This window comes from Thalassophryne amazonica, chromosome 1, assembly GCF_902500255.1.
Source record: "Thalassophryne amazonica chromosome 1, fThaAma1.1, whole genome shotgun sequence".
Taxonomy (NCBI): domain Eukaryota; kingdom Metazoa; phylum Chordata; class Actinopteri; order Batrachoidiformes; family Batrachoididae; genus Thalassophryne; species Thalassophryne amazonica.
The window spans coordinates 97206636-97278724 of NC_047103.1; the positions used below are offsets into that span (position 1 = coordinate 97206636).

Here is a 72089-nt window from a genome sequence, read left to right on the forward strand (position 1 = left end):
ATTTGGCCCTTGTGAAATTAACTTTGCAAATAATTTTTTTTTATTATTTGATTGTGAGAGCAAACTGAAGAACCTGGAGGAAAACCACACACACAGTGGGAGCATAAAAAATCCACACAGACTGGAGAAGGTGGGAAGCAATCCCACAACCATCTTGCTTTGAGGCAACAGTGCTAACCACTAAACCACTGTGCTGCTATGGCTACACATGTAAGAGTATTTTAGACTTTTTATATTTATGTTCTCCCATTGTTATTATTTTGGATGAGCAGACAGCAGTTAGAATGCTAGATTAGAAATATTATGAACTGTAACGGGGATTTTATGCTCCACACAAAGATCTGTCCTGTAGAGTAGAATAGAAAAGCTTCATAACTGCAAAACAATGGGCAAAGCATAGTGATTAAAATCACACTCTACTTCAACTCTGATGACAAAGACAGTTATGCAAAGCAAACCATTTATCACTAACAATTTGAAAGACTCCAAATAAAATTGTCTGTCATGAGACTGTGTTTTCATTGTCATGCTGAAATTAATATCTGTCTCTCCCCCTCTCTGCGCCAGCCCCCCCACGCACTTGGAACAGCAACTAAAGGACAAAAATAAATAAATAAAGCCACTTAACTCCAGCAATTTTAAATAAAAAAAACTGGGCTGTTTTTACACTCCTTTTTGTAATGACATTCAAATAAATCACCCTGTATACCAAGCTAAATTAAGTGCAATAACTTTTCAGTGGTGGATTTTATCAGCTGTGCATATCCAATGAGCCAGGCCACTGTCAAGGACCATTCTCGCAACATGATGTAGCTATGAAAAATTTTCACTGCAATGTTACATTTTTAGATAATGATGTTTAGTCATAATTCAAGTAACCAGATAAAGCGCACATTTGTTGGGGTGATGAAAGTGATTAGTAAAGAAGAGTCTCTTTTATTGATGGTGCAAGATTCATTTTTTTTTCTCTCCCTTTGATTAAAAATGGTCCCTCCACCTTTTATTTGCGACAGTGGGAGCAGATGCATTGACATTGTCATGCCTACTTTCCAACATTATGTTATCCAACCCACAGTATTTTTTTTCTCCTAACTGGCAAGTGTAAATGTTACATTTTGGCTAGTTTACATCCAGAAGGCGATACCAGAAGGTATCTACGTATGGTCAAGAAATTCAGGAGGTCCCTACAAGATGTAAGGGTGAGAAGAGGAGCAGACATTGCATCTGATCACCACCTGTTGGTGGTAGGACTGCTTTTTTGCATTTGCGCAATATCTTAAAAATTAGAAAGGTCTTGTCTCAGAGTGATGCTGAAAAACTAATTCATGCATTTATTTCCTCTAGGCTGGACTATTGTAATTCATTATTATCAGGTTGTCCTAAAAGTTCCCTGAAAAGCCTTCAGTTAATTCAAAATGCTGCAGCTAGAGTACTGATGGGGACTAGAAGGAGAGAGCATATTTCACCCATATTGGCCTCTCTCCATTGGCTTCCTGTTAATTCTAGAATAGAATTTAAAATTCTTCTTCTTACTTATAAGGTTTTGAATAATCAGGTCCCATCTTATCTTAGGGACCTCATAGTACCATATCACCCCAATAGAGCACTTCGCTCTCAGACTGCAGGCTTACTTGTAGTTCCAAGGGTTTGTAAGAGTAGAATGGGAGGCATAGCCTTCAGCTTTCAGGCTCCTCTCCTGTGGAACCAGCTCCCAATTCAGATCAGGGAGACAGACACCCTCTCTACTTTATGATCAGGCTTAAAACTTTCCTTTTTGCTAAAGCTTATAGTTAGGGCTGATCTCTGCTCTCTTCCACAGCATGTCTTTTTCCTGGTTCTCTCCCTCAGCCCCAACCAGTCCCAGCAGAAGACTGCCCTCCCTGAACGTGGTTCTGCTGGAGGTTTCTTCCTGTTAAAAGGGAGTTTTTCCTTCCCACTGTCGCCAAGTGCTTGCTCACAGGGGGTCGTTTTGACCGTTGGGGTTTTTCCGTAATTATTGTATGGCTTTGCCTTACAATATAAAGTGCCTTGGGGCAACTGTTTGTTGTGATTTGGCACTATATAAATAAAATTGATTTGATTTGATTTGATATTGGTCGACAGGCTGAAGATGAAGTTGAAAAAGAACTGGATGAAACTGGTGGTAAAAAGGCAGAAGTACAACCTCAGCCTACTGAAAGAGCCAATGATTAGAGAAGATTTCAAGCTGTCCCTCATCAACAGATACCAAGTGCTACAAGAACTACTGGAGGAAGAGGCTGGTCTGGAGACCCACTGGCAAAAAGTGAAGGAGACACTCACATCAACCTGCCAGGAAGCAGTGGGTCACAAGAGACACCAACAGAAGGAATGGATATCAGCAGACACACTGTGCAAAATAAAGGAGAGAAAGCAGAAGAAGGTAGTAGTAAACAACAGCCGAACAAGAGCAGCAAAGGCTAAAGCACAAAAGTCAAGACTTCACAAAAGTCAACAGAGAAGTGAAGATTAGTGTAAGAGCAGAATTATGTTGATAGCCTGGCAGAAGAAGCAGAGGAAGCAGCAGTCAGTAATAACATGAAGCAGCTATACAATATCACAAAGAAACTGTCAGGGAAGTACAGTAGACCCGAGAGACCAATCAAAGACAAGGAAGGGAACACTGTCCAGGGAACACAGCAACAATTGAACAGATGGGCAGAGCACTTTGAAGAGCGTTTGAACAGACCCGTCTCTCCAAATCCCCCTGAAATTGAGCCAGCCGTCAGAGATTTAGATATCAACTGTGAGCAGGCAACAAAAGAGGGGATCAGGAAAGCCATCAAACTACTGAAGAACAGCAAGGCGGCAGGACCAGATAATATCCCTGCAGAAGCACTCAAGGCAGACCTGGAAACAACCATAGAGATGCTTTCTTCACAATCTTAAATAGGGTTAATTAAGGGTTATTTATAAAAAATAGGGTTATTTTTGTGAAGATCTGGGAAGAAGAAAAAGTACCAACAGACTGGAAAGAGGGCTACCTTATTAAACTACCCAAGAAAGGAGACCTTAGTAACTGTGCAAACTAAAAAGGAATAATGCTTCTGTCAGTGCCAGGAAAGGTCTTCAATAGGATCTGCTGGAGAGAATGAAAGGAGCAGTTGACCCCCCTCTCAGAGACCAGCAGGCCGGCTTCCACCAGAACAGATCATGTATTGACCAGATTGCCATCGTGCGCATCATTGTTGAGCAGTCTTTAGAGTGGAATTCATCGCTGTATATTAACTTTGTCAACTATGAGAAGGCGTTTGACAGCATTGACCAGGAAACCCTCTGGAAGCTACTACGCCATTATGGAGTGCCAACTAAACTGGTCAGTCTGATCAAGAACTCCTATGAAGGAATAACATGCCTGGTGGACCATGGTGAACAGCTCACGGACAGCTTTAGGGTGAAGACTGGAGTCAGACAAGGCTGCCTCCTGTACACAAACAGACAAACAAACACAGTCACACCCACACGCACACCTATTGTCAATTTAAATCTTCCAATCCACCTAACCCGCATGTCTTTGGATGTGGGAGGAAACTGGAGCACCCGGAGGAAACCCACGCAAACACAGGGAGAATATGCAAATTCCACACAGAAAGGCCCCCGGAGGTAGTGTTGGGCACAGTTCCGCTAATTCGCTAACTGCTAATTAGCGAAAGGTGTTATGGGAACATTCCCAACAAAACTGGCATGTTTTTTTTTTGTTGTTGTTGTTGTTTATTTCAGTTTCATGACAGTATATCATTTTGCAGCTGCTCTGCTCTGTGTACGCTTGATCCCATCAGATCTCAGAAGCTAAGCAGAGTAGGATCTGGTTAGTACTTGGATGGGAGACCTCTTTGGAACACCAGCGGCTGTGTGTGTTTCTCCAGGTAAAACTGGAGTTGCGTCAGGAAAGGCATCTGGCGTAAAAGTTGTGCCAATTACCAATGCAGATCTGGTTGTATCTGCTGTGGCGACCCCGAACAAAAACTGGGAGCAGCTGAAGGAACAACAACATGGCAGTATATCATTTTAAAGTGCCTCAACTTGCCCCATTGAGATATCTCATAATCCCTTGCGCACCAGAGAGTTGCTGCAGTCAAAATAACACTGAGAAACTACATGACGACAATTGCAAATGAACATTATATGACCAAAATGTAACTTGTATGCCTTTCATAGCATTTTTAAGAGACTGCTGCATGAAACCCTGAAAACTTGCTAAAACAAATATCCCAAATATTCTGTGTCTGCTGCAGTACATTTAACCTGTGTGGAACTTCATAAACATAAACCAAATTTCAAACATTTCATACATTTTGTTCTGGAACAAACAGTGTTGTAAAGGGTAATAAGCAGGATGTTAAAGAGCAAACTTCAGTTTCCTCCAGATAGAATGACATGAAGTGATCATGGCTCCCAGCGATTCCCCACCCACTATAAATAACGATGAAACAACCTGGGGAGTATTCCAGAAAGGAGGGTCAGGAAACTTACTCTGAGATGGCTAACTCTTAGTATCCAGTTCCAGAACAGCTGATCTGTGTTATTTCAATCAACTCTATGTTCACCTGGAGTTAAGCACATGCATGACGATATTAAAAAGCCATCATCAATGGAGCCCCGATATCACGAGTCACCATGGCAGCCGAGAAAAAAGCCAATTATTTTATGGCAATTGAGTTGGAGATTGCTGCAGCAGCGAAGGACAGAGAAACGGCATGAGAAAAAATTGCTGCCCGAGCCAATGCGTAAGTTTGATTATATTGTAGCATTTGCCGGGCCAGTCACTAAATCTGTGAAATGCGATGCCACAGTGCATCATGGGAGTACAGGGTTTGGGAGTTGTAAGTGCTGTTATTGTGTTTCATGTTAGTTTAATAGTGTGGTTGGAGTTATTGATTTAGTGTATTTAATAGTCCAGTTGGGTTAGTCAAGTTTAGTTAAGTGTTCTGTTGTCACCATAAGTGAAAAGTGCATTACATTTGATGCTTTTCACCATTTCCCATGTTGTTGGGGTTGAAAAATAATACAATACCTACTTGTGGCAGAGTGCAAAAAAGCTCTGAACAGCTCCTTTTTCCACACCACTTGCCACAATATTGTATTGACTTAACATTTAACTGTGAGATACAAATGAGAATAAAATTTGATTTTCATTTAAATGCAATGCAACAGAGGAAAAAAAAGACTGGGAGGCAGCTAAAAATGAAATATAAAAACATCACTCAGAAAGGTAAGGAATATTGCTACCTCAGATAGTAATTTAAACCCCTAACATGTTGTTTTAACACCTCCTCTCGCTTACCCCTCTTAGTAGATTAACACTTTATTTTATACGTATTGAAGTCATTTAAAATGTGACGATGTGTACACGAACATTCAATAAAATACTACAAAAAAAAACAAAAAAACATATGTGCTCTGCTAAGCCAACAGAAAGAAGACAGAGGCCCGAAAAACAGGTGGTGGGCCACCTCCACCACCTCTGACAGAGGCAGAGGAGCTAACCCTCACCCAAAACTATGGTGGACCGGTGGCTGAAGGCATCCTGGGAGAAGCTCTTCAAAGTCTGTCACCCCCCACAACACAAGTGCCTACATCAGATGCACGTATACACTTGTGTCTTTTTTAAAACATTCAAAATATGTTTGAAAAAAGAGTAAGTAGTTATAAATTGAAAGGAATAGAAGTCTTTAAAAAACCAAGATTTAGAACCAAAGTAAAGGAAAGGAGTATTGCAGTAAATGGTGTCAAATTATGGAACAATCTTAATAAAGAAATTAAAGAATTAAGGTCGCTTAAATTATTTAAAAAAACATATTAAATTAGATGTATTAAGTAAGTATGAAACTATGAAGTAAGTCAGTGGGCTGCAAGAAAGTCAAAAAAAAAAAGTAAACTTAATGTTTGGAGTGTCTTAAGTTTAAATGTAACCTATCAGTGATGTAATCTATTAATTAATGGTCATAATTATGAAATGGGTCAGTGGTATGTGACAAGTTAAAGAAATGCAATCTGTTAAATAATGTTGACTATGATGCTGTATATTGAAAGATTGCATTGTTAAAAGGGGCAGAAATCATAAGACTTGTTCTTCTTTCTGCTCCTTTTCATTCTGGTATTGTGGTGCTTTTGTTTTTTGCTTTTCTGTTTTTCTTTTAAATGAATGAAATAAATATATATATAAAAAAATGAAACTAATATATATATATATATATATATATATATATATATATATATATATATATATATATATATACCATCTTTTTAATAAATAAATAAATAAATATATCCACCCACCCAGCAGTTGTGGATGGTGTCATCTGCCAAGTTCAGGTGACTGACACAATTGAACACCATGCAGTAAGTAGGCCTAATGTATAATCAGAGCTTGCCTTTCCAAAATGCTCTACATCCCCAATGTTGTGTAGAAAACTGCCATTTGCAAAAACAAACAAAAAAAACAAAAACAAACAAAAAAAAAAAAGTAGCGCTATGCGTAAAATTTGCCGTGATGTGAGCACATGTCCGCGGTGTGTGAGGTTGTTGATGTATGGCCGGAGAATGTTATCAAGAAAAATTATGCTGTTTGATAAAAATGGTAGCATTCAAACAGATATTCCTCTGGAAATGACAGGACATCTAACCGGGGTCAGAAGATTCTCTCACGGTGTAAAGTATTTTAAATAAGTTGCCCCTCACTATCAACTGGATTTCAAAAGAATTGGCAGTCCATGTCTAACAGCTTTCTTCATGTGGGAGGAGACAGCTAGAAACTCGAGGTTTCTTGTCGTAAACCTCCCAGCAAGCAGGTTATGTTCACAGAGTCTATTACCATGGTGACTGACTCAGAGTTTCAGTTACCTCTCTTTCTGTAACGGATAACTCAGAATTTCCCTCATGTCAGGGTTAACTTACTCTGAGTTTTCACTTAACCTGCTTTCTGGAATACCCCTCTGATCTTCTCACGTTTACATAAAACAAAACAATAACAACGTCAATAAACCCGCATCATATATTCACAAGAGTTTTAGGCACAATATACAAAGGGTTTTATGTTAATGCTGTTGTTCGTGTGCAGGGCAGCAGTTAAATTGCAGCCTGATCAGACAGTCTCAATGCGAACTCTGAAATTTTGTGACATTTTGCAGGATTTGACACCTCTCACACACAAATTACAGTTGGTCTATTTACACTCCCATTAAGTAGATGGCAGTGTTCTCTGTATTTTGATTGGGGGGGGGGGGGGGGGGGGTAATGAGAGCAGTTCATTTCAATGTTCCCATAATGCCATCAAACCATACATCAAACCTTCAGAATTCATGCATTACTTTAAAACTAAAACACATAGCTGATATTTTCACTTTGTAAAAATGACAGAGGTGATGGTAATTTCAATAACTTGACCAGAAGTAGTTTCTTTAAAATTTTAACCATAAGTCAAAACTGCTTTGCTGTGCATGACACCTGTGACATGTCTGCACGGCAATTTTTTTATTTATTTATTTATTTATTTGTTTTAGCTGCCTTTTTTTAATAGCCAGTTTACAAAGTTATGATTCTTACCCCCAGATTTTTGCTATTCTTCTTCTGCTGCCTTTGAACATGCGCTTGCTCTCTGCTTCTTTTTCTATTTGTAATGATTAAGATACCACTTCAATTCTGCTTTTGCTGGATCTTGATGCAGCTTTTGATACTGTGGATTACTGCATATTGTTATAAACTTGTAAACTGTTTTGGCATTCCTGGTCACATTCTTTCATGGTTGGCATCATATTTAGTCAACAGAACACAATGCAGAGTGCATCCAGAATGTATTCACAGCACTTAACTTTTTTCACATTTTATGTTACAACCATATTCCAAAATGGAGAAAATGAATTTTCCCCTTACAATTTTACTGACAACACTGTATAATGATAACATGAAAGGTTTTTTGAAATCTTTGCAAATCAATTAAAAATCAAGAATGAAGAAAACACATGTACATAAATATTCACACCCTTTGCTCAATACTTGATGCACCTTTGGCTGAAATTACAGCCTCAAGACATCTTTAATATGGTTCCACAACCTTTGCGCACCTATGTTTGGCCAGTTGTGCCCATTCCTCTTTGCAGGACCTCTCAAGCTCCATCAGGTTGGATGGGGAGCAGAGGTGCACAGCCATTTTCAGATTTCTCCAAAGATGCCCAATCGGATTCAGGTTTGGGCTCTGGCTTGGGCACTCAAGGACATTCACAGAGTTGTTCTGAAGCCACTCCTTTGATATCTTGGCTGTGTGTTTAGGGTCACTGTCCTGCTGAAAGATGAACTGTTGCCCCAGTCTGAGGTCAAGAGCGCTCATGAGATAGTTTTCAACCAGGATGCCTCTGTACATTGCTGCATTCATCTTTCCCTCAGTCCTGACTAGCCTTCCAGTTCCTGCTGCTGAAAACCATCCCCACAGCATGATGCTGCCACCGCCATGCTTCACTGTAGGGATGGTGCCTGGTTTTCTCCAAATACGACATCTAACATTCACACCATATAGTTCAATTTTTGTCTTAACAGACCATAGAATTTCATTTCTCCTCATGTGAGAGTCTTTCAGGTGCCTGTTGAGAAACTCAAGGCAGGCTGCCATGTGCCTTTTACTAAGGAGTGGCTTCTGTCTGGCCACTCTATACAGTCCTGATTGGTGGATTTCTGCAGAGATGGTTGTCCTTCTGGAAAGTTCTCCTCTCTCCTGGAACTCTGACAGAGTGACCAATGGGTGCTTGGTTATATCCCTGACAAAGGCCCTAATCCCCAGACACCTAAGTTTAGTTGGGCGGCCAGCTCCAACAGGAGTCCTGGTGGATCTCAACTTATTCCATTCACGGATGATGGAGGTCACTGTGCTCATTGGGAACTTCAAGGCAGCAGATATCTTTCTGTATCCTTCCTCAGATTTGTGCCTCAAGACAATCCTGTCTCAGAGGGCTACAGACTTCATGCTTGGTTTGAGCTCTGACATGCACTGTCAACTGTGGGACCTTATATGTAAACAGATGTGTGCCTTTCCTAAGGGCCCCTTCACACATAACACAAAAGACGAAGAAACTGGAAGAAAATCCATGAACCAAAAACGAAATGGGGAACGACGAAACATTCCACCTGCTGTCAGGAACAATGCACGGTCAAACTGGCGTGCATGAAACTGGCACCGCGGTTTCATGCATGCTAGTGCTCGCGCACATGAATGCAGTGGAAGCACATGGAAAGTTGCGCACAGAGCAGTGGAGGAAAAAAAACACCACAACTCACAACTCCTGTTATAAAGAGTGGACTTAGCCTCCGCCTAGATGTACACCAGAAAGTAATGAAATGGCGTGGATTACTGTTCTCTCTTTCATGTTTTACATTAATTACCTGATGCGCTTGAGCCAGCTGGCTCCCGTCTCATGAAGAGTCGGCTCCCGTGTCATGAACACATCAGCAGTGATCCGCTGCAAATGTGATATGTGTTTAAATTATTACAATGTGGTGAAATCCCACAGTGACACAGGCCTCGCGGGTGCATCCCATGGAGTGATTTCTTGCATGGTACAATATTCACCAGCTTCACAGTGCACTGACATAATGGTCAGCTGAAGCAATATGTTTTAATTTATTCCCACGCGAGGACAGCATGCCGACATCCACTTTCTGTTGCTTTATTCTGTGATTTTAATTTTATGTATGTATTGTTATGTGTTTGTCCTGCATCTGTCTGTCTGTGTTGTAATGAAACACCTTGTGTGTCAGTCAGTCGGCAGTCAGCTGACAATGTGTGTCCACAGTAAAGCCTTTGAGCAAAGCGATCAGACATGAATGAGTTCATGCCTTCACCCTGATGTCTTTCATTTAATTTCCACTCTTTTTGTCTGTCATGTCAACTACTGTTTACATAGTGGAAGCGACATTATCCAGCCAGGCGGCTTCACACAGTGCCGCGTGCACAGGAGTCCTCATGAGGGCAAGCGCCCGCACATGTGCACTGCATGTTCTCCGGCTGAGATGCAGGACACAGTGATCAGCTGGTCCAGCACCAGACTCCGGGACCTTCAGCCACAGCTAACAAGGTTGGATTCAGGGTGTGTGTGTGTGTGCACATGTGTGTGTTGGTGGTGGGGGGGACAACACACTCCACAATTACACAAAAACGGATGATTATGTTCCTCCCAGTGGAAACTGACAGCTGAAATCTCTGAGATAGCTTTTTGTATCCTTCCCCTAAACCAGGGGTGGCCAAGTTCGGTCCTCGAGAGCCACCTTCCTGACACTCTTAGTTGTCTCCCTGCTCCAACACACCTGAATCCAATGAAAGGCTCATTAAAAGTCTGCTAATGAGTCTTTCATTTGGAACTCCATAATTAACTTTAGTCTGTGAAGAAGATTCCCCATTTACATGAACAAATTGTAATCTATTAGACAAATATGATTCAAACCACCGCAGCGCAGTGCCTTTAATACCTATGGCATGCTCTAATCGCTGTAATAAAATTTTATGGTCAACAGTATCAAAAGCAGCACTGAGGTCTAACAGAACAAGCACAGAGATGAGTCCACTGTCCGAGGCCATAAGAAGATCATTTGTAACCTTCACTAATGCTGTTTCTGTACTATGATGAATTCTAAAACCTGACTGAAACTCTTCAAATAGACCATTCCTCTGCAGATGATCAGTTAGCTGTTTTACAACTACCCTTTCAAGAATTTTTGAGAGAAAAGGAAGGTTGGAGATTGGCCTATAATTAGCTAAGATAGCTGGGTCAAGTGATGGCTTTTTAAGTAATGGTTTAATTACTGCCACCTTAAAAGTCTGTGGTACATAGCCAACTAACAAAGATAGATTGATCATATTTAAGATCGAAGCATTAAATAATGGTAAGGCTTCCTTGAGCAGCCTGGTAGGAATGGGGTCTAATAAACATGTTGATGGTTTGGATGAAGTAACTAATGAAAATAACTCAGACAGAACAATCGGAGAGAAAGAGTCTAACCAAATACCGGCATCACTGAAAGCAGCCAAAGATAATGATACGTCTTTGGGATGGTTATGAGTATTTTTTTATCTAATAGTTAAAATTTTGTTAGCAAAGAAAGTCATGAAGTCATTACTAGTTAAAGTTAATGGAATACTCAGCTCAATAGAGCTCTGACTCTTTGTCAGCCTGGCTACAGTGCTGAAAAGAAACCTAGGGTTGTTCTTATTTTCTTCAATTAGTGATGAGTAGAAAGATGTCCTAGCTTTACGGAGGGCTTTTTTATAGAGCAACAGACTCTTTTTCCAGGCTAAGTGAAGATCTTCTAAATTAGTGAGACGCCATTTCCTCTCCAACTTACGGGTTATCTGCTTTAAGCTACAAGTTTGTGAGTTATACCACGGAGTCAGGCACTTCTGATTTAAAGCTCTCTTTTTAGAGGAGCTACAGCATCCAAAGTTGTCTTCAATGAGGATGTAAAACTATTGACGAGATACTCTATCTCACTTACAGAGTTTAGGTAGCTACTCTGCACTGTGTTGGTATATGGCATTAGAGAACATAAAGAAGGAATCATATCCTTAAACCTAGTTACAGCGCTTTCTGAAAGACTTCTAGTGTAATGAAACTTATTCCCCACTGCTGGGTAGTCCATCAGAGTAAATGTAAATGTTATTAAGAAATGATCAGACAGAAGGGAGTTTTCAGGGAATACTGTTAAGTCTTCTATTTCCATACCATAAGTCAGAACAAGATCTAAGATATGATTAAAGTGGTGGGTGGACTCATTTACTTTTTGAGCAAAGCCAATAGAGTCTAATAATAGATTAAATGCAGTGTTGAGGCTGTCATTCTCAGCATCTGTGTGGATGTTAAAATCGCCCACTATAATTATCTTATCTGAGCTAAGCACTAAGTCAGACAAAAGGTCTGAAAATTCACAGAGAAACTCACAGTAACGACCAGGTGGACGATAGATAATAACAAATAAAACTGGTTTTTGGGACTTCCAATTTGGATGGACAAGACTAAGAGTCAAGCTTTCAAATGAATTAAAGCTCTGTCTGGGTTTTTGATTAATTAATAAGCTGGAATGGAAGATTGCTGCTAATCCTCCGCCCCGGCCCATGCTACGAGCATTCTGACAGTTAGTGTGACTCGGGGGTGTTGACTCATTTAAACTAACATATTCATCCTGCTGTAACCAGGTTTCTGTAAGGCAGAATAAATCAATATGTTGATCAATTATTATATCATTTACCAACAGGGACTTAGAAGAGAGAGACCTAATGTTTAATAGACCACATTTAACTGTTTTAGTCTGTGGTGCAGTTGAAGGTGCTATATTATTTTTTCTTTTTGAATTTTTATGCTTAAATAGATTTTTGCTGGTTATTGGTAGTCTGGGAGCAGGCACCGTCTCTACGGGGATGGGGTAATGAGGGGATGGCAGGGGGAGAGATGCTGCAGAGAGGTGTGTAAGACTACAACTCTGCTTCCTGGTCCCAACCCTGGATAGTCACGGTTTGGAGGATTTAAGAAAATTGGCCAGATTTCTAGAAATGAGAGCTGCTCCATCCAAAGTGGGATGGATGCCGTCTCTCCTAACAAGACCAGGTTTTCCCCAGAAGCTTTGCCAATTATCTATGAAGCCCACCTCATTTTTTGGACACCACTCAGACAGCCAGCAATTCAAGGAGAACATGCAGCTAATCATGTCACTCCCGGTCTGATTGGGGAGGGGCCCAGAGAAAACTACAGAGTCCGACATTGTTTTTGCAAAGTTACACACCGATTTAATGTTAATTTTAGTGACCTCCGATTGGCGTAACCGGGTGTCATTACTGCCGACGTGAATTACAATCTTACCAAATTTACGCTTAGCCTTAGCCAGCAGTTTCAAATTTCCTTCAATGTCGCCTGCTCTGGCCCCCGGAAGACAATTGACTATGGTTGCTGGTGTCGCTAACTTCACATTTCGCAAAACAGAGTTGCCAATAACCAGAGTTTGATCCTCGGCGGGTGTGTCGTCGAGTGGGGAAAAACGGTTAGCGATGTGAACGGGTTGGCGGTGTACACGGGGCTTCTGTTTAGGGCTACGCTTCCTCCTCACAGTCACCCAGTCAGCCTGCTTTCCCGGCTGCTCGGGATCTGCCAGGGGGTAACTAACGGCGACTAAGCTACCTTGGTCCGCACCGACTACAGGGGCCTGGCTAGCTGTAGAATTTTCCACGGTGCGGAGCCGAGTCTCCAATTCGCCCAGCCTGGCCTCCAAAGCTACGAATAAGCTACACTTATTACAAGTACCGTTACTGCTAAAGGAGGCCGAGGAATAACTAAACATTTCACACCCAGAGCAGAAAAGTGCGGGAGAGACAGGAGAAGCCGCCATGCTAAATCGGCTAAGAGCTAGTAGCTACGTTAAGCTAGTGGATTCCTAAAAACACGCAAAGTGAATAATGTGTAAATAATTTAGAGGTGATTCAGCAGAAGGAGTGCTTTAGTTAAGGCATGTAAAGATTACACTGGGAAACAAATCGTAATCTAGATAACTAGATCAATCTAACTGCGCAGATTAAACAGCTAACAGATACAGAAAAACACCGCTGTGCTCCGGAACAGGAAGTGATACAATACCGCAGTGAGAGCCAACCACCAGTAGAGGCAAGCACAAAGAATGGATAACATTTATTTATGTTTATGGGTTTATTGGTTAGCTGTGCCCACCAGTGGGCACAGCTAACCAAAAAGTTAGCTTCAGTAACAGCTAATCAGCTAACTGAACAGTTATTTTCATAAAGCTAAACTGATAAACCACCCAGCTAACCAATAACTTTCAGAATTGAGTTTTAACACCACAATCACAAACCCAAACAATAAATCACCACTTCTGTCTTTGTGCACTGAGCCCCCTGCTGGAAACTCCTGTTTACTACATATTTAGCAAAAGGAGCCTGACCACCAGGTTGTCACCAAAAAAAAAAAAAAAAAATTCTTCCTTAAGCACATACATCAGTTCAACCGTGAGGCAGAGGTCTTGGAAAATCAATCAGTTTTGACTTATGGTTTTGATTTACAAATCAAATTATTCTGGATAGAATACTGACATTAATGACAATTCTGTCATTTGTACAAAGTTAAAATATAACACATATCTTTCAGGTTTAAATAATGCTCTAATTCTGAAGTTTTGTAACAAACACACACAGATTCCAAAGGGATTATAGGTAAAATGAGCCTCCGCTAAAACTGATTGGTTCACTCATTCATTCTGTGTAAAAAGAAACACGTTAATGTGATGTGCGTGTTGGTGTTTACATATAAATTTGGTTTTGTAAAATATGCCATTATTTCATATGTTAAAAAAGCCATTTGCAAAAGCCAAAAGTCAAGTTGTGATTGGACAACTGTTTGATGTAAACGTGGTCAAAATGCATGGAACACTGCCATCTACTGGCACCCAGATGCTCAGACCTTAACTCATAATCCTTTGCGATTATGAGTTATTGTTTTCACTGCTGCCATGAACACGACTGGCCAGTAGATGGCAGTAGAGACCGTGAAAACTTGCCAAAAGAAATATTCTAAATAATCAGTGTCTGCTATGTTTAATCTGCATGGAATTTAATAAACACAAACCAAATTTCAGACATCTTATATATATATATATATATATATATATATATATATATATATATATATATATATATATATATATATATATATAAAACTCTGGAACAAAGATGACAAACAGTGTTGTAAAGGACAATAACCAGGACATTGTAGAGCAAACAGGAAGTGATTGCAGCTCACAGTGCTTCCAATTGAAAATAATGGAGAAGCAGCCTGAGCTTCTTCTGGCATTTTTACATAAAATAAACAATAACATCTATAAGCCCAGAGAATATATTCACGAGAGTTTTAGGCACAATATACAAATTGTTTAATGCTGTTGTCCGTGTGGAGCCTGATCAGAGTATCTCAAATGCATTTCTCCTGTCGTGAATTTTTATCCATAATGCACTGCCGAGCCACGTCCACACTAAAACCTTCACAATTAGTGCAATACTTTAAAATTAAGACATATAGCTGATATTTTCACTTTATAAAACTTCAGAAATTACATTAATTTAAATAACTTGTTCGAAATTAGTTTGGTTAAAATTTTAACCATAAGTTAAAACTGTGTGCCTCTGGATGACTTGGGTGATATTGCCGGCTAGTTAGCAAGGTATCAAGAGATATATATATATATATATATTTTTTTTTTTTAACTCTCATTTTTGGCTCTTTCCCGTCACCAGCTCTCCTGTCTGTAGAGGATAAAGCGGTTTCTCCTGAAACCATCTCTTCTCTGTCTGTAGAGGATAGAACTGTACGTCTACTACAAAACATTTAACAGGTAGGCTCTATAATCTTTGATATCAGACTTGAAAAATGTTTATTAACTGTTAAAACTTTATTCACTAAGCTTATAATAATATGTTAGTGGTCTAAAAATTATTGGACCAAAACTTATCGGAAGATAATTGATCCGATGATGGCTTTCAAAGGTATCTGAAAAGCTAATCTGATAATGAAAACATTAGCTTTGTTAATTAGCGGAACTGTGCCCACCACTGCAGTTTACTGACCGCTATGATTTTAAAGGGCCTGCCTGATTTATTTAAACCATTCTCTGTTTATGTAAGAGCAATGAAAAGTTGACTTTTGCTGATTTTAAAACTAAACTGAGGAGCTATGAAATCACAGAGAAGTTTTCTTCGAGCTCAGGAGAGGACAGTGTTATGAAAGTCAGAGGTGTGCAAAACTCACCTGTTTCACCTGTGGGAAGAATCAGAATCAGAAGAATCAGAAGAAGTTTATTGCCATTGCCAATGAACAGGATTCACAGACTAGGAATTTGCTTCAATATAATGGTGCAACATTAAACAGAGAGCAATATAAAATGCTAAGATAAAATATACAATATGTGCCAAAATAAGACAAAATATAACATAAAAATGACATATGAAATATGAAAGGCTGTGTGCAACAGAAAAACAGAAAGAAAGAGGAACAGAAAAAAACAGTGCAGTGGGAGGAGTGCAATTAAAACCAAAGTACATTGTCTAAAGTGACCCGTGATAAAATGATAAAGTGACAGAGTTAAGGTTAAGGTGACTGAGTTATGAGGAGTTCATGAGTCTAACGGCAGAGGGGAAGAAACTGTTCTTATGGCGGGAGGTTCTGGTCCGGATGGACCGTAGCCTCCTGCCCGAGGGGAGTGGTTTGAATAGACTATGTGCAGGGTGAGAAGGGTCGGCTGTGATCCGACCTGCTCGGCCCAGAGTCCTGGAGACGTGCAGGTCGTGGAGAGATGGAAGGCTACAGCCAATCACCTTCTCAGCAGAGGCCACAATGCGCTGCAGTCTGTGTCTGTCCCTGGCTGTGGCCCCGGCGTACCACACCATTATGGAGGAGCAGAGGATGGACTCGATGATGGCCGTGTAGAACTGCACCATCAGCTGGACAGGCAGCTTGGCCTTCTTCAGCTGCCACAGGAAGTACATCCTCTGCTGGGCCTTCTTGATGAGGGAGCTGATGGTTAACTCCCACTTGAGGTCCTGGGTGATGGTGGTGCCAAGGAAGTGGTGACAGTCCACAGTGGTGATGGGGCTGTTGGTGAGGGCGAGGGAGGGCGGGGGGGCTGTGGCTTTCCTGAAGTCCACGATCATCTCCACTGTTTTCTGGGCGTTGAGCTCCAAGTTGTTGCTGCTACACCAGGTCACCAGCTGGTCCACCTCCCTCCTGTAGGCAGACTCATCCCCATCCGAAATGAGTCCGATGAGGGTGGTGTCGTCCACAAACTTGATGAGCTTTACGGAGTCGTGGCTGGAGGTGCAGCAGTTAGTGTACAGGAAGAAGAGCAAAGGGGAAAGGACACAGCCCTGTGGAGATCCTGTGCTGAGAGCCCGAGTGTTCGAGACATTCTTTCCCAGCCTCACATGCTGACTCCGGTCCGTCAGGAAGTCTGTGATCCACCTGCAGGTGGAGTCGGGCACGTGGAGCAGAGAAAGCTTGTCCTGGAGCAAAGCTGGAAGGATGGTGTTGAATGCAGAGCTGAAGTCCACAAACAGGATCCTAGCGTAGGTTCCTGGGGAGTCCAGGTGCTGCAGGATAGCGTGCAGGGCCAGGTTTATGGCCTCGTCTACAGACCTGTTGGCTCTGTAGGCAAACTGCAGGGGGTCCAGGAGGGGGTCGGTGATGGACTTCAGGTGGGATAAAACCAGGCATTTGAAGGTCTTCATGACTACAGATGTGAGAGCCACAGGCCTGTAGTCATTAAGTCCAGTGATGCGTGGTTTCTTGGGGACTGGAACTATAATGGAGGACTTGAAGCAGACTGGAACATGGCGTGACTCCAGGGAGGTGTTGAAGATCCCCATGAAGACTGGGGCCAGCTCATCAGCACAGTGTCTCACTGTGGCAGGAGAGACACAGTCTGGGCCTAGGGCCTTACGTGGATTCAGCCTTTTGAAGTGTCTTCTCACGTCCTCCTCTTGGACGGAGAGAGCAATGGGGGGAGGGGGGAGGGCAGCGGTGAGAGGGGGGAGGTCCAGGGTGTTTGAATATCCAGTTGTGTGGGGGGTGGGGAGGTGTGAGTCCTTGTCTTCAAAGCGTGAATAGAAGACGTTCAGGTCGTTGGCCAGCTTCAGGTCGTCAATAGAACGAGGTGCTTTGGGCTTGTAGTTGGTGATCTCTTTCAACCCCCTCCACACAGAGGCCGAGTCGTTGGCAGAGAACCTTTGCTGCAGACGTGAACTGTACATGGATTTAGCCTTTGCCACCTCCTTGCTAAATCTGTACTTTGCACCTCCTATAGCTGTCTCTGTCTCCTTCTCTGAAAGCCACCTCTTTCTGCTGACGGAGCTGCCGGAGTTTAGGTGTGAACCAGGGCTTGTCATTGTTATATCTCACCCTGGTGCGCTGTGGGATGATGCTGTCTTCACACAAATGAATATATGATGTCACAGTGTCCGTGTAGTCATCTAGACTGTCTGTTGAAGCCTCAATCATATCCCAATCTGTAGTGCCCAAGCACGCACGTAGCTCCTCTACAGCTTCATTGCTACACACTTTAGATGTCCTCACAACAGGTTTAGAGAGTTTTAGTCTCTAAAGAAGCCACAAAGCTGCAGAGTGCGCGCCAGCTGGAGAGTGCATGGAGAGCGCGCCAGTTGGAGAGAGCAGGGAGCAGAGACGGTGTACTTTCTGTAAAAGCGGCATGTACAGCGACTCAAACTGTTGGAGGAGAAAGCGGGACAAGGTGTAACAAGTGGTGGATGAAGAGGACCACACATTCACGTTCAAGGTGCATGTGGATACCATCGTGCTCGGAGCAGTGAAGTGTCTCATGGTTGACTTGAGAGCAACGAAGCACATCATTACCGACATCGGGAGATTCGCTGAGTTTGACCCAAGCTTCATCCACAGAACCATGTTCTGCAATTGGCTGATGGAGAATGTGCCAGCGGGATTGCACTGAAGAAAGGCACAGTTGAAGTGCCCATGAGAGACAGTAAAGGCCATGATGTGGATGTGATGCTGAAGGAGGCGCTCTACGTCCAATCATATTCCCAAGACATATTTTTGGTGAAAGCAGCTACAGCACAAGGTGTGACTGTCGTCTTTAAAGAAGGACAGAATTGACTCATCCACAAAATTAGTGTGACTTTTGATATTAACACACAAGACAGACTATTTTATTTAAGTATTTTTCATACTGAGACTGATGAATGTAATGTGTGTTATGAAGTTCAGACGTGGCATGAAATTTTGTCATTGTAATTATGATGATATGTTAAAATTGGAAAGCGTCACAATAGGTATGAAAATTAAAGGAAAAGGAAAAGTCCAACTGAACTGAAGTATATACATACATACATACACACATATACATACACACCCACATACATGCTTATATATGCATATACACATATACATACACATACATATACACAATACACGCATACACATATGCACACACATACCTATACACATACACATATACATATGCATATATATAAACATGACTAGGATTGAAAAGGAGATAGGAGCATCTTCTTTACAATATGTGAAGTCGAGTTTAGGTGTGGTAAGGTGACATTAGTGCAGGGATTTGTAAACGAGTTGTTATTGCACATGATTTGTGGACATATTAATATTGCACATGATTTGTGGACATATTGCATGTGGTTATTTCACAGTTATTGTACAGCCTGACAGCAGTAGCGAGGAACGACCTGCGGTATCGTTCATTCTTGCACTGAGGGTGCCTCAGCCTGTCACTGAACGAGCTGGTCAGCTCCACTACAGTCCAGTGCAGAGGGTGAGAGGAGTTGTTCATGATGGATTTGAACTTGGTTAACACCCTCCTCTCAGCCACCTCCTCCAGAGAGTCCAGAGGACGGCCCAGGACAAAGTTGGACTTCCTGACCAGCTTGTTCAGTCTCTTTCTCTCGCGCATTGTGCTGCCCGGGGCCCAACACACGACAGCATAGAGGAGAGCAGAGGCTACAACAGAGTCACAGAAGGTCTTAAGCAGAGGCCTGCTCACTCCAAAGGATCTCAGTCTCCTCAGTAGGTGGAGGCGACTCTGGCCTTTCTTGTACAGGGCGTCGGTGTTGTGAGTCCAGTCCAGTTTGCTGTTTGAGGTGAACACCCAGGTATTTGAGACTGTCCACAGTCTTTATGTCCTCCCCCTGGATGTTCACCGGTGAGTGAGGTGGTGGTTTCCTCCTGAAGTCGATCACCATCTCCTTCATCTTACTGGTGTTGAGACACAAGTGGTTGCACTCACAACAGTCCATGAAGTCTGTGATGACCGACCGGTACTCCAGCTCATTCCCCTCAGACACGCGACCCACAATGGTGGAGTCATCAGAGAACTTCTGGAGGCGAGAGGACGGTGCCCTGGGGGGCCCTGGTACTGCACCTTACCACCTCAGACTGACAGCTGCGCAGCCACACGTACTGCGGCCCGCTAAACCAATAAACATCTAAAAAAAATTAGCGGAAGTTACAGCTAAAAGCTAAACTGCTAACTTCAGTAATGACACATTGTACTCTCAGCAAAAGAGACCTAGTGACCAGAGAGAAAGGGAAGAGGAGAGGAGAGGACAGGACAGGAGAGGAGAAAAAAAATCATTTATTTTTCACACCATGTAAATAACTACACCCCCTCACCACCCCTAATTCTATTGTCACTGCTGATTGGCAATGCACATCCAACAGACATAAAAACCAATCAAGAAACAAATAATAAAAAATTAAAAAGGCAAAATAAAGACAGTAATTTAAACTGGTCTGTGTTGCAATGGAATGCAAACCATTATCCAAACCATTTAGGTAGAACATGTTTTATCATTTAATCCACATTTTAAAAAGGATAGACACTGATACAAACAAGAATTTGCAGTATGAGAGTGTTGCACTACCTATGCTCCAGTCACGTTGTCTCTAAGTGGAGATCTAATCATCCTGCATTAAGTTCTATATCCATTAGGTCCCATCTTTTCTGTACCTAGGGAAGCATCTTTTCTTCTTCTACTACTTAAGATAATGAAAGACTGAAAGCAAAATTTGACTTACTCAAGGGACTGAAGTGTAAAGGGCTGTGGTCATCAGCACTCTATGCATTTGAGGTCAGTGTCATGTACCACAACCACATTAAGACCCTGGAACAGTTTCATCAGTGCTGTCTGTGGAGTGCATCTTGAAGATCTCTTTGTAAGGGAAAAAAGATGAACACACCAGTCCTTGGAGTTGGCCAATATGGACTCCATCAAGACCCACATCTTCCACCAGCTATAGGTGTGTTTGCAAGTCTGAATGTGTTTACCTGTCTATATGTAGCCCTGTGACAGACTGGCGTCCTTCCTAGGGTGTACCCCGCATCACGCCCTATGACTGCTGGGATTGGCTGCAGTCCTCCCATGACCCTTAATTGGAGTGAATGGGCATAGAAAATGAATGAATGAATGCCAGACATGATTTTCCCTTCAGCAGTGACAGTCTTTGGCCAAGGGTGGGTAGAATGTAGCGTGAAGGCTGGCTCAATTGGGATATTCAGCCAGGAATTGATGTGGTCTAACATTTCGTACAGCCCCTTAGCTGCAGTCTGAATGGTCTGACTTGGTACCGACTTACAGTATGAAAGTTGCGACTTCAGCAGAATGTCGGTAAGACTGCATCTCAACCACTGTTCTGTTGGGTTTCCAACATGAGCACGACACAACTGTGGTGTGCATGTGCTGTGGCCAAATGGATATGCTGACTGCTGTGTGACTGCTGTATGAGGCGTTTGAGTGCAGTTTGAATTTCCACAACTGTCGTCCAAATCCTCCTTTGTGTACCATTCTGCCTCATTCGTGCTATGTGTGAAAGGACCTTTAAATTTAGTGCTTTGATATATCGTGTCAACCATTTGAAAAGGATAAAATCTACACTGCAGACCTCACATACAGAATTGCATACAATGTATGTTGGTGGTAAAAGTCAACATTCTGAATGTCATCCTCTGACAGTTGGTGGAAGCAATACTAGTGTTAGCTGTTATTACACTATTGGAGGCATGTGCTCTTTGAGCGCCCTTTAGAATGCAAAACAGTTGCATATCTTATATAATATCCAATTTAAATATATGTTTCAACAAACAACAGAGCCCATAAAGGTCACACAGTATGAATTATTCAAAATAAATAATAATAAATAATACACTTCTCAACCATCCAGATGCCCAAGACTCTGTCAAGAATGTATCTAAAAATTCCACCACTTACTACATTTATTAAAGCTTACCTGCTTCATTTTCCAGTGAAAGACATCAGATGCATACCCTGCATGTTCTACACACCATGATATAAATGTGTAAGCATACACGCTGTTTCGAGTATTTAAGACTGCATTGTATGACTTCTGTTTGACTTTGTTGTGAAGTCATTCATATGATCATTAACAATAGTGATGAATGCTGTTTGTGGGGGCCCCTGTGAATTTTTGCCAAGAGCCCCAACAGACTCATATATTACTACATAGTAACTAATTAGTTACTATACATTCATTTCCGGCACTTAGGCCTGCAACACGTTTCACAAATGCTGGGACACTGAAGCATTTACCATACTTAGAAGACATTCTGGAATTGAATATAGAAGGGATGCAGCATTTCATGTGGGCACCTCAATAGGGAAGGTGTTCCAGGCATGTCAATCTGGGAGGAGACCCCGGGAAAGATCGAGGACTTGGTGGAGAGATTATATCTCTACAATGACCTGGGAATGCCTCAATATCCCCCAATCAGAGGTGGTTAATGTGGCCTGGGAAAGGGAAATTTGGGGTCCCTTGCTGGAGCTGTTGCCCCCCCGACCAGATCCCAGATAAGCGGGTGAAGATGAGATGATTTTGTTCCATTCGTCCTGCAAACGTCATAAAGTGTGCGACAGCACTGGGTCATCGTTGTTGCATTCTCTGTAGCGCACAGGTCACAGAGGACTGCAGAAACACTAAACCAGTACAGATCCCTCTGATTCCAGAGCCATGCCTTTTTGTAATGTGTGCACAATATACTTTGTCTTGTTGAAAATGTGTAGGCATCCATGAAATATATGTCCTCTTGAAGCTAGTCTAAGTTAATTAAAAGTTTTAATGTACTTTGCTGCATTCATGCTGCAATCACAGAACTTTAAATTACCTTTGCCAAAGTCACTGACACAACCCCATACCATGATGGACCATGGGTTTTGGACATGTTGCTGATGACAGTCTGGATGGTCCTGTTTGTATTTAGTTAAATATGTAGGTGTTGGAATGTGACCACAATACACATTTCCAGTATCTGATGGTCCACCCCAAATACTCAAATGTAGCTTGAGCAAAATTAATACCACTCTGGCAAGGTCAAAATAAGGGTTCTTTTTTCACAGTAAAAAATTTCAGTCCCATTTATGAATGTAAGCCCATATTGTAAGGCTTGACCAATCTTTCCAAAGTAATCCAGTGCCAATGTAATAATATCAGCCATTGATGGATGATGGCCCCCCGATGCATTGATGTCTAAGGGATCAGAACAATGGGTGTTTAGCTTAGACTTGCATCCTTGCTTTTTCCATACTGAAATTTCTCCAGATTCCTTGAATTGTTTAATGATATTATGCACTGTGGAAGGAGAAATGTGAAAATCCCTTACAGTCATTCTTTGCAGAACATTGTTTTTAAACACTTCCGTAATTTTCTTTCAGTCTGGCGATTCTCTGAACCATCTTTGCTCCTCAGCCTTGTTGTTGGGAGTCTACATGCCTCAAACAAGGTGTCTAGGTTGTACGGCTCAGGGAACAAGGCAAACACCCAGTGATTTTCTTTGATGAAATCCCACACCTGATTCAGATACCCATGTCATCTACCAGGGGTATAGTTACTGTGAAAGCAGTTGATAAACAAGATCAATCTTGAATAAAATGGGTTTGAGAGCCCAGAGATCTGTATTACTGCCTGAGGGGATCATGGTTGGCCAGTTCCTTCTGTCCTTATGTTTTTAGCAATGTCAAATCAAACCCAATGATGCAAGCAGAGAATGAGCAGATGGTAGGTGCAAAACAAGGTGATCTATTATAATCCCAAAATCCCTATTAGGGGAGGTGATGGGCTAGTGGTTAAGCGTTGGAATCGAGACCAGAGGGTCATCGGTTCTGACTGGAAAATCACTAAGGGCCCTTGGGCAAGGTTCTTAATCCCCTAGTTGCTACTGATGTGTTGTGAGTGCCTTGCATGGCAGCAGCCTGACATTGGGGTGAATGTGAGGCATTATTGTAAAGTGCCTTGAGCGTGTGATGCAGATGGAAAAGCCCTATATAAATGCAGTCCATTCATCATTTATCCTGTAGTTCCAAAACAGGAAAAAATGTGAACAACACATGAACAGCAAAAATTCAGAGAACCATCAGTAAGGAAAACTAACAGAAAGGGCCACAGCAAATATGATCAAACACAAAAACCAAATGAAGAAACAACAGGTAAAGACAGAGGAATATAATTACAAGATTACTCACAGGGAACTACATGAAGGAACTGGCAGCAAGCAGGAAAAAGGTGAGGGCTTAAAATGACTTATCATGACAGGTGCGTGAAATGAGAACAGGAAACAAAAACACACATGCAAATAAACAGAACACATGGTGACAAAAAACTAATCAGACAATTGCCATTGAAAATAACACAATGAACATCAAAGGGTAAATGGAAAATATAAAATCACAATAACCAAACATCACCGCAGAAGGAGAGAAAGCATAATCCATAAATGTCCGCAAGACACGGATGTGGGACAAGATGCAACAGGGAAAGAAACCAATACGAAAACTGAGAACAAAACTGGAGGTGATCAGAACACAATTTCTGGGAGGTGACAGTCTAGTGGTTAAATATTGGGCTTCAGACCAGAGGATCCTCAGTTCAAATCCCAGCCAAACCGGAAAATCATGAAGGGCCCTTGTGCAAGGTCCTTAGTCCCCTAGTTGCTCCCGGTGTGTAGTGAGTGTCTTGCATGGCAATACCCTGATATTGGTGTGTGTGTGTGTGTGTGTGTTTGTCTTTATTACATTGAGGGGACCAGAGTCTGACAGCACAGTCATGGTGTGGGGACCAAAAACCTAGTCCCCATAATTATTATTGCAGAAACAGTGAAACGAGGCTCTAAATAATGCCCTGTCACTGACTGTTTACATACCATTTTTGTCCACACTGTAACTTATTTTGGATCTTTAAGCCATTGTGTTGCTTTAAAAACAGCATCTTTTTAGCAGCATAAATGGCGTCAGCAACTTGTTTAATGCAAACTCGAAATGGCTTATTAGGACAAGATCCCACCTAATTCTATAGAGACTTTTGCCTTAAGATTAATTTCATTATGTTTTGAAGTTAAAAAAAACATTTCTTGCATTAGAAAACATGTAATTAAAATAGTTTCAAGTAAAAAAAGAAAAGAGTCTTTAGAAATCTTTGTTCTTCTGTAAATAAATACTAACTAAATAGTATGTGTACATTTTTAAGCCTGGTAGATTCATTCATTCATATCTGAATTTCGACCAGGAAGAAAGACACAGTAATAATAATATAATAATAATAAATAATACATTTTATTTAAAAGCGCCTTTCAAAACACCCAAGGACACTGTACAGGACAAATTAAAAACAAAGAAAAAAGAAACAGAGAAGCATATATAAAACTGAAGCTGTAGAGTTGCAGTATGTGAGATCATGTGGTGTGTGTAGTCATGTGATGTGTGTGGTCATGTGGTGTACGTGGTCGTGTGGAGTGTGTGGTCATGTGGTGTATGTGGTCGTGTGGCATGAGCAATCATGAGGAGTGTGTGGTCATGAGGTATGTATGGTCATGCTGTATAGGATTGTCTGAACAGATGAGTTTTGAGTCTGGATTTGAAGAGGGGAAGGGAGTCAGTGTTGCAAAGGTCAGGTGGGAGTGAATTCCAGAGCTGGGGAGAAGAGCGGCTGAAGGCTCAGCCCCCCATGATAACGAGACGGGAGGCGGGAGAGTGAGCTGGAGAGAGAAGGAGGAGTGTAGAAAGCAAGAGTGAGTAACTATGTGAAGGAGATCGGAGATATATTGTGGAGCAAGGTTATGGATAGCTTTGTAAGTGGTGATGAGAATTTTGAAATTAATCCATTGTTTTATTGGGAGCCAGTGGAGTTGTTGGAGAATGGGAGTGATATGGTGAGTGGTGGGTGTCCTGGTGATGATCTGTGCTGCAGAGTTTTGAAGGAGCTACAGTTTCTGGAGGGATTTGTTGGGGAGGCCAAAGAGAAGAGAGTTGCAGTAGTCGATCCAGGAAGTGACGAGACTGTGGACGAGGATGGCAGTGGTGTAAGGAGTGACGGAAGGATGGAGATGAGCGATATTGCGGAGGTGGAAGTAGGCAGAGCTGGTGATGTTATTGATGTGGGAGTGAAAGGAAAGGGTGCTGTCGAGGATGAGGCCCAGACTCTTGACCTGAGGGAAGGGAGGACAATGGAGTCATTGATAGGGATAGGAAACCTGCTGGATTTGGAATACGTGGAGGACATGCCTACAAGGAGGACTTCAGTTTTGGAGCTGTTGAGTTTGAGAAAGTTGGAGGAGAACCAGGTGTTGAGTTCCTGTAAACAAAGGGTGAGTGAGGGAGGAGGAAGTGATGAAGAAGGTGTAGTAGAGAGGTAGAGCTGGATGTCATCCGTGTAACAGTGGAAGTGAATATTGTATTTACAGAAGATGGAACCAAGAAGGAGAATGTGCAGTAGTGTTCAGAATAATAGTAGTGCTATGTGACTAAAAAGATTAATCCAGGTTTTGAGTATATTTCTTATTGTTACATGGGAAACAATGGTACCAGTAGATTCAGTAGATTCTCACAAATCCAACAAGACCAAGCATTCATGATATGCACACTCTTAAGGCTATGAAATTGAGCTATTAGTAAAAAAAAGTAGAAAAGGGGGTGTTCACAATAATAGTAGTGTGGCATACAGTCAGTGAGTTCGTCAGTTTTGTGGAACAAACAGGTGTGAATCAGGTGTCCCCTATTTAAGGATGAAGCCAGCACCTGTTGAACATGCTTTTCTCTTGAAAGCCTGAGGAAAATGGGACGTTCACGACATTGTTCAGAAGAACAGAGTAGTTTGATTAAAAAGTTGATTGGAGAGGGGAAAACTTAAATGCAGGTGCAAAAAATTATAGGCTGTCCATCTACAATGATCTCCAATGCTTTAAAATGGAAAGAAAAAAAAAAAAAAAAAACAGAGGCGTGGAAGAAAATGGAACACAACCATCAAAATGGATAGAATAACCAGAATGGCAAAGGCTCACCCATTGATCAGCTCCAGGATGATCAAAGACAGTCTGGAGTTACCTGTAAGTGCTGTGACAGTTAGAAGCCGCCTGTGTGAAGCTAATTTATTTGCAAGAATCCCCCGCAAAGTTCCTCTGTTAAATAAAAGACGTGCAGAAGAGGTTACAATTTACCAAAGAACACATTAAATGGCCTAAAGTGAAATGGAGGAATATTTTGTGGACTGATGAGAGTAAAATTGTTCTTTTTGGGTCAAAGGGCCGCAGACAGTTTGTGAGACGACCCCCCAAACTCTGAATTCAAGCCACAGTTCACAGTGAAGACAGTGAAGCATGGTGGTGCAAGCATCATGATATGGGCATGTTTCTCCAATTATGGTGTTGGGCCTATATATCGCATACCAGATATCATGGATCAGTTTGGATATGTCACAATACTGAAGAGGTCATGTTGCCTTATGCTGAAGAAGACATGCCCTTGAAATGGGTGTTTCAACAAGAAAATGACCCCAAGCACACTAGTAAATGAGCAAAATCTTGGTTCTAAACCAACAAAAGTAATGTCTCGCAGATGTGAAGAAATCATGAAAACTGTGGGTTATACAACTAAATACTAGTTTAGTGATTCACAGGATTGATAAAAAGCAGTTTGAACATAATAGTTTTGAGTTTGTAGCGTCAACAGCAGATGCTACTGTTATTGTGAACACCCCCTTTTCTACTTATTTTTACTAATAGCCCAATTTCATAGCCTTAAGAGTGTGCATATCATGAATGCTTGGTCTTGTTGGATTGTGAGAATCTACTGAATCTACTGGTACCTTGTTTCCCATGTAACAATAAGAAATATACTCAAAACAAAAATCTTTTTAGTCACATAGCACTACTATTATTCTGAACACTACTGTAGATAATAAAGAGAAGGGGCCCCAGGACAGAGCCCTGAGGCACACCGGCAGAAACAGGGAAAGGGATAGATTTGTGAGATTTGAGCTGAACAAACTGAGTACAGTTGGAAAGATAGGAAGTCCAAAATGTGTCCTTTGCAGTGGGTGGGGAAGTTGATAAATTGTTGTAAGCCAAAGTCTTTGCAGTGTTAATTATTCAAATTGTCCAGATGAATATTTATGTCGCCAATGATAATGATATTACTTGATAATGTAGAGAGGTGCGTGAGGAGGTGAGAGAAGTCATTAAGAAAGTTTTTAAGAAAGTCATTAAGAAAGTCCTTATTATATTTGGGTGGGCGGTAGACAGCAGCAATAACTGTGGAATGGGTCCTGACAGAAGAGAAGCGGAGAGCTCGAAGGAGGAGCAAGCAGATTTTTTTTAGTCCAATTTTGCATGCTTTTTTTTTTTTTTTTACAGCACATTGTGTTCTTGTCCTCATCAAGCAGGCCGGTCGCGGCACCGTGAAAGGAGAGCATGCGCATTGTGTTCTGTGTGTCTGTTTATAAGAATCTTCTCGCCCAGAAGAAAAAAGAGCGCCAATAACTACCCATAACTGTGTTCTTCACTCGAAAAAAGACACCTGCACCAAGGCGTCACTCAGTGAAAAAAGTCACGACAGCGGAGCGGCGCCAGGACGAAGAGGTGCAATCAGAGGAACTGTGAAATACTGGTCAGTCACTATTAATAATTTCTTATGTGTCCAACTTCATAGGTTGATCATTAAAATTAAATTTGTTAGTTCTAAAAGCCATCATAATTATTTATAGGAAAACATTCTATTTTTATTTCTCAAACAATGTTTGGGCCTGAAAACAGGTTAGTCATATTTTCTACAAAGGTTTGAACTTTGAGAGTGTTTACACATGAGAGAAAAGTGAGAAAATGTTAATGCCTTTAAACCCTTTCTTTGTTCTTCTGTTGGAAGTAGGTCAACCATCCCTAATGTATGTGTTGTCCAGGTTTGTAGTTTAAGTTGATTGCTTTCAAATGTCATTGTAGCTCACATGAATGTTAACTCTTTTCTTAGGTTGATGATTAACCTGTGGTCCCTACTGAGTCTTCAGATGAAGAGGTTTGTGCTTGATGGTCCATTTAAAGCCCTGGATGTCAGATCTCACTCTTGTCATTGCTGTAGTCAGACTTTCTGCATTTGAGATATGTTGAGTCCCCACATTAACATTAGATGTGAAAGATGAAAGAAAAGTCGCTTTTCTCATGAAAATGTTTTTGGGAAACAAACACATCTATCAGGTCTGGTGTTGTTGTGGGGACCCCGCTAGTCTGGTGGCACTTGGGCCTTTCTTTTATTTATACCTGTAGTGTTTCTATATTTCTGAACATTTAAAAGTACTTATCTCAATTTATTTCTTCAACATTTTCTTACTACAGTCACTACAGCAAAAATGAACTAAAACTGAGCTGTGGTGATTGAAAAGGAACCTACTGCTAGCACCTGTTTGATCAGGTAGGTGGTAACTGAGGCCAGGCTGAATGACTCATATCAACTATGGTTTTCTTATGAGTTTATGGAGATTGAAGTAAATTGGAATATGAATACAAGTGTTGGCATTAGCTTTAGTGATGGAAGTCCCCACAATAACTTAATAACAGAAGAGTCACTTTTCTCCTGAGGATTCCTGTGGGAAACAAACACACCTGTCAGGTCTGGTGTTGTTGTGGGAACCCCGGTTGTCTGATGGCACATGACTTTTAGTTCATCATTATACCATGTTTCCTGTGGTTGACTTTCGAAATTCAATACATATGGCATGAGCCTTTCCAGTGGGCATTAATTAGCTCTTACCTTAATTGTTTCCAGCTGAAATTAAATTTAATGCAAGTTTCTTTTGTGAGATTCACGGCTTGTTTCCTGTTGGGTGTCGGCCAACCATCCTTCATGTATTTAATACTAGCTGGGGGTACTTGACGCTGCCTGGGTTAACCTGTTTTAGACATAGGCCAAATGCCAATCATTTTAATCAAAACAATTGCCCAACATTTGTTTTTGCAATGCTGATGTCTTACAAATATAATATTTAATGTGCTAAAGTTTGTCCAGCAGAACTATAAGAGGTGGAATCCCCAAACTAAGTGGAAATACCTGGTTAAAAGACAAACACATTTGAAGTCCTTCATGCATACTTTGTTTTGCAATCAAATTTATAACAAAATTACACACAAAGATAGGTAACAGTAAATGTAAATATCAATGAATCAAAATTGAGGTAGTGGTGTATTTCACTGTTTTTACATTACAATTTACAAAACTAAAATGGCTTTAAACAGCAAATGGAAATATTAGAATGGAGAAATACTTCTTCATGAAATTCACTTAGTGTTTTCTGACCATTAGTTTTGAAGAGCCTCTTGATAGACAATGTTCCTTGTCATGCCACCTGGCGAGTGGATGTACAGCTGTTCTGGGTTACCAACCCTGGAGCAGCTGACATACAACTAGCCGTGGGAGAACACAGGCTCTGCCAGATTCAGTCCAACCACCTTAAGGGACTGTCCCTGAGCCTTGTTGATGGACATTGCAAAGCTGGATTGACTGGGAACTGCAGATGCCTGAACTCAAATGGCATGTCTGATAGGATAAGTGGAATCCTTGGTATAAAGACATCTTCTCCCTTGGCCTTGCTGTCATTACTGTGGCCTCCAGGACTCTTGACTCATGAAGATTAACTCCTTTCTCAGGTTGATGATCGAACTGTGCTCCAGACTGAGTCTTCAGACAAAGACGTTTCCAGAGCAAATGAGCAGGGTCCTGAGGAATTGCCATTCATCTACAACCAGGTACTAAGTTTTGTCTTCCTTTCTTTAGATGTCAGGGCTCTTTTGCAGGATTCTTGATTTGTTTGTACTTGAAGGTTTACTTAAGGTTTTGAATGATAAATGTTACTCTTGTCAATGCTGTATTCAGATTCTTTCTGTATTTGAGATATGCTCAGGGTTAGTAAGGGGCAGTAAGCCATGTCGACCATGGTAGTCTTTTGAGTTAATTAATTTTATTAGTAAATGGAGCATGACGCGGCCTCAACTTTACCTAAATTCTGGGTCTTTTAGTGAAGCTTAGCGCTAGTGGCTGGCGATCACCTAGTATTTCTTCTGTTTTTCTTGTTGATTAATGCTGGCAAATTATACAGTATTTTTTGTCTTTCTGATCCCTGATTCTGTTTTTTTCTCTCTGTTTAAGGTGCAGCTCCATCCCAGAGTTGGGAGTGTATTTGTGTTGGCGACCTCCTGTCCTGTGCACCAACATATATACATTAAAATATACATTTAATGTATATATTACAAATATACATTTCTTGTATATTCGTCCGGAATTGTTCTTTGAATTGTTCTGTATTCATGTTTGTAGCATGGCCCAGGCAAAGGGTCACCCCTTTGAGTCTGGTCTGCTTGAGGTTTCTTCCTCAGAGGGTGTTTTTCCTTACCACTGTTGCTCTGGGGGTTGGTAAGGTAGACCTTACCTGTGTGAAGCACCTTGAGGCAACTCTGTTGTGATTTGGCACTATATAAATGAAAATAAATTGAACTGAATTGAAACGCAGTAAACTGAATCCAGGCTGAATGACTCAACGATGGTCATCTTATGAGTTTATGGATATTGAAGTACATTGGAATATGAATGTGTAACATTGATTTTAGTGATGGTAGTCCCCACAATAACATCAGACCTGAAAGGTGTGTTAGTGGTAAAGAGTTACTTTTCTCCTGAAGATGCCTGTGGGAAAACAAACACACCTATCACATCTGGTGTTGTTGTGGGGACCCAGTAGGTGGTGTAAGGTTTTTACTTTCAAAAGCAAGTCCATCTCAAAATGATGTCTTCAGCATTTTCCTACTGCTGTCACAACAGCAAACAAAAGGACTACACTGAGCTGTGGTTGAAATAAACCTACTACCAGGAGCTGGTTGGTCAGGTAGGCAGTGAACTGAGCCCAGGTTGAATGACTCATGTCAAACATGATCTTGAGTAATGGAGATTGAGTAACATAGGAATATGAATACAAGTGTTGAATCACATTCTTACAGTGGGGGAAAATAAGTATTTGATCCACTGTCAATTTTGCAAGTTTCCCCACCTACAAGAAGGCGGAGGTCTGTCAATTTTATCATAGGTACTGTTGGGAAAGTGTAGTGACACGGACCCACAACAGGGGGCGTAAATGAACGGACAATAGATGAGCCAAAAATACAACACTTTACTGCTGTGAAATGTGCACAACGAAATATAGACAAATACAGAATTTGGATAGAGTCAATGTACAAAGGTGCGCGTGGGCAGGCTCGAGGATAGAAGACGTCTGTCCAGAGAAGAACCGGATCCCACATGATTTCCACTGCCACCGAACCCGGAGGATACTGGAGCCACCAACTCCCGAGTCCCCAGGTGGCCACCGTCTCCGGCTGTCGGATCTGGTACTGCTGGCAGGAAGCAGAAACAGTTAGGTGTGGGTGTGTGCACACCCAGTAACACAGTCAGCAACAGTTCCTTATGGGGGCAAAACACCTCCACCTCCGAAAGAGGAACACAGAAAACAGCAGCGCCTGAATCACTACTTATCACAGTTCAGCGTGAGGAGTGAAGATCATCACTCTGTCACCAGCTCGAACCCAGCCTTCAGCTGTAAGTGGAGAAATAGATACGCCTTCAAACAATACAGAATTATGGCGGGTCGGCACAGAATACGGCGGATAGATTACCTCGTAGATAGACGATATCTCGGCAGCGGGGTGGAGATGTCGTGCCGGTTTTATGGAGTTGATTGATGAGGTGGAGATGGGTGACAGCTGTCATGAAGATGAGTGACAGCTTGTCACTCCCGGCTGTTCCCGGCGAGGCGGCAGCGCCCTCGTCGGGCCTGAAGCCCGCACTCAGGCAGTGTGCCCTCTGGTAGTGGGCCAGCATACCTCCTCTCAGCGCCCACACACAGGTACACTTCAACTGTGAGAGACACAATCTAAAAAGAAAATCCAGAAAATCACATTGTTATGATTTTGAAAGAATTATTTGCATTTTATTACATGAAATAATATTTGGTAACCTACCATCAGCAACAATTCTGGCTCTCATAGACTGTTAGTTTTTCTTTAACAGCCATCCTATTCTGCACTCTTTACTTGTATTAATGGGCACCTGTTTGAACTGTTATCTGTATAAAAGACACCTGTTTCACAACACTCATCAATCACATTTCACTATCCACCATGGCCAAGACCAAGAACTGTCTAAGGACACCAGGGATAAAACTGTAGACCTGCACAAGGCTTGGGATGGGCTACAGGACAACAGGCAAGCAGCTTGGTGAGTAACAAGAAGTGTTTGCATTATTATAGAAAATGGAAGAACATAAGATACTGTCAATCTTCCTCATTCTGAAGCTCCATGAAAGATCTCACTTGTGTGATATGGGGTGATTCTGGGAAAAGCCAGAACTGCATGGAGGACCTGGTCAATGACCTGAAGAGAGCTGGGACCACAGTCACAAAGATTACATTAGTAACACATGACACCGGCATGGTTTAAAATCCTGCCGTGCAGCAAGGTCCCCCTGCTCAAGCAGCACATGTCCATGCCCGTTTGAAGTTCACCAGTGACTCCTTCCCTCAGTAAGAGCATTGAAGATGGGGTCGTGGCTGTGTCTTCCCAGCATGACAATGAACCCAAACACACAGCCAGGGCAGCTAAGGAGTAGCTCTGTAGAAAGCATTTCAAGGTCCTGGAGTGGCCAGCCAGTCTCCATACCTGAACTCAATAGAAAATCTTTTGAAGGGAGCTGAAACTTGAAACCTGAAAGATCTGGAGAAGATCTGTATGGAGGAGTGGACCAAATCCCTGCTGCAGTGTGTGAAAACTTTGTCAAGAACTACAGGAAACATATGATCTCTGTAATGGCAGAACAGATGTTTCTGTACCAAATGTTAAGGTCTGTTTTTCTATCGTATCAAATACTTATTTCATGCAATTAATTATTTAAAAATCATACGTGATTTTGTTTTTAGATCTGTTTCTCACAGTTGAAGTGTACCTACGATAAAAATTACTGACCTCTCCGTTCTTTGTAGTTGGGAAACCTTGCAAATTGACAGTGGTGTTGTTGTTTGGGGGGTGTGGCTGGACATTTGGTGTTCTATTTCTTTTCTTTGCTCTCCAGGGTGGCATGAAAAACTGATTTGTCTGTGGAGAAGGTGCTGGCTGAAGAGTCCTTCACCCTCATCAACAGCATGTGCAGCACCTGTGATGGTGCTCACAGTGCAGCCTTAAAGACTTTCAGCTGAAGCAGATAATTGGATGGCGTTCTGCATTTAAGTCATGTCTGATTCAAGCAGAATTGCCGGGAACTCGACCTTGTGATGTTCGTTTGTGAGACGCTGAGGACCGCGCCTGGGTTTGACACATCAAGCCCATGAAGGAGGAAGGGTGAGGGACACATGCTGTCAGCACACATCAGAGGTGATTAAGTGTTTGACTAATTGTTGATAGTAACTTGGTATTTTGTTACGCAGTATATTTGAATTGTGATGAGAAAGGTGCAGCTTGCTTCTCACTGCTGTGACGTGCGGACAAGTGATCCTCCACCTGTTGTGAGAAGCTGCTCATTTGCATAAAGCTCAAAATACAGACCTGAATGTGTTGCTGATAGGTGTGTCTTTTGAGGGATATTAGTTGTAACTGCTGACTTACCTCACCTCTTCTATCCTTCGCAGAGAGTCGGTTTGTCGTGTCCACCTGGGGGGTGTTTGGCGGTAATAGTGGGTCCAGGAGCGCCGGGCTTCGATCCTTTTGGGCGCTGGAGAGTGTGCCAGCCTTCACTCCACCAGAAGGACGCTATTTCAGTTTTTACACTTTATTATGCACGAGCGGGTGAAATAAATAAATTGTTTTTGTTATTGGAACCGCTTTCTGGTTATTTTTAGCGTTGGGTTCCGTCTGACGCAGGTCCGCTCCTCAACCCGCGAAGACACATAACAAGTGGATCAAATACTAATTTTCCCCACTGTAACTCTACAGTTGCATAGCTTTTATAGCTCTTAATTAAATTTATTTCTCCATTGGCTTTTTACTAATTGTGTATGAATATGCCTTATTCTGCAGGTTTCATGTCCGTCAAGGTTTTTACCTATTCTAGGCGAGATGGATTTTTTTTCTCTTGTTGACTACTCTGATTCTGACAACTCTGAGTCTTACTCCATTAAACCTATTGATACAACCTGTGAGGTACTTTAACTTAAGTTATATGCTTTATTTGCTACTGGCTTATTTTACATGTAAAAAATGTATATTTTTTGTGGAATGTTTTAGAATTCGAGTCCCACTCCAGACTCTGAATTCATTGCTTCAGAGCAAGATCAACAGTTTGTTCCTCGGCTACGAAGGACTAAAAGCATAGTGGTCAGTAATATATTAGACACAACTAATTCCCATTTCCCCATATTTTTATGCTTTTCAGTTAACCTTCTTCCCCCCCCCACCCCCGCCGAAAATGAAAAATCAGCTCAGGTTTGATTCAGATGAACTGTTTGACTCAGATGACAGTGGAGAGGAATATATCCTGAGACGAGTGGGGATTCTTCTGTCGAGACGGACACAAGTGAAGTTCTTGGTACATTTGGTCAGCAAAGAGTTTTCAGAATTTTCCAGACTTAGAGATTGTGGATGAAGCCCCCGAAAAAGTTATCCTTTCAAAAAAGGTTCTTGATAGAGGACGGTCTCCTACAAAACAAGTGAGCAGTTCTACAAAGAAATGGAATAGACGGTGTAGAAGTGATTTCTCTCCTGCAAGTCAAACCACGAGTCACCACTCATCTGATCAAAGTGGAGGAAAAGACACTTCAGTCCTGTCTAAAGATTTAATACCTGATGTAGAGAAAATTTTTCCTGACAGTACTTCTTTCCAACTTGATGGTACAGCTATAAGTTCCCTTCACATCCCTCCCATTTCTAAAAAAGAGAATGGGTCCAGAATGTATAATAAAAACCAATATTGTGTTTACTGTAAAATGGGAGTTCTAAAAATGGCAAGACATTTGGAGCGTGCTCACAAGGACAAACCAGACGTTGCACAGGCTATTTCTTTCCCAAAAGGCTCTAAAGAAAGAAAAATGCACTTTGAGCATTTGAGAAACAAGGAAACTTTGCACACAATGTTGAAGGTTTAAAAGTTGGTGTTGAAAATCTTGTTCCTCGAAAGCTCCCAAAACAGGATTGTGACACAGAATTTTATGCACTGTGTGTACTGCCAGGGATTATTCCGGAAAAAAAAGTTATTTGGTGCCACATGATGCATTGCAAGTTCAAGCCAAGTGGTCCTCAAAAACCTGGCAAGACACGTGTTCAGGCCTTCTATTCATCTGCTGTACCACCACCCGCTGGTGTCAAAGAAGAATTATGGAAGTTAGTGAGCAACATGGTTCAAGATGATGTCTGCAATGCAATCAAAACCGATGCCTGTATACTAGAGTATGGTGAGCATCTTTACAACCGACTTGGATATGATGTTGGTAAACATGAACACATTCGTCAAAAACTGAGGGAGCTCGGGAGACTTTTAATATCCTCAAGAGCAAACACCCCATTAAAGACAATTGAAGACCACATCAAACCTTCAAATTTTATGCATGTTGTACAAGCAGTGAAACATGTATCAGGCCATGACAGTAAGACAAATTCATTCAAATGCCCAAGTTTGGCTCTTAAAATTGGATACAGTTTGACAAAGATTTCCCTGCTGGTTGAAAGCCGTGCACATGTACAGAACAACTACAGCACAGTGAAAGATGCCCCTCTCTGCATATTTGACTCAAAATCCGTGCAGTAAAAACTACATGCTTAAAAAAAAAGACCACAGAATAAAATGCTGATTGCAGCTCAGCTCCTTCTCTGTGTGGAGCTGTCTGGTGAAAGAGGCACTGTGAGGCAACAGCAGCTTCTTCTCTCACAAATGTGTTTAAATAAAATCCTAAAAGTCCTGCTCACAGACTGATTGCCAGTAAAAACTCTGGACATCTTTAGTCCACTCATGGACAGTTTGTTCACGCGCGCACATGTGAACAATTAAAAGAAAAAAAGGTCTGGCTGCAGGCATTAGTTCCTTGTTCTCTGCTCAAACTCTCTCATCACAGTTAAAAAAAGGACAAAAAGGACATAAGTCCTGTGCATAGACTGATTGCCAGAGACGACATGTCAACATCAAGTAGAACTCCAGACATCTCCACATTTGCTTACGGGCGGTTCGTTTGCACACACGGTCAAAGGAGGAAAGATAAACTATAACAGAACTCAGAGCACAGCCCTGCTGCTCTGCACAAGAACAAATATAAACTAGAAGAGAAGTCAGAGTGCACAGTCTGTCTGCAGCCAAACTGTGCACTCTGACTTCTCTGTGCAGAGAACCTGCAGGCTGTGTTCTCACCTCCTCTCTGCCCCCTGCTGCGCGCACCTGACGCAGATATTGCTGCGTCGTCATGACACCACAGGAAGCAACTGGGAGCAGCCCCGGTGTGAAAGGGGCTTTATATACCAAAGTCATCCAGTGTGTGAGCCGCCTTGCTTCCAAAGAGGACATGCCAGCTGGCATAGAGTTCGCAGTGATGGGTAAGGCAAGGGCTACTACCAGTGATAAATCTGAGAGCACAATGATGCACTGGAGACGAGGACTGCAAAGACTTGCTGGAAGCACATAGTCCAGTATAGGCTTGAAAGTAGCATTTAACAAATCAATCAATCAATAAAATAAAATGTAATAAAATTTATGGTCCAATATCAAAAGCAGCACTGGGTCTAACAGGACAAGCACGAGATGAGTCCACTGTCTGAGGCCATAAGTCAATTAAAAATCAAGAATGAAGAAAACACATGTACATAAATATTCACACCCTTTGCTCAATACTTGATGCACCTTTGGCTGAAATTACAGCCTCAAGACATCTTTAATATGGTTCCACAACCTTTGCGCACCTATGTTTGGCCAGTTGTGCCCATTCCTCTTTGCAGGACCTCTCAAGCTCCATCAGGTTGGATGGGGAGCAGAGGTGCACAGCCATTTTCAGATTTCTCCAAAGATGCCCAATCGGATTCAGGTTTGGGCTCTGGCTTGGGCACTCAAGGACATTCACAGAGTTGTTCTGAAGCCACTCCTTTGATATCTTGGCTGTGTGTTTAGGGTCACTGTCCTGCTGAAAGATGAACTGTTGCCCCAGTCTGAGGTCAAGAGCGCTCATGAGATAGTTTTCAACCAGGATGCCTCTGTACATTGCTGCATTCATCTTTCCCTCAGTCCTGACTAGCCTTCCAGTTCCTGCTGCTGAAAACCATCCCCACAGCATGATGCTGCCACCGCCATGCTTCACTGTAGGGATGGTGCCTGGTTTTCTCCAAATACGACATCTAACATTCACACCATATAGTTCAATTTTTGTCTTAACAGACCATAGAATTTCATTTCTCCTCATGTGAGAGTCTTTCAGGTGCCTGTTGAGAAACTCAAGGCAGGCTGCCATGTGCCTTTTACTAAGGAGTGGCTTCTGTCTGGCCACTCTATACAGTCCTGATGGTGGATTTCTGCAGAGATGGTTGTCCTTCTGGAAAGTTCTCCTCTCTCCTGGAACTCTGACAGAGTGACCAATGGGTGCTTGGTTATATCCCTGACAAAGGCCCTAATCCCCAGACACCTAAGTTTAGTTGGGCGGCCAGCTCCAACAGGAGTCCTGGTGGATCTCAACTTATTCCATTCACGGATGATGGAGGTCACTGTGCTCATTGGGAACTTCAAGGCAGCAGATATCTTTCTGTATCCTTCCTCAGATTTGTGCCTCAAGACAATCCTGTCTCAGAGGGCTACAGACTTCATGCTTGGTTTGAGCTCTGACATGCACTGTCAACTGTGGGACCTTATATGTAAACAGATGTGTGCCTTTCCTAAGGGCCCCTTCACACATAACACAAAAGACGAAGAAACTGGAAGAAAATCCATGAACCAAAAACGAAATGGGGAACGACGAAACATTCCACCTGCTGTCAGGAACAATGCACGGTCAAACTGGCGTGCATGAAACTGGCACCGCGGTTTCATGCATGCTAGTGCTCGCGCACATGAATGCAGTGGAAGCACATGGAAAGTTGCGCACAGAGCAGTGGAGGAAAAAAACACCACAACTCACAACTCCTGTTATAAAGAGTGGACTTAGCCTCCGCCTAGATGTACACCAGAAAGTAATGAAATGGCGTGGATTACTGTTCTCTCTTTCATGTTTTACATTAATTACCTGATGCGCTTGAGCCAGCTGGCTCCCGTCTCATGAAGAGTCGGCTCCCGTGTCATGAACACATCAGCAGTGATCCGCTGCAAATGTGATATGTGTTTAAATTATTACAATGTGGTGAAATCCCACAGTGACACAGGCCTCGCGGGTGCATCCCATGGAGTGATTTCTTGCATGGTACAATATTCACCAGCTTCACAGTGCCTGACATAATGGTCAGCTGAAGCAATATGTTTTAATTTATTCCCACGCGAGGACAGCATGCCGACATCCACTTTCTGTTGCTTTATTCTGTGATTTTAATTTTATGTATGTATTGTTATGTGTTTGTCCTGCATCTGTCTGTCTGTGTTGTAATGAAACACCTTGTGTGTCAGTCAGTCGGCAGTCAGCTGACAATGTGTGTCCACAGTAAAGCCTTTGAGCAAAGCGATCAGACATGAATGAGTTCATGCCTTCACCCTGATGTCTTTCATTTAATTTCCACTCTTTTTGTCTGTCATGTCAACTACTGTTTACATAGTGGAAGCGACATTATCCAGCCAGGCGGCTTCACACAGTGCCGCGTGCACAGGAGTCCTCATGAGGGCAAGCGCCCGCACATGTGCACTGCATGTTCTCCGGCTGAGATGCAGGACACAGTGATCAGCTGGTCCAGCACCAGACTCCGGGACCTTCAGCCACAGCTAACAAGGTTGGATTCAGGGTGTGTGTGTGTGTGCACATGTGTGTGTTGGTGGTGGGGGGACAACACACTCCACAATTACACAAAAACGGATGATTATGTTCCTCCCAGTGGAAACTGACAGCTGAAATCTCTGAGATAGCTTTTTGTATCCTTCCCCTAAACCAGGGGTGGCCAAGTTCGGTCCTCGAGAGCCACCTTCCTGACACTCTTAGTTGTCTCCCTGCTCCAACACACCTGAATCCAATGAAAGGCTCATTAAAAGTCTGCTAATGAGTCTTTCATTTGGAACTCCATAATTAACTTTAGTCTGTGAAGAAGATTCCCCATTTACATGAACAAATTGTAATCTATTAGACAAATATGATTCCCACCGCAGCGCAGTGCCTTTAATACCTATGGCATGCTCTAATCGCTGTAATAAAATTTTATGGTCAACAGTATCAAAAGCAGCACTGAGGTCTAACAGAACAAGCACAGAGATGAGTCCACTGTCCGAGGCCATAAGAAGATCATTTGTAACCTTCACTAATGCTGTTTCTGTACTATGATGAATTCTAAAACCTGACTGAAACTCTTCAAATAGACCATTCCTCTGCAGATGATCAGTTAGCTGTTTTACAACTACCCTTTCAAGAATTTTTGAGAGAAAAGGAAGGTTAGATTGGCCTATAATTAGCTAAGATAGCTGGGTCAAGTGATGGCTTTTTAAGTAATGGTTTAATTACTGCCACCTTAAAAGTCTGTGGTACATAGCCAACTAACAAAGATATATTGATCATATTTAAGATCGAAGCATTAAATAATGGTAAGGCTTCCTTGAGCAGCCTGGTAGGAATGGGGTCTAATAAACATGTTGATGGTTTGGATGAAGTAACTAATGAAAATAACTCAGACAGAACAATCGGAGAGAAAGAGTCTAACCAAATACCGGCATCACTGAAAGCAGCCAAAGATAATGATACGTCTTGGGATGGTTATGAGTATTTTTTTATCTAATAGTTAAAATTTTGTTAGCAAAGAAAGTCATGAAGTCATTACTAGTTAAAGTTAATGGAATACTCAGCTCAATAGAGCTCTGACTCTTTGTCAGCCTGGCTACAGTGCTGAAAAGAAACCTAGGGTTGTTCTTATTTTCTTCAATTAGTGATGAGTAGAAAGATGTCCTAGCTTTACGGAGGGCTTTTTTATAGAGCAACAGACTCTTTTTCCAGGCTAAGTGAAGATCTTCTAAATTAGTGAGACGCCATTTCCTCTCCAACTTACGGGTTATCTGCTTTAAGCTACAAGTTTGTGAGTTATACCACGGAGTCAGGCACTTCTGATTTAAAGCTCTCTTTTTAGAGGAGCTACAGCATCCAAAGTTGTCTTCAATGAGGATGTAAAACTATTGACGAGATACTCTATCTCACTTACAGAGTTTAGGTAGCTACTCTGCACTGTGTTGGTATATGGCATTAGAGAACATAAAGAAGGAATCATCCTTAAACCTAGTTACAGCGCTTTCTGAAAGACTTCTAGTGTAATGAAACTTATTCCCCACTGCTGGGTAGTCCATCAGAGTAAATGTAAATGTTATTAAGAAATGATCAGACAGAAGGGAGTTTTCAGGGAATACTGTTAAGTCTTCTATTTCCATACCATAAGTCAGAACAAGATCTAAGATATGATTAAAGTGGTGGGTGGACTCATTTACTTTTTGAGCAAAGCCAATAGAGTCTAATAATAGATTAAATGCAGTGTTGAGGCTGTCATTCTCAGCATCTGTGGATGTTAAAATCGCCCACTATAATTATCTTATCTGAGCTAAGCACTAAGTCAGACAAAAGGTCTGAAAATTCACAGAGAAACTCACAGTAACGACCAGGTGGACGATAGATAATAACAAATAAAACTGGTTTTTGGGACTTCCAATTTGGATGGACAAGACTAAGAGTCAAGCTTTCAAATGAATTAAAGCTCTGTCTGGGTTTTTGATTAATTAATAAGCTGGAATGGAGATTGCTGCTAATCCTCCGCCCGGCCCGTGCTACGAGCATTCTGACAGTTAGTGTGACTCGGGGGTGACTCATTTAAACTAACATATTCATCCTGCTGTAACCAGGTTTCTGTAAGGCAGAATAAATCAATATGTTGATCAATTATTATATCATTTACCAACAGGGACTTAGAAGAGAGAGACCTAATGTTTAATAGACCACATTTAACTGTTTTAGTCTGTGGTGCAGTTGAAGGTGCTATATTATTTTTTCTTTTTGAATTTTTATGCTTAAATAGATTTTTGCTGGTTATTGGTAGTCTGGGAGCAGGCACCGTCTCTACGGGGATGGGGTAATGAGGGGATGGCAGGGGGAGAGATGCTGCAGAGAGGTGTGTAAGACTACAACTCTGCTTCCTGGTCCCAACCCTGGATAGTCACGGTTTGGAGGATTTAAGAAAATTGGCCAGATTTCTAGAAATGAGAGCTGCTCCATCCAAAGTGGGATGGATGCCGTCTCTCCTAACAAGACCAGGTTTTCCCCAGAAGCTTTGCCAATTATCTATGAAGCCCACCTCATTTTTTGGACACCACTCAGACAGCCAGCAATTCAAGGAGAACATGCAGCTAATCATGTCACTCCCGGTCTGATTGGGGAGGGGCCCAGAGAAAACTACAGAGTCCGACATTGTTTTTGCAAAGTTACACACCGATTTAATGTTAATTTTAGTGACCTCCGATTGGCGTAACCGGGTGTCATTACTGCCGACGTGAATTACAATCTTACCAAATTTACGCTTAGCCTTAGCCAGCAGTTTCAAATTTCCTTCAATGTCGCCTGCTCTGGCCCCCGGAAGACAATTGACTATGGTTGCTGGTGTCGCTAACTTCACATTTCGCAAAACAGAGTTGCCAATAACCAGAGTTTGATCCTCGGCGGGTGTGTCGTCGAGTGGGGAAAAACGGTTAGCGATGTGAACGGGTTGGCGGTGTACACGGGGCTTCTGTTTAGGGCTACGCTTCCTCCTCACAGTCACCCAGTCAGCCTGCTTTCCCGGCTGCTCGGGATCTGCCAGGGGGTAACTAACGGCGACTAAGCTACCTTGGTCCGCACCGACTACAGGGGCCTGGCTAGCTGTAGAATTTTCCACGGTGCAGAGCCGAGTCTCCAATTCGCCCAGCCTGGCCTCCAAAGCTACGAATAAGCTACACTTATTACAAGTACCGTTACTGCTAAAGGAGGCCGAGGAATAACTAAACATTTCACACCCAGAGCAGAAAAGTGCGGTGAGAACCGGAGAAGCCGCCATGCTAAATCGGCTAAGAGCTAGTAAGCTACGTAAGCTAGTGGATTCCTAAAAACACGCAAAGTGAATAATGTGTAAATAATTAGAGGTGATTCAGCAGAAGGAGTGCTTTAGTTAAGCATGTAAAGATTACACTGGGAAACAAATCGTAATCTAGATAACTAGATCAATCTAACTGCGCAGATTAAACAGCTAACAGATACAGAAAACACCGCTGTGCTCCGGACAGGAAGTGATACAATACCGCAGTGAGAGCCAACCACCAGTAGAGGCAAGCACAAAGAATGGATAAACATTTATTTATGTTTATGGGTTATTGGTTAGCTGTGCCCACCAGTGGGCACAGCTAACCAAAAAGTTAGCTTCAGTAACAGCTAATCAGCTAACTGAACAGTTATTTTCATAAAGCTAACTGATAAACCACCCAGCTAACCAATAACTTTCAGAATTGAGTTTAACACCACAATCACAAACCCAACAATAAATCACCACTTCTGTCTTTGTGCACTGAGCCCCCTGCTGGAAACTCCTGTTTACTACATATTTAGCAAAAGGAGCCTGACCACCAGGTTGTCACCAAAAAAAAAAAAAAAAATTCTTCCTTAAGCACATACATCAGTTCAACCGTGAGGCAGAGGTCTTGGAAAATCAATCAGTTTTGACTTATGGGTTTTGATTTACAAATCAAATTATTCTGGATAGAATACTGACATTAATGACAATTCTGTCATTTGTACAAAGTTAAAATATAACACATATCTTTCAGGTTTAAATAATGCTCTAATTCTGAAGTTTTGTAACAAACACCCACAGATTCAAAGGGATTATAGGTAAAATGAGCCTCCGCTAAACTGATTGGTTCACTCATTCATTCTGTGTAAAAGAAACACGTTAATGTGATGTGCGTGTTGGTGTTTACATATAAATTTGGTTTTGTAAAATATGCCATTATTTCATATGTTAAAAAAGCCATTTGCAAAGCCAAAAGTCAAGTTGTGATTGGACAACTGTTTTGATGTAAACGTGGTCAAAATGCATGGACACTGCCATCTACTGGCACCCAGATGCTCAGACCTTAACTCATAATCCTTTGCGATTATGAGTTTTGTTTCACTGCTGCCATGAACACGGACTGGCCAGTAGATGGCAGTAGAGACCGTGAAAACTTGCCAAAAGAAATATTCTAAATAATCAGTGTCTGGCTATGTTTAATCTGCATGGAATTTAATAAACACAAACCAAATTTCAGACATCTATATATATACTATATATATATATATATATATATATAATATATATATATATAGATATATAATTATATATAAAACTCTGGAACAAAGATGACAAACAGTGTTGTAAAGGACAATAACCAGGACATTGTAGAGCAAACAGGAAGTGATTGCAGCTCACAGTGCTTCCAATTGAAAATAATGGAGAAGCAGCCTGAGCTTCTTCTGGCATTTTTACATAAAATAAACAATAACATCTATAAGCCCAGAGAATATATTCACGAGAGTTTAGGCACAATATACAATTGTTTAATGCTGTTGTCCGTGTGGAGCCTGATCAGAGTATCTCAAATGCATTTCTCCTGTCGTGAATTTTATCCATAATGCACTGCCGAGCCACGTCCACACTAAAACCTTCACAATTAGTGCAATACTTTAAAATTAAGACATATAGCTGATATTTTCACTTTATAAAACTTCAGAAATTACATTAATTTAAATAACTTGTTCGAAATTAGTTTGGTTAAAATTTTAACCATAAGTTAAAACTGTGTGCCTCTGGATGACTTGGGTGATATTGCCGGCTAGTTAGCAAGGTATCAAGAGATATATATAATATATATATATTTTTTTTTTTTAACTCTCATTTTTGGCTCTTTCCCGTCACCAGCTCTCCTGTCTGTAGAGGATAAAGCGGTTTCCTCCTGAAACCATCTCTTCTCTGTCTGTAGAGGATAGAACTGTACGTCTACTACAAAACAATTAACAGGTAGGCTCTATAATCTTTGATATCAGACTTGAAAAATGTTATTAACTGTTAAAACTTTATTCACTAAGCTTATAATAATATGTTAGTGGTCTAAAAATTATTGGACCAAAACTTATCGGAAGATAATTGATCCGATGATGGCTTTCAAAGGTATCTGAAAAGCTAATCTGATAATGAAAACATTAGCTTTGTTAATTAGCGGAACTGTGCCCACCACTGCAGTTTACTGACCGCTATGATTTTAAAGGGCCTGCCTGATTATTTAAACCATTCTCTGTTTATGTAAGAGCAATGAAAAGTTGACTTTTGCTGATTTTAAAACTAAACTGAGGAGCTATGAAATCACAGAGAAGTTTTCTTCGAGCTCAGGAGAGGACAGTGTTATGAAAGTCAGAGGTGTGCAAAACTCACCTGTTTCACCTGTGGGAAGAATCAGAATCAGAAGAATCAGAAGAAGTTTATTGCCATTGCCAATGAAACAGGATTCACAGACTAGGAATTTGCTTCAATATAATGGTGCAACATTAAACAGAGAGCAATATAAAATGCTAAGATAAAATATACAATATGTGCCAAAATAAGACAAAATATAACATAAAAATGACATATGAAATATGAAAGGCTGTGTGCAACAGAAAAACAGAAAGAAAGAGGAACAGAAAAAAACAGTGCAGTGGGAGGAGTGCAATTAAAACCAAAGTACATTGTCTAAAGTGACCCGTGATAAAATGATAAAGTGACAGAGTTAAGGTTAAGGTGACTGAGTTATGAGGAGTTCATGAGTCTAACGGCAGAGGGGAAGAAACTGTTCTTATGGCGGGGAGGTTCTGGTCCGGATGGACCGTAGCCTCCTGCCCGAGGGGAGTGGTTGAATAGACTATGTGCAGGGTGAGAAGGGCGGCTGTGATCCGACCTGCTCGGCCCAGAGTCCTGGAGACGTGCAGGTCGTGGAGAGATGGAAGGCTACAGCCAATCACCTTCTCAGCAGAGGCCACAATGCGCTGCAGTCTGTGTCTGTCCCTGGCTGTGGCCCGGCGTACCACACCATTATGGAGGAGCAGAGGATGGACTCGATGATGGCCGTGTAGAACTGCAACCATCAGCTGGACAGGCAGCTTGGCCTTCTTCAGCTGCCACAGGAAGTACATCCTCTGCTGGGCCTTCTTGATGAGGGAGCTGATGGTTAACTCCCACTTGAGGTCCTGGGTGATGGTGGTGCCAAGGAAGTGGTGACAGTCCACAGTGGGTGATGGGGCTGTTGGTGGGGGCGGGGGAGGGCGGGGGGGCTGTGGCTTTCCTGAAGTCCACGATCATCTCCACTGTTTTCTGGGCGTTGAGCTCCAAGTTGTTGCTGCTACACCAGGTCACCAGCTGGTCCACCTCCCTCCTGTAGGCAGACTCATTCCCCATCCGAAATGAGTCCGATGAGGGTGGTGTCGTCCACAAACTTGATGAGCTTTACGGAGTCGTGGCTGGAGGTGCAGCAGTTAGTGTACAGGAAGAAGAGCAAAGGGGAAAGGACACAGCCCTGTGGAGATCCTGTGCTGAGAGCCGAGTGTTCGAGACATTCTTTCCCAGCCTCACATGCTGACTCCGGTCCGTCAGGAAGTCTGTGATCCACCTGCAGGTGGAGTCGGGCACGTGGAGCAGAGAAAGCTTGTCCTGGAGCAAAGCTGGAAGGATGGTGTTGAATGCAGAGCTGAAGTCCACAAACGGATCCTAGCGTAGGTTCCTGGGGAGTCCAGGTGCTGCAGGATAGCGTGCAGGGCCAGGTTTATGGCCTCGTCTACAGACCTGTTGGCTCTGTAGGCAACTGCAGGGGGTCCAGGAGGGGGTCGGTGATGGACTTCAGGTGGGATAAAACCAGGCATTTTGAAGGTCTTCATGACTACAGATGTGAGAGCCACAGGCCTGTAGTCATTAAGTCCAGTGATGCGTGGTTTCTTGGGGACTGGAACTATAATGGAGGACTTGAAGCAGACGGAACATGGCGTGACTCCACGGGAGGTGTGAAGATCCCATGAAGACTGGGGCCAGCTCATCAGCACAGTGTCTCACTGTGTCAGGAGAGACACAGTCTGGGCCTAGGGCCTTACGTGGATTCAGCCTTTTGAGTGTCTTCTCACGTCCTCCTCTTGGACGGAGAGAGCAATGGGGGGAGGGGGGAGGGCAGCGGTGAGAGGGGGGAGGTCCAGGGTGTTTGAATATCCAGTTGTGTGGGGGGTGGGGAGGTGTGAGGTCCTTGTCTTCAAAGCGTGAATAGAAGACGTTCAGGTCGTTGGCCAGCTTCAGGTCGTCAATAGAACGAGGTGCTTTGGGCTTGTAGTTGGTGATACTCTTTCAACCCCCTCCACACAGAGGCCGAGTCGTTTGGCCAGAGAACCTTTGCTGCAGACGTGAACTGTACATGGATTTAGCCTTTGCCACCTCCTTGCTAATCTGTACTTTGCACCTCCTATAGCTGTCTCTGTCTCCTTCTCTGAAAGCCACCTCTTTCTGCTGACGGAGCTGCCGGAGTTTAGGTGTGAACCAGGGCTTGTCATTGTTATATCTCACCCTGGTGCGCTGTGGGATGATGCTGTCTTCACACAAATGAATATATGATGTCACAGTGTCCGTGTAGTCATCTAGACTGTCTGTTGAAGCCTCAATCATATCCCAATCTGTAGTGCCCAAGCACGCACGTAGCTCCTCTACAGCTTCATTGCTACACACTTTAGATGTCCTCACAACAGGTTAGAGAGTTTTAGTCTCTAAAGAAGCCACAAAGCTGCAGAGTGCGCGCCAGCTGGAGAGTGCATGGAGAGCGCGCCAGTTGGAGAGAGCAGGGAGCAGAGACGGTGTACTTTCTGTAAAAGCGGCATGTACAGCGACTCAAACTGTTGGAGGAGAAAGCGGGACAAGGTTGTAACAAGTGGTGATGAAGAGGACCACACATTCACGTTCAAGGTGCATGTGGATACCATCGTGCTCGGAGCAGTGAAGTGTCTCATGGTTGACTTGAGAGCAACGAAGCACATCATTTACCGACATCGGGAGATTCGCTGAGTTTGACCCAAGCTTCATCCACAGAACCATGTTCTGCAATTGGCTGATGGAGAATGTGCCAGCGGGATTGCACTGAAGAAAGGCACAGTTGAAGTGCCCATGAGAGACAGTAAAGGCCATGATGTGGATGTGATGCTGAAGGAGGCGCTCTACGTCCAATCATATTCCCAAGACATATTTTTGGTGAAAGCAGCTACGCACAAGGTGTGACCTGTCGTCTTTAAAGAGGACAGAATTGACTCATCCACAAAATTAGTGTGACTTTGATATTAACACACAAGACAGACTATTTTATTTAAGTATTTTTCATACTGAGACTGATGAATGTAATGTGTGTTATGAAGTTCAGACGTGGCATGAAATTTTGTCAATTGTAATTATGATGATATGTTAAAATTGGAAAGCGTCACAATAGGTATGAAAATTAAAGGAAAAGGAAAAGTCCAACTGAACTGAAGTATATACATACATACATACACACATATACATACACACCCACATACATGCTTATATACATATACACATATACATAAAACATACATATACACAATACACGCATACACATATGCACACACATACCTATACACATACACATATACATATGCATATATATAACATGACTAGGATTGAAAAGGAGATAGGAGCATCTTCTTTACAATATGTGAAGTCGAGTTTAGGTGTGGTAAGGTGACATTAGTGCAGGGATTTGTAAACGAGTTGTTATTGCACATGATTTGTGGACATATTAATATTGCACATGATTTGTGGACATATTGCATGTGGTTATTTCACAGTTATTGTACAGCCTGACAGCAGTAGCGAGGAACGACCTGCGGTATCGTTCATTCTTGCACTGAGGGTGCCTCAGCCTGTCACTGAACGAGCTGGTCAGCTCCACTACAGTCCAGTGCAGAGGGTGAGAGGAGTTGTTCATGATGGATTTGAACTTGGTTAACACCCTCCTCTCAGCCACCTCCTCCAGAGAGTCCAGAGGACGGCCCAGGACAAAGTTGGACTTCCTGACCAGCTTGTTCAGTCTCTTTCTCTCGCGCATTGTGCTGCCCGGGGCCCAACACACGACAGCATAGAGGAGAGCAGAGGCTACAACAGAGTCACAGAAGGTCTTAAGCAGAGGCCTGCTCACTCCAAAGGATCTCAGTCTCCTCAGGAGGTGGAGGCGACTCTGGCCTTTCTTGTACAGGGCGTCGGTGTTGTGAGTCCAGTCCAGTTTGCTGTTTGAGGTGAACACCCAGGTATTTGAGACTGTCCACAGTCTTTATGTCCTCCCCCTGGATGTTCACCGGTGAGTGAGGTGGTGGTTTCCTCCTGAAGTCGATCACCATCTCCTTCATCTTACTGGTGTTGAGACACAAGTGGTTGCACTCACAACAGTCCATGAAGTCTGTGATGACCGACCGGTACTCCAGCTCATTCCCCTCAGACACGCGACCCACAATGGTGGAGTCATCAGAGAACTTCTGGAGGCGAGAGGACGGTGCCCTGGGGGGCCCTGGTACTGCACCTTACCACCTCAGACTGACAGCTGCGCAGCCACACGTACTGCGGCCCGCTAAACCAATAAACATCTAAAAAAAATTAGCGGAAGTTACAGCTAAAAGCTAAACTGCTAACTTTCAGTAATGACACATTGTACTCTCAGCAAAAGAGACCTAGTGACCAGAGAGAAAGGGAAGAGGAGAGGAGAGGACAGGACAGGAGAGGAGAAAAAAATCATTTATTTTTCACACCATGTAAATAACTACACCCCCTCACCACCCCTAATTCTATTGTCACTGCTGATTGGCAATGCACATCCAACAGACATAAAAACCAATCAAGAAACAAATAATAAAAAATTAAAAAGGCAAATAAAGACAGTAATTTAAACTGGTCTGTGTTGCAATGGAATGCAAACCATTATCCAAACCATTTAGGTAGAACATGTTTTATCATTTAATCCACATTTTAAAAAGGATAGACACTGATACAAACAAGAATTTGCAGTATGAGAGTGTTGCACTACCTATGCTCCAGTCACGTTGTCTCTAAGTGGAGATCTAATCATCCTGCATTAAGTTCTATATCCATTAGGTCCCATCTTTTCTGTACCTAGGGAAGCATCTTTTCTTCTTCTACTACTTAAGATAATGAAAGACTGAAAGCAAAATTTGACTTACTCAAGGGACTGAAGTGTAAAGGGCTGTGGTCATCAGCACTCTATGCATTTGAGGTCAGTGTCATGTACCACAACCACATTAAGACCCTGGAACAGTTTCATCAGTGCTGTCTGTGGAGTGCATCTTGAAGATCTCTTTGTAAGGGAAAAAAGATGAACACACCAGTCTTGGAGTTGGCCAATATGGACTCCATCAAGACCCACATCTTCCACCAGCTATAGGTGTGTTTGCAAGTCTGAATGTGTTTACCTGTCTATATGTAGCCCTGTGACAGACTGGCGTCCTTCCTAGGGTGTACCCCGCATCACGCCCTATGACTGCTGGGATTGGCTGCAGTCCTCCCATGACCCTTAATTGGAGTGAATGGGCATAGAAAATGAATGAATGAATGCCAGACATGATTTTCCCTTCAGCAGTGACAGTCTTTGGCCAAGGGTGGGTAGAATGTAGCGTGAAGGCTGGCTCAATTGGGATATTCAGCCAGGAATTGATGTGGTCTAACATTTCGTACAGCCCCTTAGCTGCAGTCTGAATGGTCTGACTTGGTACCGACTTACAGTATGAAAGTTGCGACTTCAGCAGAATGTCGGTAAGACTGCATCTCAACCACTGTTCTGTTGGGTTTCCAACATGAGCACGACACAACTGTGGTGTGCATGTGCTGTGGCCAAATGGATATGCTGACTGCTGTGTGACTGCTGTATGAGGCGTTCGAGTGCAGTTTGAATTTCCACAACTGTCGTCCAAATCCTCCTTTGGTACCATTCTGCCTCATTCGTGCTATGTGTGAAAGGACCTTTAAATTTAGTGCTTTGATATATCGTGTCAACCATTTTGAAAAGGATAAAATCTACACTGCAGACCTCACATACAGAATTGCATACAATGTATGTTGGTGGTAAAAGTCAACATTCTGAATGTCATCCTCTGACAGTTGGTGGAAGCAATACTAGTGTTAGCTGTTATTACACTATTGGAGGCATGTGCTCTTTGAGCGCCCTTTAGAATGCAAACAGTTGCATATCTTATATATATCCAATTTAATATATGTTTCAACAAACAACAGAGCCCATAAAGGTCACACAGTATGAATTATTCAAAATAAATAATAATAAATAATACACTTCTCAACCATCCAGATGCCCAAGACTCTGTCAAGAATGTATCTAAAAATTCCACCACTTACTACATTTATTAAAGCTTACCTGCTTCATTTTCCAGTGAAAGACATCAGATGCATACCCTGCATGTTCTACACACCATGATATAAATGTGTAAGCATACACGCTGTTTCGAGTATTTAAGACTGCATTGTATGACTTCTGTTTGACTTTGTTGTGAAGTCATTCATATGATCATTAACAATAGTGATGAATGCTGTTTGTGGGGGCCCCTGTGAATTTTTGCCAAGAGCCCCAACAGACTCATATATTACTACATAGTAACTAATTAGTTACTATACATTCATTCCGGCACTTAGGCCTGCAACACGTTTCACAAATGCTGGGACACTGAAGCATTTACCATACTTAGAAGACATTCTGGAATTGAATATAGAAGGGATGCAGCATTTCATGTGGGCACCTCAATAGGGAAGGTGTTCCAGGCATGTCAATCTGGGAGGAGACCCCGGGAAAGATCGAGGACTTGGTGGAGAGATTATATCTCTACAATGACCTGGGAATGCCTCAATATCCCCCAATCAGAGGTGGTTAATGTGGCCTGGGAAAGGGAAATTTGGGGTCCCTTGCTGGAGCTGTTGCCCCCCCGACCAGATCCCAGATAAGCGGGTGAAGATGAGATGATTTTGTTCCATTCTTCCTGCAAACGTCATAAAGTGTGCGACAGCACTGGGTCATTGTTGTTGCATTCTCTGTAGCGCACAGGTCACAGAGGACTGCAGAAACACTAAACCAGTACAGATCCCTCTGATTCCAGAGCCATGCCTTTTTGTAATGTGTGCACAATATACTTTGTCTTGTTGAAAAATGTGTAGGCATCCATGAAATATATGTCCTCTTGAAGCTAGTCTAAGTTAATTAAAAGTTTTAATGTACTTTGCTGCATTCATGCTGCAATCACAGAACTTTAAATTACCTTTGCCAAAGTCACTGACACAACCCCATACCATGATGGACCATGGGTTTTGGACATGTTGCTGATGACAGTCTGGATGGTCCTGTTTGTATTTAGTTAAATTATGTAGGTGTTGGAATGTGACCACAATACACATTTCCAGTATCTGATGGTCCACCCCAAATACTCAAATGTAGCTTGAGCAAAATTAATACCACTTCTGGCAAGGTCAAAATAAGGGTTCTTTTTTCACAGTAAAAATTTCAGTCCCATTTATGAATGTAAGCCCATATTGTAAGGCTTGACCAATCTTTCCAAAGTAATCCAGTGCCAATGTAATAATATCAGCCATTGATGGATGATGGCCCCCGATGCATTGATGTCTAAGGGATCAGAAACAATGGGTGTTTAGCTTAGACTTGCATCCTTGCTTTTTCCATACTGAAATTTCTCCAGATTCCTTGAATTGTTTAATGATATTATGCACTGTGGAAGGAGAAATGTGAAAATCCCTTACAGTCATTCTTTGCAGAACATTGTTTTAAACACTTCCGTAATTTTCTTTCAGTCTGGCGATTCTCTGAACCATCTTTGCTCCTCAGCCTTGTTGTTGGGAGTCTACATGCCTCAAACAAGGTGTCTAGGTTGTACGGCTCAGGGAACAAGGCAAACACCCAGTGATTTTCTTTGATGAAATCCCACACCTGATTCAGATACCCATGTCATCTACCAGGGGTATAGTTACTGTGAAAGCAGTTGATAAACAAGATCATCTTGAATAAATGGGTTTGAGAGCCCAGAGATCTGTATTACTGCCTGAGGGGATCATGGTTGGCCAGTTCCTTCTGTCCTTATGTTTTTAGCAATGTCAAATCAAACCCAATGATGCAAGCAGAGAATGAGCAGATGGTAGGTGCAAAACAAGGTGATCTATTATAATCCCAAAATCCCTATTAGGGGAGGTAATGGGCTAGTGGTTAAGCGTTGGAATCGAGACCAGAGGGTCATCGGTTCTGACTGGAAAATCATTAAGGGCCCTTGGGCAAGGTTCTTAATCCCCTAGTTGCTACTGATGTGTTGTGAGTGCCTTGCATGGCAGCAGCCTGACATTGGGGTGAATGTGAGGCATTATTGTAAAGTGCCTTGAGCGTGTGATGCAGATGGAAAAGCCCTATATAAATGCAGTCCATTCATCATTTATCCTGTAGTTCCAAAACAGGAAAAAATGTGAACAACACATGAACAGCAAAAATTCAGAGAACCATCAGTAAGGAAAACTAACAGAAAGGGCCACAGCAAATATGATCAAACACAAAAACCAAATGAAGAAACAACAGGTAAAGACAGAGGAATATAATTACAAGATTACTCACAGGGAACTACATGAAGGAACTGGCAGCAAGCAGGAAAAAGGTGAGGGCTTAAAATGACTTATCATGACAGGTGCGTGAAATGAGAACAGGAAACAAAAACACACATGCAAATAAACAGAACACATGGTGACAAAAAACTAATCAGACAATTGCCATTGAAAAATAACACAATGAACATCAAAGGGTAAATGGAAAATATAAAATCACAATAACCAAACATCACCGCAGAAGGAGAGAAAGCATAATCCATAAATGTCCGCAAGACACGGATGTGGACAAGATGCAACAGGAAAGAAACCAATACGAAAACTGAGAACAAAAACTGGAGGTGATCAGAACACAATTTCTGGGAGGTGACAGTCTAGTGGTTAAATATTGGGCTTCAGACCAGAGGATCCTCAGTTCAAATCCCAGCCAAACCGGAAAATCATGAAGGGCCCTTGTGCAAGGTCCTTAGTCCCCTAGTTGCTCCCGGTGTGTAGTGAGTGTCTTGCATGGCAATACCCTGATATTGGTGTGTGTGTGTGTGTGTGTGTTTGTCTTTATTACATTGAGGGGACCAGAGTCTGACAGCACAGTCATGGTGTGGGGACCAAAAACCTAGTCCCCATAATTATTATTGCAGAAACAGTGAAACGAGGCTCTAAATAATGCCCTGTCACTGACTGTTTACATACCATTTTTGTCCACACTGTAACTTATTTTGGATCTTTAAGCCATTGTGTTGCTTTAAAAACAGCATCTTTTTAGCAGCATAAATGGCGTCAGCAACTTGTTTAAATGCAAACTCGAAAATGGCTTATTAGGACAAGATCCCACCTAATTCTATAGAGACTTTTGCCTTAAGATTAATTTCATTATGTTTTGAAGTTAAAAAAAACATTTCTTGCATTAGAAAACATGTAATTAAAATAGTTTCAAGTAAAAAAAGAAAAGAGTCTTTAGAAATCTTTGTTCTTCTGTAAATAAATACCAACTAAATAGTATGTGTACATTTTTAAGCCTGGTAGATTCATTCATTCATATCTGAATTTCGACCAGGAAGAAAGACACAGTAATAATAATAATAATAATAATAATACATTTTATTTAAAAGCGCCTTTCAAAACACCCAAGGACACTGTACAGGACAAATTAAAAACAAAGAAAAAAGAAACAGAGAAGCATATATAAAACTTGAAGCTGTAGAGTTGCAGTATGTGAGATCATGTGGTGTGTGTAGTCATGTGATGTGTGTGGTCATGTGGTGTACGTGGTCGTGTGGAGTGTGTGGTCATGTGGTGTATGTGGTCGTGTGGCATGAGCAATCATGAGGAGTGTGTGGTCATGAGGTATGTATGGTCATGCTGTATAGGATTGTCTGAACAGATGAGTTTTGAGTCTGGATTTGAAGAGGGGAAGGGAGTCAGTGTTGCAAAGGTCAGGTGGGAGTGAATTCCAGAGCTGGGGAGAAGAGCGGCTGAAGGCTCAGCCCCCCATGATAACGAGACGGGAGGCGGGAGAGTGAGCTGGAGAGAGAAGGAGGAGTGTAGAAAGCAAGAGTGAGTAACTATGTGAAGGAGATCGGAGATATATTGTGGAGCAAGGTTATGGATAGCTTTGTAAGTGGTGATGAGAATTTTGAAATTAATCCATTGTTTTATTGGGAGCCAGTGGAGTTGTTGGAGAATGGGAGTGATATGGTGAGTGGTGGGTGTCCTGGTGATGATCTGTGCTGCAGAGTTTTGAAGGAGCTACAGTTTCTGGAGGGATTTGTTGGGGAGGCCAAAGAGAAGAGAGTTGCAGTAGTCGATCCAGGAAGTGACGAGACTGTGGACGAGGATGGCAGTGGTGTAAGGAGTGACGGAAGGATGGAGATGAGCGATATTGCGGAGGTGGAAGTAGGCAGAGCTGGTGATGTTATTGATGTGGGAGTGAAAGGAAAGGGTGCTGTCGAGGATGAGGCCCAGACTCTTGACCTGAGGGGAAGGGAGGACAATGGAGTCATTGATAGGGATAGGAAACCTGCTGGATTTGGAAATAGTGGAGGACATGCCTACAAGGAGGACTTCAGTTTTGGAGCTGTTGAGTTTGAGAAAGTTGGAGGAGAACCAGGTGTTGAGTTCCTGTAAACAAAGGGTGAGTGAGGGAGGAGGAAGTGATGAAGAAGGTGTAGTAGAGAGGTAGAGCTGGATGTCATCCGTGTAACAGTGGAAGTGAATATTGTATTTACAGAAGATGGAACCAAGAAGGAGAATGTGCAGTAGTGTTCAGAATAATAGTAGTGCTATGTGACTAAAAAGATTAATCCAGGTTTTGAGTATATTTCTTATTGTTACATGGGAAACAAGGTACCAGTAGATTCAGTAGATTCTCACAAATCCAACAAGACCAAGCATTCATGATATGCACACTCTTAAGGCTATGAAATTGAGCTATTAGTAAAAAAAAGTAGAAAAGGGGGTGTTCACAATAATAGTAGTGTGGCATACAGTCAGTGAGTTCGTCAGTTTTGTGGAACAAACAGGTGTGAATCAGGTGTCCCCTATTTAAGGATGAAGCCAGCACCTGTTGAACATGCTTTTCTCTTTGAAAGCCTGAGGAAAATGGGACGTTCACGACATTGTTCAGAAGAACAGAGTAGTTTGATTAAAAAGTTGATTGGAGAGGGGAAAACTTAAATGCAGGTGCAAAAAATTATAGGCTGTCCATCTACAATGATCTCCAATGCTTTAAATGGAAAAAAAAAAAAAAAAAAAAAAACAGAGGCGTGGAAGAAAATGGAACACAACCATCAAAATGGATAGAATAACCAGAATGGCAAAGGCTCACCCATTGATCAGCTCCAGGATGATCAAAGACAGTCTGGAGTTACCTGTAAGTGCTGTGACAGTTAGAAGCCGCCTGTGTGAAGCTAATTTATTTGCAAGAATCCCCCGCAAAGTTCCTCTGTTAAATAAAAGACGTGCAGAAGAGGTTACAATTTACCAAAGAACACATTAAATGGCCTAAAGTGAAATGGAGGAATATTTTGTGGACTGATGAGAGTAAAATTGTTCTTTTTGGGTCAAAGGGCCGCAGACAGTTTGTGAGACGACCCCCCAAACTCTGAATTCAAGCCACAGTTCACAGTGAAGACAGTGAAGCATGGTGGTGCAAGCATCATGATATGGGCATGTTTCTCCAATTATGGTGTTGGGCCTATATATCGCATACCAGATATCATGGATCAGTTTGGATATGTCACAATACTTGAAGAGGTCATGTTGCCTTATGCTGAAGAAGACATGCCCTTGAAATGGGTGTTTCAACAAGAAAATGACCCCAAGCACACTAGTAAATGAGCAAAATCTTGGTTCTAAACCAACAAAAGTAATGTCTCGCAGATGTGAAGAAATCATGAAAAACTGTGGTTATACAACTAAATACTAGTTTAGTGATTCACAGGATTGATAAAAAAGCAGTTTGAACATAATAGTTTTGAGTTTGTAGCGTCAACAGCAGATGCTACTGTTATTGTGAACACCCCCTTTTCTACTTATTTTTACTAATAGCCCAATTTCATAGCCTTAAGAGTGTGCATATCATGAATGCTTGGTCTTGTTGGATTGTGAGAATCTACTGAATCTACTGGTACCTTGTTTCCCATGTAACAATAAGAAATATACTCAAAACAAAAATCTTTTTAGTCACATAGCACTACTATTATTCTGAACACTACTGTAGATAATAAAGAGAAGGGGCCCCAGGACAGAGCCCTGAGGCACACCGGCAGAAACAGGGAAAGGGATAGATTTGTGAGATTTGAGCTGAACAAACTGAGTACAGTTGGAAAGATAGGAAGTCCAAAATGTGTCCTTTGCAGTGGGTGGGGAAGTTGATAAATTGTTGTAAGCCAAAGTCTTTGCAGTGTTAATTATTCAAATTGTCCAGATGAATATTTATGTCGCCAATGATAATGATATTACTTGATAATGTAGAGAGGTGCGTGAGGAGGTGAGAGAAGTCATTAAGAAAGTTTTTAAGAAAGTCATTAAGAAAGTCCTTATTATATTTGGGTGGGCGGTAGACAGCAGCAATAACTGTGGGAATGGGTCCTGACAGAAGAGAAGCGGAGAGCTCGAAGGAGGAGCAAGCAGATTTTTTTAGTCCAATTTTGCATGCTTTTTTTTTTTTTTTACAGCACATTGTGTTCTGTGTCCTCATCAAGCAGGCCGGTCGCGGCACCGTGAAAGGAGAGCATGCGCATTGTGTTCTGTGTGTCTGTTTATAAGAATCTTCTCGCCCAGAAGAAAAAAGAGCGCCAATAACTACCCATAACTGTGTTCTTCACTCGAAAAAAGACACCTGCACCAAGGCGTCACTCAGTGAAAAAAGTCACGACAGCGGAGCGGCGCCAGGACGAAGAGGTGCAATCAGAGGAACTGTGAAATACTGGTCAGTCACTATTAATAATTTCTTATGTGTCCAACTTCATAGGTTGATCATTAAAATTAAATTTGTTAGTTCTAAAAGCCATCATAATTATTTATAGGAAAACATTCTATTTTTATTTCTCAAACAAATGTTTGGGCCTGAAAACAGGTTAGTCATATTTTTCTACAAAGGTTTGAACTTTGAGAGTGTTTACACATGAGAGAAAAGTGAGAAAATGTTAATGCCTTTAAACCCTTTCTTTGTTCTTCTGTTGGAAGTAGGTCAACCATCCCTAATGTATGTGTTGTCCAGGTTTGTAGTTTAAGTTGATTGCTTTCAAATGTCATTGTAGCTCACATGAATGTTAACTCTTTTCTTAGGTTGATGATTAACCTGTGGTCCCTACTGAGTCTTCAGATGAAGAGGTTTGTGCTTGATGGTCCATTTAAAGCCCTGGATGTCAGATCTCACTCTTGTCATTGCTGTAGTCAGACTTTCTGCATTTGAGATATGTTGAGTCCCCACATTAACATTAGATGTGAAAGATGAAAGAAAAGTCGCTTTTCTCATGAAAATGTTTTTGGGAAACAAACACATCTATCAGGTCTGGTGTTGTTGTGGGGACCCCGCTAGTCTGGTGGCACTTGGGCCTTTCTTTTATTTATACCTGTAGTGTTTCTATATTTCTGAACATTTTAAAAGTACTTTATCTCAAATTTATTTCTTCAACATTTTCTTACTACAGTCACTACAGCAAAAATGAACTAAACTGAGCTGTGGTGATTGAAAAGGAACCTACTGCTAGCACCTGTTTGATCAGGTAGGTGGTAAACTGAGCCCAGGCTGAATGACTCATATCAACTATGGTTTTCTTATGAGTTTATGGAGATTGAAGTAAATTGGAATATGAATACAAGTGTTGCATTAGCTTTAGTGATGGAAGTCCCCACAATAACTTAATAACAGAAGAGTCACTTTTCTCCTCAGGATTCCTGTGGGAAACAAACACACCTGTCAGATCTGGTGTTGTTGTGGGAACCCCGGTTGTCTGATGGCACATGACTTTTAGTTCATCATTATACCATGTTTCCTGTGGTTGACTTTTGAAATTCAATACATATGGCATGAGCCTTTCCAGTGGGCATTAATTAGCTCTTACCTTAATTGTTTCCAGCTGAAATTAAATTTAATGCAAGTTTCTTTTGTGAGATTCACGGCTTGTTTCCTGTTGGGTGTCGGCCAACCATCCTTCATGTATTTAATACTAGCTGGGGTACTTGACGCTGCCTGGGTTAACCTGTTTTAGACATAGGCCAAATGCCAATCATTTTAATCAAAACAATTGCCCAACATTTGTTTTTGCAATGCTGATGTCTTACAAATATAATATTTAATGTGCTAAAGTTTGTCCAGCAGAACTATAAGAGGTGGAATCCCCAAACTAAGTGGAAATACCTGGTTAAAAGACAAACACATTTGAAGTCCTTCATGCATACTTTGTTTTGCAATCAAATTTATAACAAAATTACACACAAAAGATAGGTAACAGTAAATGTAAATATCAATGAATCAAAATTGAGGTAGTGGTGTATTTCACTGTTTTTACATTACAATTTTACAAACATAAAATGGCTTTAAACAGCAAATGGAAATATTAGAATGGAGAAATACTTCTTCATGAAATTCACTTAGTGTTTTCTGACCATTAGTTTTGAAGAGCCTCTTGATAGACAATGTTCCTTGTCATGCCACCTGGCGAGTGGATGTACAGCTGTTCTGGGTTACCAACCCTGGAGCAGCTGACATACAACTAGCCGTGGGAGAACACAGGCTCTGCCAGATTCAGTCCAACCACCTTAAGGGACTGTCCCTGAGCCTTGTTGATGGACATTGCAAAGCTGGATTGACTGGGAACTGCAGATGCCTGAACTCAAATGGCATGTCTGATAGGATAAGTGGAATCCTTGGTATAAAGACATCTTCTCCCTTGGCCTTGCCTGTCATTACTGTGGCCTCCAGGACTCTTGACTCATGAAGATTTAACTCCTTTCTCAGGTTGATGATCGAACTGTGCTCCAGACTGAGTCTTCAGACAAAGACGTTTCCAGAGCAAATGAGCAGGGTCCTGAGGAATTGCCATTCATCTACAACCAGGTACTAAGTTTTGTCTTCCTTTCTTTAGATGTCAGGGCTCTTTTGCAGGATTCTTGATTTGTTTGTACTTGAAGGTTTACTTAAGGTTTTGAATGATAAATGTTACTCTTGTCAATGCTGTAGTCAGATTCTTTCTGTATTTGAGATATGCTCAGGGTTAGTAAGGCAGTAAGCCATGTCGACCATGGTAGTCTTTTGAGTTAATTAATTTTATTAGTAAATGGAGCATGACGCGGCCTCAACTTTACCTAAATTCTGGGTCTTTTAGTGAAGCTTAGCGCTAGTGGCTGGCGATCACCTTAGTATTTCTTCTGTTTTTCTTGTTGATTAATGCTGGCAAATTATACAGTATTTTTTGTCTTTCTGATCCCTGATTCTGTTTTTCTCTCTGTTTAAGGTGCAGCTCCATCCAGAGTTGGGAGTTGTATTTGTGTTGGCGACCCTCCTGTCCTGTGCACCAACATATATACATTAAAATATACATTTTAATGTATATATTACAAATATACATTTCTTGTATATTCGTCCGTGAATTGTTCTTTGAATTGTTCTGTAATTCATGTTTGTAGCATGGCCCAGGCAAAGGGTCACCCCTTTGAGTCTGGTCTGCTTGAGGTTTCTTCCTCAGAGGGTGTTTTTCCTTACCACTGTTGCTCTGGGGGTTGGTAAGGTTAGACCTTACCTGTGTGAAGCACCTTGAGGCAACTCTGTTGTGATTTGGCACTATATAAATGAAAATAAATTGAACTGAATTGAAACGCAGTAAACTGAATCCAGGCTGAATGACTCAACGATGGTCATCTTATGAGTTTATGGATATTGAAGTACATTGGAATATGAATGTGTAACATTGATTTTAGTGATGGTAGTCCCCACAATAACATCAGACCTGAAAGGTGTGTTAGTGGTAAAAGAGTTACTTTTTCTCCTGAAGATGCCTGTGGGAAACAAACACACCTATCACATCTGGTGTTGTTGTGGGGACCCCAGTAGTGTGGTGTAAGTGTTTTTACATTTCAAAAGCAGTCCATCTCAAAATGATGTCTTCAGCATTTTCCTACTGCTGTCACAACAGCAAAAAAAAGGAACTAACCTGAGCTGTGGTTGAAAATAAACCTACTACCAGGAGCTGGTTGGTCAGGTAGGCAGTGAACTGAGCCCAGGTTGAATGACTCATGTCAAACATGATCTTGAGTTAATGGAGATTGAAGTAAATAGGAATATGAATACAAGTGTTGATCACATTCTTACAGTGGGGAAAATAAGTATTTGATCCACTGTCAATTTTGCAAGTTTCCCCACCTACAAAGAATGCGGAGGTCTGTCATTTTTATCATAGGTACTGTTGGGAAAGTGTAGTGACACGGACCCACAACAGGGGGCGTAAATGAACGGACAATAGATGAGCCAAAAATACAACACTTTACTGCTGTGAAATGTGCACAACGAAATATAGACAAATACAGAATTTGGATAGAGTCAAATGTACAAAGGTGACGCGTGGGCAGGCTCGAGGATAGAAGACGTCTGTCCAGAGAAGAACCGGATCCCACATGATTTCCACTGCCACCGAACCCGGAGGATACTGGAGCCACCAACTCCCGAGTCCCCAGGTGGCCACCGTCTCCGGCTGTCGGATCTGGTACTGCTGGCAGGAAGCAGAAACAGTTAGGTGTGGGTGTGTGCACACCCAGTAACACAGTCAGCAACAGTTCCTTTATGGTGGGCAAAACACCTCCACCTCCGAAAGAGGAACACAGAAAAACAGCAGCGCCTGAATCACTACTTATCACAGTTCAGCGTGAGGAGTGAAGATCATCACTCTGTCACCAGCTCGAACCCAGCCTTCAGCTGTAAGTGGAGAAATAGATACGCCTGCAAACAATACAGAATTAGTGCGGTCGGCACAGAATACGGCTGAGAGATTACCTCGTAGATAGACGATATCTCGGCAGCGGGGTGGAGATGTCGTCCGGTTTTATGGAGTGATTGATGAGGTGGAGATGGGTGACAGCTGTCATGAGATGATGAGTGACAGCTGTCACTCCCGGCTGTTCCCGCGAGGCGGCAGCGCCCTCTCGTGCCTGAAGCCCGCACTTCAGGCAGGGTGCCCTCTGGTAGTGGGCCAGCAGTACCTCCTCTTCAGCGGCCCACACAACAGGTACACTTCAACTGTGAGAGACACAATCTAAAAAGAAAATCCAGAAAATCACATTGTATGATTTTTGAAGAAATTATTTGCATTTTATTACATGAAATAAGTATTTGGTAACCTACCAATCAGCAACAATTCTGGCTCTCATAGACCTGTTAGTTTTTCTTTAACAAGCCATCCTATTCTGCACTCTTTACTTGTATTAATGGCACCTGTTTGAACTTGTTATCTGTATAAAAGACACCTGTTCACACACTCAATCAATCACATTTCAACTTATCCACCATGGCCAAGACCAAAGAACTGTCTAAGGACACCAGGGATAAAACTGTAGACCTGCACAAGGCTGGGATGGGCTACAGGACAACAGGCAAGCAGCTTGGTGAGTAGACAAGAAGTGTTTGCATTATTATTAGAAAATGGAAGAAACATAAGATGACTGTCAATCTTCCTCATTCTGAAGCTCCATGAAAGATCTCACCTTGTGTGATATGGGTGATTCTGGGAAAGCCCAGAACTGCATGGGAGGACCTGGTCAATGACCTGAAGAGAGCTGGGACCACAGTCACAAAGATTACATTAGTAACACATGACACCGTCATGGTTTAAAATCCTGCCGGGCAGCAAGGTCCCCCTGCTCAAGCCAGCACATGTCCAGGCCCGTTTGAAGTTCACCAGTGACTCCTTCCCTCAGTAAGAGCATTGAAGATGGGTCGTGGCTGTGTCTTCCAGCATGACAATGACCCCAAACACACAGCCAGGGCAGCTAAGGAGTAGCTCTGTAAGAAGCATTTCAAGGTCCTGGAGTGGCCAAGCCAGTCTCCATACCTGAACTCAATAGAAAATCTTTTGAGGGAGCTGAAACTTGAAACCTGAAAGATCTGGAGAAGATCTGTATGGAGGAGTGGACCAAAATCCCTGCTGCAGTGTGTGAAAACTTGGTCAAGAACTACAGGAAACATCTGATCTCTGTAATGGCAGACAGATGTTTCTGTACCAAATGTTAAGGTCTGTTTTTCTATCGTATCAAATACTTATTTCATGCAAATTAATTATTTAAAAATCATACGTGATTTTGTTTTTAGATTCTGTTTCTCACAGTTGAAGTGTACCTACGATAAAAATTACTGACCTCTCCGTTCTTTGTAGGTGGGAAAACTTGCAAAATTGACAGTGGTGTTGTGTGTTGGGGGGTGTGGCTGGACATTTTGGTGTTCTTTTCTTTTCTTTGCTCTCCAGGTGGCATGAAAACTGATTTGTCTGTGGAGAAGGTGCTGGCTGAAGAGTCCTTCACCCTCATCAACATCATGTGCAGCACCTGTGAATGGTGCTCACGTGCAGCCTTAAAGACTTTCAGCTGAAGCAGATAATTGGATGGCGTTCTGCATTTAAGTCATGTCTGATTCAAGCAGAATTGCCGGGAACTCGACCTTGTGATGTTCGTTTGTGAGACGCTGAGGACCGCGCCTGGGTTTGACACATCAAGCCCATGAAGGAGGAAGGGTGAGGGACACATGCTGTCAGCACACATCAGAGGTGATTAAGTGTTTGACTAATTGTTGATAGTAACTTGGTATTTTGTTACGCAGTATATTTGAATTGTGATGAGAAAGGTGCAGCTTGCTTCTCACTGCTGTGACGTGCGGACAAGTGATCCTCCACCTGTTGTGAGAAGCTGCTCATTTGCATAAAGCTCAAAATACAGACCTGAATGTGTTGCTGATAGTGTGTGTCTTTTGAGGGATATTAGTTGTAACTGCTGACTTACCTCACCTCTTCTATCCTTCGCAGAGAGTCGGTTTGTCGTGTCCACCTGGGGGGTGTTTGGCGGTAATAGTGGGTCCAGGAGCGCCGGGCTTCGATCCTTTTGGGCGCTGGAGAGTGTGCCAGCCTTCACTCCACCAGAAGGACGCTATTTCAGTTTTTACACTTTATTATGCACGAGCGGGTGAAATAAATAAATTGTTTTTGTTATTGGAACCGCTTTCTGGTTATTTTTAGCGTTGGGTTCCGTCTGACGCAGGTCCGCTCCTCAACCCGCGAAGACACATAACAAGTGGATCAAATACTAATTTTCCCCACTGTAACTCTACAGTTGCATAGCTTTTATAGCTCTTAATTAAATTTATTTCTCCATTGGCTTTTTACTAATTGTGTATGAATATGCCTTATTCTGCAGGTTTCATGTCCGTCAAGGTTTTTACCTATTCTAGGCGAGATGGATTTTTTTTCTCTTGTTGACTACTCTGATTCTGACAACTCTGAGTCTTACTCCATTAAACCTATTGATACAACCTGTGAGGTACTTTAACTTAAGTTATATGCTTTATTTGCTACTGGCTTATTTTACATGTAAAAAATGTATATTTTTTGTGGAATGTTTTAGAATTTGAGTCCCACTCCAGACTCTGAATTCATTGCTTCAGAGCAAGATCAACAGTTTGTTCCTTGGCTACGAAGGACTAAAAGCATAGTGGTCAGTAATATATTAGACACAACTAATTCCCATTTCCCCATATTTTTATGCTTTTCAGTTAACCTTCTTCCCCCCCCCACCCCCGCCGAAAATGAAAAATCAGCTCAGTTTTGATTCAGATGAACTGTTTGACTCAGATGACAGTGGAGAGGAATATATTCCTGAGACGAGTGGGGATTCTTCTGTCGAGACGGACACAAGTGAAGTTCTTGGTACATTTGGTCAGCAAAAGAGTTTTCAGAATTTTCCAGACTTAGAGATTGTGGATGAAGCCCCCGAAAAAGTTATCCTTTCAAAAAAGGTTCTTGATAGAGGACGGTCTCCTACAAAACAAGTGAGCAGTTCTACAAAGAAATGGAATAGACGGTGTAGAAGTGATTTCTCTCCTGCAAGTCAAACCACGAGTCACCACTCATCTGATCAAAGTGGAGGAAAAGACACTTCAGTCCTGTCTAAAGATTTAATACCTGATGTAGAGAAAATTTTTCCTGACAGTACTTCTTTCCAACTTGATGGTACAGCTATAAGTTCCCTTCACATCCCTCCCATTTCTAAAAAAGAGAATGGGTCCAGAATGTATAATAAAAACCAATATTGTGTTTACTGTAAAATGGGAGTTCTAAAAATGGCAAGACATTTGGAGCGTGCTCACAAGGACAAACCAGACGTTGCACAGGCTATTTCTTTCCCAAAAGGCTCTAAAGAAAGAAAAATGCACTTTGAGCATTTGAGAAACAAAGGAAACTTTGCACACAATGTTGAAGGTTTAAAAGTTGGTGTTGAAAATCTTGTTCCTCGAAAGCTCCCAAAACAGGATTGTGACACAGAATTTTATGCACTGTGTGTACTGCCAGGGATTATTCCGGAAAAAAAAGTTATTTGGTGCCACATGATGCATTGCAAGTTCAAGCCAAGTGGTCCTCAAAAACCTGGCAAGACACGTGTTCAGGCCTTCTATTCATCTGCTGTACCACCACCCGCTGGTGTCAAAGAAGAATTATGGAAGTTAGTGAGCAACATGGTTCAAGATGATGTCTGCAATGCAATCAAAACCGATGCCTGTATACTAGAGTATGGTGAGCATCTTTACAACCGACTTGGATATGATGTTGGTAAACATGAACACATTCGTCAAAAACTGAGGGAGCTCGGGAGACTTTTAATATCCTCAAGAGCAAACACCCCATTAAAGACAATTGAAGACCACATCAAACCTTCAAATTTTATGCATGTTGTACAAGCAGTGAAACATGTATCAGGCCATGACAGTAAGACAAATTCATTCAAATGCCCAAGTTTGGCTCTTAAAATTGGATACAGTTTGACAAGATTTCCCTGCTGGTTGAAAGCCGTGCACATGTACAGAACAACTACAGCACAGTGAAAGATGCCCCTCTCTGCATATTTGACTCAAAATCCGTGCAGTAAAAACTACATGCTTAAAAAAAAAGACCACAGAATAAAATGCTGATTGCAGCTCAGCTCCTTCTCTGTGTGGAGCTGTCTGGTGAAGAGAGGCACTGTGAGGCAACAGCAGCTTCTTCTCTCACAAATGTGTTTAAATAAAATCCATAAAAGTCCTGCTCACAGACTGATTGCCAGTAAAAACTCTGGACATCTTTAGTCCACTCATGGACAGTTTGTTCACGCGCGCACATGTGAACAATTAAAAGAAAAAAAGGTCTGGCTGCAGGCATTAGTTCCTTGTTCTCTGCTCAAACTCTCTCATCACAGTTAAAAAAAGGACAAAAAGGACATAAGTCCTGTGCATAGACTGATTGCCAGAGACAAGACATGTCAACATCAAGTAGAACTCCAGACATCTCCACATTTGCTTACGGGCGGTTCGTTTGCACACACGGTCAAAGGAGGAAAGATAAACTATAACAGAACTCAGAGCACAGCCCTGCTGCTCTGCACAAGAACAAATATAAACTAGAAGAGAAGTCAGAGTGCACAGTCTGTCTGCAGCCAAACTGTGCACTCTGACTTCTCTGTGCAGAGAACCTGCAGGCTGTGTTCTCACCTCCTCTCTGCCCCCTGCTGCGCGCACCTGACGCAGATATTGCTGCGTCATCATGACACCACAGGAAGCAACTGGGAGCAGCCCCGGTGTGAAAGGGGCTTTATATACCAAAGTCATCCAGTGTGTGAGCCGCCTTGCTTCCAAAGAGGACATGCCAGCTCTGGCATAGAGTTCGCAGTGATGGGTAAGGCAAGGCAGCTACTACCAGTGATAAATCTGAGAGCACAATGATGCACTGGAGACGAGGACTGCAAAGACTTGCTGGAAGCACATAGTCCAGTATAGGCTTGAAAGTAGCATTTAACAAATCAATCAATCAATAAAATAAAATGTAATAAAATTTTATGGTCAACAATATCAAAAGCAGCACTGAGGTCTAACAGGACAAGCACAGAGATGAGTCCACTGTCTGAGGCCATAAGAAGATCATTTGTAACCTTCACTAATGCTGTTTCTGTACTATGATGAATTCTAAAACCTGACTGAAACTCTTCAAATAGACCATTCCTCTGCAGATGATCAGTTAGCTGTTTTACAACTACCCTTTCAAGAATTTTTGAGAGAAAAGGAAGGTTGGAGATTGGCCTATAATTAGCTATCATATCAGATCATATATATATATATATATATATATATATATATATATATATATATATATATATATATATATATATATATATATATATATATACACACACACACTGTGTGTGAAAGAAGTACCCACAGGGTAACTCAGACCAGACAGTGTGCTTGTTATGACCCCACATGGATCCAAGTTCCTGAAAAGTCACCAGAATGGAGGTCCTTGTCAGGTCTGGACCTCTGTCTAAATGGATTTTTGAATTGAGATTTGTGTTCACTGTCATTACATGATGCTACCTGATTTTTTCAGAGCTCTACAAGTAGAAAAGGTGGTCCCCAGAAAGCATGGTTCCTGTCTTGCGTCCTCAGAATGTAACAAAGACAAGGCTGTGTGTGTGTGTGTGTGTGTGTGTGTGTGTGTGTGTGTGTGTGTGTGTGTGTGTGTGTGTGTGTGTGTGTGTGTGTGTGTGTGTGTGTGTGTGTGTGTGTGTGTGTAAAGCTGTAAAGCACTTTGAGTTTCTGATGCAGATGGAAATGTGCTATATAAATGCAGTCCATTTATCATTTACAAGTGATAAGCACAACTAAACCATGACAAAATGTTGTGTGTTGGGGGGGCGTGGCTGGATGTTTTGGTGTTCTTTTCTTTTCTTTGCTCTCCAGGTGGCATGAGGGCTGATTTGTCTGTGAAGAAGGTGCTGGCTGAAGAGTCTTCACCCTCATCAACATCATGGAAAGCACCTGTGATTGGTGCTCACGTGCAACCTGGACGACTTGCAGCTGAAGCAGATAATTGGATGGCGTTCTGCATTTAAGTCATGTGTGATTTGAGCAGAACTGCCGGGAACTCGACCTTGTGACGGTCGTTTGTGAGACGCTGAGGACCGCGCCTGGGTTTTGACACATCGAGCCCGTGAAGCAGGGAGGGGTGAGGACACATGCTGTCAGCACACACTAAGGTAATTAAGTGTTTAAGTAATTGTTGATAGTAACTTGGTGTTTTGTTACACAGTATACTGGAATTGTGAAGAGAATTGTGCAGTTTGCTTCTCACTGCTGTGGCGTGAAGGATAAGTGATCCTCCACTTGTTGTGAGAAGCTGCTCATTTGCATAAAGTAAAAAAAGGACACTGACCTGAGTGTGTTGCTGACAGCGTGTGTTTATTGGAAGATATAGTTGTATCTGTTGACTTACCTCACCTTCTCTTTGCTTCACAGAGAATCAGTTTGTCGTGTCCACCTGGGGGGTGTTTGGCGGTGGTAGGAAGTCCAGGAGCGCCGGCTTTAATCCTTGCAGGCGCTGGAGAGCGAGCCACGAATCACTCCACCAGAGGGACGTTGTTTTTATGTTTTTACACTTTTAAGCACAGGTGAATAATAAATAGTTTCTGTTTGGAACCGCTTTCTGGTTATTTTTAGCGCTGGGTCCTGTCTGACGCAGGTCCGCTCCTCAACCCGCGTCGACACATAACAGTAGTTCCCGGCCATTCCATAATGGACCCAGCGGCAGAGGCGGTTCCTTTTGCCGAAAAGATTCAAGAACACTTGGAGAAAATATGGGAGCAATTACAGCATCTCGCAAATCAAATTAAACAAACAGACGCCCGTGTTACGGAGCTTGCAGCTCAAGCCGTTCCGCTTCCTGCAGCGCCAGCTGCGGCATCATCGATACCAGGGCAGATAACCCTGTCACCCAGAGATTCGGTGTTTGAACCGATCATTTGTCATCCGGAGCCTTATGCGGGAGACGTCGAAGCTTGTGCTTCGTTTCTGATGCAATGTTCTCTGGTTTTTGCTCAGCGACCGGCTTCCTTCTCTTCTGATGGAAGCCGTGTTTCGTATGTGACAAATTTGCTCCGAGGTGACGCCTTAGCTTGGGTCACAGCGTTGTGGAGTAACAACTCGCCATTGTTAGGGTCCTTTAAGGATTTCTCCCGGGAGTTCCGACTGGTTTTTGACCATCCGGTGAAAACGAATACCATTGCTCAACGGTTGCTGAATCTCAGGCAGGGGAGGCGGAGTGCGGCGGAGTATTCCGTGGACTTCCGGATTTTTTCTGCTCAATCAGGTTGGAATGCTGCAGCATTACGGGGCGTGTTTGTAGACGGGTTAAATGAGTCATTAAAAGACGAGCTGGCGGTCCGTGATGAGCCAAACGATTTAGATGAGCTAATATCGTTGGTGATTCGTCTAGATGATCGGATGAAGGAGCGTGGACGCGAGAGAGGACGCCCATCAGAGCTGGTTTTTTTGTCTCGGGGCTTTCCCCGACACAAAGCTGGGCCGCCTCTTCTTCGCCCCACTGAGGCTCCTCCGACGGGACCTCCGGCTCCTCCTATTGACGAGCCCATGCAGCTCGGACGAGTCGAGATTCCTGTATTGCCCCGACACGTAAGCGTCAAGAGAAATAACGGTGACGTAACTCCAAGTGTTCTGGGACAGGCAAAAGAACCCACATTAAAAAAAAAAAAAAAAAAAAATTCTAGCACAAGTAAATGTTTTGTTTTCTTTAATCAGGGGTTATACTTGTTTGGGGAGGTAGGGGCGTATCTGGTGGAGTGATAGGTGGTTAGAAGCCCGCCTGGGCTCACTTACTTGTCAATTTTGTATGTGTTTTTAGGTATTTTCTGTTTGGGTTGTTGGGGTCGTTTTATTTTGTTGTTTTTATTTCTCTACATTCCTAACCCCAACCTCACTTGCCCTTAGACCGCTTGTCTTGTGGGTTGTGGGGTGGTGCAGGTTGGTCACGCTGAGCATTCTCAGAAGACCTCTGCACCTAGGGGGGGGGAGTGTTAGAGGCGTTCTTTTTAGTTTGGTTAGGGCCCGGTTCCACTCCAGCCTCGGTGAGCCTTTGTACCGATTGTCATGGGTGTTGCCGGGGTGTGGTGCAGCGGAGACATGCCTCAGTCAGAGGGGTGGGCCGATCTGTTGCCGTTTGCCATTTCGGTAGTTCCACCCCTCCCGAGTGGCTGGGGTATGGTCGAGTTGGGGCACCGGACGTATTTCCGGTTCTCCGCTGCGCCTTGGGGTTGGAGCTGGGTTAGTTTTTACCTGTTCCCTTCTCCGGCTTAATATTTTGAGCCGTTCGCCAAAATAGAGCCGGTAATTAAGTGTTTAAGTAATTGTTGATAGTAACTTGGTGTTTTGTTACACAGTATACTGGAATTGTGAAGAGAATTGTGCAGTTTGCTTCTCACTGCTGTGGCGTGAAGGATAAGTGATCCTCCACTTGTTGTGAGAAGCTGCTCATTTGCATAAAGTAAAAAAAGGACACTGACCTGAGTGTGTTGCTGATAGCGTGTGTTTATTGGAAGATATAGTTGTATCTGTTGACTTACCTCACCTTCTCTTTGCTTCACAGAGAATCAGTTTGTCGTGTCCACCTGGGGGGTGTTTGGCGGTGGTAGGAAGTCCAGGAGCGCCGGCTTTAATCCTTGCGGGCGCTGGAGAGCGAGCCACGAATCACTCCACCAGAGGGACGTTGTTTTTATGTTTTTACACTTTTAAGCACAGGTGAATAATAAATAGTTTGTTTGGAACCGCTTTCTGGTTATTTTTAGTGCTGGGTCCTGTCTGACGCAGGTCCGCTCCTCAACCCGCGTCGACACATAACACAAAAACCTATTCCAGAACTAAAGCAGGAAAGCAACGTGGAACTCAGAATAGCCAGTGTGCACATGATAGCAGTGAAGGGACACAGAACATGGACCGGGGAGAGAACACAAGGGCAGAAACAGAAGACTGACACAGGCAGGGGACGTATAGCAAACATCCACACAGACACACACATACACACACACACACACACACACACACATACACACACACACACACACACACACACACACACACACACACACACACACACACACACACACACAGGAGGCACGGAAATGGAACACACCTGCACACACACACAGGAGGCACTGAGACAACCACATATCCTATCACATAACCAAAGACATACTGGACACGCAAACGATAACCACCCGATCAGACGGACACACACACGCACACACACACACACACACACACACACACACACACACACACACACACACACACACACACACACACACACACACACACACACACACACAACATGAATAATCAGAGATGATGTCCAAACCCATTACATTGTTTTGGTTCTTGATGACAGAGCTTTGGTGTTGCACAGAAAAAAGAGATCAGTCATTGGACCAGTCAGACATGTGGAAAAGAATGCTTTGACAAAACCAACAATGTTGACAGGACCAGCCAGACGTGGTCTGAGTTCATCAAAAGTAGGGATAGGTATTGATGAGATTTTATCAATATAATTCATAAAAAAATGGTGGATGTCTCATTTTGGAAAAAAAAAAAATGTTTTGGTTGGTTGTAGTGTGTTGTCTATATTACAATATTTGGAAAGAGATGTCATTTGATTTAAAATGACGATTCACTTTTAAGTTCTTAATTCCGACCAAAATCTATCTTTTCAATTTTACTCGGCAGAGAGTCGTGCAGTGTTTGGACCTGCGCAGTTAGTCCCACAAAACAGATGATATCATTATTAATATTATTATTATTTCT

At 42.3% G+C, this 72089-nt stretch overlaps 1 pseudogene; it reads left to right on the plus strand.

The window, feature by feature from the left end:
• The first annotated feature begins 1160 nt into the window (after positions 1–1160).
• LOC117509992 lies at positions 1161–55840 on the plus strand (annotated as a pseudogene).
• Positions 55841–72089: the final 16249 nt, after the last annotated feature.